At 37.6% G+C, this 72,089-nt stretch overlaps 1 protein-coding gene across 1 annotated transcript; it reads left to right on the top strand.

Moving 5' to 3' along the window:
* The first annotated feature begins 19,670 nt into the window (after window positions 1-19,670).
* On the top strand, window positions 19,671-60,582 carry Pcsk1 (proprotein convertase subtilisin/kexin type 1). Its single transcript, XM_052159768.1, has 14 exons — window positions 19,671-19,850; window positions 22,629-22,733; window positions 25,773-25,883; window positions 28,114-28,260; window positions 29,493-29,569; window positions 33,957-34,045; window positions 37,115-37,287; window positions 38,660-38,872; window positions 41,329-41,429; window positions 54,004-54,237; window positions 54,888-55,045; window positions 55,972-56,105; window positions 58,233-58,394; window positions 60,205-60,582. Exons 1-14 carry the CDS (start codon window positions 19,671-19,673, stop codon window positions 60,580-60,582), a joined length of 2,262 nt encoding a protein of 753 aa, XP_052015728.1.
* Window positions 60,583-72,089: the final 11,507 nt, after the last annotated feature.

The raw sequence follows: 72,089 nt of genomic DNA, 5'->3' as shown, positions 1-72,089 counted from the left end.
GTGCAGCAGTGCAGGGCAAAACCAGAACAGGGAAGTGGGAAGGGGTGGATGGGAGAACAGGGGGAGGGAAGAGGGCTTATGGGACTTTTGGGGAGTGGGGGACCAGAAAAGGGGAAATCATTTGAAATGTAAATACAAAATATATCAAATAAAAAATAGAGCTTTATGTTTCGATAAACAAATATGCTACTTTTTCATAACTTCTCATTTCCCATTAAAAATGATAAACTTGAACAGGTTTTTCCAAATGAACTCAAATTATTACTATTATTTTATCTTCAGACTCAAGAAAAACTTAAAGTTTTTCCTTTCTCTACTTCCTTAATAAGCAGCATTAAAATTCTAAGGGAGTATTGTGGTCTCTCTGTGTGTATTTATCTATAGATATATTAGTGTGTATCCATGTGTATTTATAGTATGTGTGCATGCATGCTCATATGTATATGTATATATATCAGTGTGTGCATGTGTGTATTTGACGTGCACATTGTATATGTGTGTATATGCATACATGCATGCTTCTAGGAATGTGTGTAAGTGGGTCATTAAGCATTCTTCATCTTTCATAAGCTACTTTTTAAATAATATTTCCTGCTGTTTGGGAATTAGCTCTTGTACCCAATAATTCTGCTGCTTTCAGAAGTCTTAATTTGAGTTTAAATCATCTGTTCATCTCTTTGCCATTTCTAAGATTCAGCCAATGATGTACACTTCAACAGTCACCATGTTAACTGAAAGTCTAATATAGATTCAAGAGGCCCTTTCATGCTTTCCCATGCCTGAATTCATTTTATTTTATTCCTCCCATGTCACTGTGGGGGCACAGAAGCAAAACTGATTTCTCTATAGTCTCAAGTTGGAAGCCAGGTTTAGCACCTCTCTTTAGATCTGTTATTCAGTCAATATGCTGAATAGTGATTATTAAATAAGTCAAATATTAAAAAAGATCCAGTGCTTGCGATTTATGGTTGTCACTTACATGGAACCCTTTCTGCCCTCAATCCTCTAAATGACAGGAATCTCAGTCATTGCGCCTTGCAGTGGTCATTGGTCTGATAAGGAGAGGAGCGATGATTGCTTGCTTCCTTTGTTGGGTTGCTTGTCTTCAAAATAACTCTTCTTGCTGACCTAGGCAACCTCTGTTCTGTCTCTAGGATACAGCAAACTAGTTCTCCATCTATCCGCTTTCCATTGTGATGTTTATCACACACACTGTATTCCTGGCTTCCTTTTGGGACTTGGCCTCTTGCAACCAAAAAAGAAAACATAACTTGAATATCAATACACTTGACTTTGTAGATTCTGTGTCTGCAGTTAGGTATAAATTTTATTTTTAGAGATTCAAAGACTTATTTTCTTTTTGTGTTCTTGGAATAAAGCCTGTATCTTCTGTGAATTGTTGCCTGCTGCTAACTGAACAGGAGAGGAGCCTGGGGAAACCTGGATAGTATCTCAAAAAGTCATCTTTCCACACAACAAATGAGTATGGCTTATTCAGCCAATCCTGTCCACATATAAATAAGAAAGTAAGAAATTAGAGAGACTCAGTGACTAAGGTTATTTAAGATTCCAAAGTCATTGCCATCCCATAGTCAAAAACTCTGAACCAGAATTGAACGAGTTTCTGTCTGAAAGAACTGCAGGGATAAAAATGTAGAAGAACCTGAGGAAAAGGAGGTCTAGTAAATTGGTATTTAGCTCAAGAGGACAACTCAAGGCCTAGCACTATTACTGATGCTATGGTGTGCTTACAAACAGGGGACTATCAAGATTGCCCTGTGAAAGGTCCAACAAGCATCTGAAAGAATCAGATGCAGAAATTTACACCTAACCAATGGACAGAAGCTGGTGATCCTTATGGTTGAATTAGGGAAAAACTGGATGAAGCTTAGGAAGATGGTAACCCTATAGGAAGACATGGACTCCCAAGATTATTCAGATGCTGAGCCACTAACCAGGCAGTATACAACAGCTGATATGAGCGCCCCCCCAACACATATGCAGCAGAGGTCTTCTGGGTCTGAACTCAGTCAGCAAAGATGCACCTAACCCTCAAGAGGCTTGAGGCCCCAGGGAGAGGGGATGTCTAGTAGGGTGGGGTTAGGAGTGGGGATATACTCTTGGAGACAGGTGGAGGTTAAGGGGAGGAGTTATGGGATGTGGAACAGTCAGAGAGCAGACCCAGAGGGGGACAAAGTTGGGCTGTTAAAAAAGATTAAAGAGTAATAATAATAATATTCCAAAGTAAACTGTAAAGTGATTTGTAATAAAACAAGGCTCATTAGCAAATAGCTCTTGTGTCATAAAAAGTCAAGTCATGTTAACAACTGGGAGATGGGCTTCTTATATAAATCAAGGAGAAATTTATAATAAAGGAAACTTGATTTTTTGAACACTTAGAAATTATCTTACCATACGAAGTAGAAAACTTGATGCTAGCCAACTTCCTTCCCTCCCCTACCCATACTACATCCCAATCACTTCCACAAGGTCACACATGGTAAAACTACTAGTGCTCATTGCTCAGAACAAACATGGCAAAGGAAACATAATGCTGGGAATTTTGAAAAATTATGAGGCTATGTACATTTATAAGTTGATGCCAAATTAGAAAGCTTAGGATTCTAGACTAAGAAATAGAATGTTTCCCAAGTGGAGAGAAGAGTGAAAGTCAGAGAGGAGATACTCAGGTTAACAGAATCCATTGGAAGAATGATCAGTTTGCAGCACCACTAATGCTGACAACACCTGGAGATCTGGGGAGCAGTCACAAGAACCCAGTTAGCACTGGACAATAAGAACATTCCTTCCTTCTGGTAACAGGTAAGGAAATACATAAGCCTTTGGATTTTAAATCTCTATCACCTCACTATTCATGCTTTGAATTTGTCACCAGAAGCCAGTATAGTCACTCAATTAAAGACCAATGGCTAAGGTAGTTTTGCTTTAGTTCTTTTTTTTTAAAAGAACTTTCTTCTTATGTTGACTTCTATATAAGTTGGGGGTTTTGGTTATGAAAATTAGGTCCAAGGATGACATACCATAGGAACCACGCACAGCTAGCAGTGTCTAGTACTCATCATAGATCGCAAAGGTGTTTGTGTAGTTATCTGTGTAGTTATCCAAGAATTTCCTTGGCATTTCAAAGAATTTCAGGTGGGTTACACAAATAGGTTTCTTTTCTTTATACAGAAATTGAATCATATAATGAAAACATATACTTTGCTCATTAACTATAAATGTAGATGACAGCAGACATGCTTTGGGAACCACTAAGTGTACATAAATGGAAAATACCTACAATTTAGGAACAGAATACAATAAATCACATATATTTGTTACAATAAAAACTTTGCTCTGGAACCTAGAAAAAATCCCAGACGTCAGGATTTCTGAGTTGCAGATTCATTCCACATTAGAATAAGCTGCTTCTGGGAATCAGGGTGGAAATTGAGCCTGCCAACTTTTGCCCTCAGCCTCTCAGCCCTGTTAGATTTCCCACCTGTTTCAGCTGCTAACATCATATTGTTCACAGAGAAGAGAAACTGCAGATGTCACTCTTGGTTGAATACACCTTTTCATCCTTGCTATCATTTAGCATGATATAGCTAATAAACAGAACTCATTGGTGCTTGTAAGTTCAGATTCCATTGTGAATTTAAATGGTTAATTGTAAATATCAACTTGAAAGAATCTAGAATTGTGTGTGATGTGAGTTGTAATGGAGGATTTTCTATATTATATTGGTCTTTGTGCATGTCTACATGGGGGTACTTATCTTCATTACATTAATCAAAGTGGGAAGATCCACTCACTCTTGGTAGCACCATTAAGTAGGTGGAGGATTCTTAACTGTGTAAGAGTTGGGAGTCCTGACATCCTCATTTCACTTTGATGGGCTGTAACCTAGATCTGTAAGTTGCTTTTATCACAGCAACAGATCTAAGTCCAAGACTACAGTGTTCTCAAATTTGGATTAAAGATATCTTAACCTTAGAAAACACTTAAATCACCTTAAATCCCAGTTTTTCCACTATAAAAATGGATTGTAACAATAGTTCCCTTGTTTATTTTTGTGAAACTAAACCAATGTAAGATCTGTAGAGTAAGAACTGAGATATTATTTAGTTTTCTTCTATTAGTATTACCAACTGTCAGACAGAAAGAAAGGGCTAGAATGTCATTAGTTACCATTCTAAATGCCTAACAGCAAACCAGGAGGGGAAAAATGCTATGCATATTTATTGGTATGTCACTGTCTCAATGCACCTGATTACAATAAGAACAGAAATTACATAAGCCGGAAACACAAGGACAGAGGACTTCCTCCTGATATATAAGTCTCTCCAGTTTCTCTTTCTGAATCCATAGAAGATAAGGAGGCTTGAACCTGTGACTCTTGTAGCTTTTTCTATATTACTCTGGTTCAACTAAGAGAAACAGTTCAATGCCAGATTTACTTTTCCTTCACTTTCGTCAGTGATAAAATCATTGACTCATTTGGAATATCATTGAGGCACTATGTGTTGCAACACTTTGAGAGAATTTAAGCAAAATTCAATAGCAAATCCTGATAATTAAGAAGAAATCCTAAACTAATATTTTTCTTTCCCTGAAATATTCAAGAAATTGAAGTGTTCTTGAAATTATTTACTTCACTTATTTCTGGATGTAATTTAAGCCCGTATATTGTGGAAAGCCATAACGAGATGTCAATTGTTAAGTGAATTTGATTCATGTATATCAGTATACATTCCAAGATTCCAAATATAAGAATCATCTAACATGTTCTAAGTTCACACAAGTTACATCATATTAGAATTTATGGCCAAAGCATCAGTATTTGAATGCTACAAATAACTTTATTGTATAGGCAAATAATTAAATATATATGATTCAGGTCTAAAATACTTGGAAGTGTATGGTTTTGGTTGGCTGTTATATTTTTTTTTTAAATCAAACAGTTACAAGGTTGATACTTTTCTTGAATATGTCTACATAGGGCAAAAATTGGAGGCTATGTTGAGTTAATGTAAACTATTGTGTACTTATTTTGTTATCTGGTTCTTCAGAATATAAGCACAATAAGAATGAAGTAGATGTACAGAGTGGTAACTGTGACATTATTCTCATAGTGCCTAGCTATTTGAAGTAAATGTTTTTGCTAAATTATAATGACAAATACCCTGTATCTAATTGTGAACATTCTTCAGAGGGAAAAACACATCTTACCATCAAGATGCTAAACATGGGTTCAATATTGACAAGCTGCAGAAATTTTTGTGAGCTACATTTACTGCTTCTGAGAGGGACAGAGCTCTGCTTATAATAAATGAGCAAATGCTTGTTTTCACTTTATGATCATTTTTTTAATTGGATCTGGGGAAGTTATATGTGTAAAAACTTTTTTCTTTGAGGAATCATCCTGTCTTTCCTCTATGTTCAGTGTCATTTACTCTAATTGAGTTTGCCTAATGGTAGAAACTAACCTCAGGTTGCAGACTATCCATTTGAAATGGAAGAAAATGAAAAAGAGAAAAAATGGAGGGTTATATGAAACAAAAGTGGAGAAAAGGAAGAAGACAATAATGATTCAAACAGTCAAGGAGAAAGATAGGGAGAAGGCTGAAGAGTAGGAGGAGCAGGATCTCTTTCAATATAGTAGGGATAACTACTTGTAAGGGCTGTTTACAGAGTTTCTTAAGACCCTGGTGCATATTTGTTATAGTTCCATTATTGCTGTTTCCTACACCCATGAGAGAGGAAAACAAGTGCTCCAAGCATAGACCACTACTGTGCACATAACAAGCCATTAAAAAAAATGGCCTCCAATGCTTTGCACACAAATGCCAAACAGATAGTCTTACTGAAGCAACAATGGGCATTGATATCCACACACCCAAGAAGTCAAATTAGTCTGGAATTACTCTTAAATGAGAACCCAAAATGATATGGCAGCTAGCCTTGATAGTTTCTTATGGTGCAACAAGTTTTGTTCTAAGAAGTGTGCATTATTTAGTCACATTCAGTTTTCACAAATATTAAGAAGTATTGTGTCTCTTGCCTTACTGAGGAGGACACTCTAATGCCAGGAGATGTCATAAATAATGGCACTGGTGAGCAGACATAAAACTCCTCATTCCACTTCTCAGAATATTATACATCAATCAATTCCACTTGATGAAACCTAGAAGCACAGAAGATCTGAGTTTAAGCTTTAATTCTGTCATATTAACTATGATAACCCAGATGACATGCCTTCCTGTGACTTAGTTTATTTGTCTATAAAATGGAAAGAGTAATACTGCTGTGGTGAGACACCAATAGATGAAAGTCTTTATGAAAATTATAAATACTATTTATCATGATAGCCCAATAATCATGGATCATATGGACATGATACAAACTTTCCCTGTACAGTTATGAAATAAGAATGTTATCACTCAATCACACACAGAATCACAGGCAGCTGGTTCTAACATCAAGAGAACAAGGTGGCGGGATAAGCACAGGACAAATTAAACCCTATCTACTACCTCTATTTTCTTTATGTGCTTTGTCATCTGACTGTTGGGTGTTGAGTACCCTCACATCTGCTTTCCCACTGCATATTTTCCCAGCATCTTGACAATATAGAACAAGAGTTGCACCTGTTTGGAGTGTGTTTCGACCAAGCAGAATTCTGGAGGCTCCCACTATTCTTATTTTCCACAAAGAGATGAAATACTAAGTGTTTAAAAGGGAAGATCTTAAACCAAGTTAAGATGGGGGGAATAGATGGTTTTATACTCTGTACACCAGTGATTCAAGAGACTAGGAAAAAGATATAAGAGTGATGTTCCCAGATTAGGCATAGATAATCATTGCCACATTACACTCGCCTTTTCAACCACACAACCCTTCCTATACCAGAATCTGACCAATTCTTGTATAACAAACTGGGATGTAATGAAAGATCTATTTTCTCAGTAAAAATAATAATTATTTTCTAGAACAAGGTTACAAGCATATTATGTGTAATAACTCCATCTGATAAGTAACTTTATATCCCATATTATTCATAAGGAAAGTAAAACAGAAATGATGGAAGGTGGCTGAATGTTGCCAGAAAGTAAGTAGCAGAGTTGGGAATCAGATCTAGGTGGCCTATGTGTTTGATCTTATCTATGTGCTTAAAGCATTTGAAAGGATGTTCTTCTAGTTTGGGCTGTGTTTATTAAATGATGTCAGCTTTTCTATCAATTCTTGTCTAGTTCTGCATACAAAATTATAGACACTGTATTTTCTTTTTCTATAAATGGAAAAATAGGAAAGAAGCTGTATTGAAAGAAGCCATTGCATTCCACATATGCTTCACCCTCACTTATTTACTGTGCTTTCAATGTCACGTCCTCTGTTTCTGCCATGTGTTGGTATAGACCCAACCTAGATAGCCAGTTGAGGCCAGAGTGTCAAAAGATCATGAATAGCTTTAACCTGCCCCATCTATTCTACTATGATCTCTCCCTACTCCATGAGCAAGTCCATCTCTTACTCATTTCACTTTTGCCATACATGTTCTTGCTTATGCTGTGGTGTCCACTGCTGTTTGTTTCGCTTCCTTGCTATGAGCAAAGAGCTGGGGCTACAGTGGCTTGATATGAATAGTATAGGAAAGAGTCTAGAAGTGGCTCTAAGAAATGCCTGCATACATAGATGCTTGCAGGAGACAGAGGGACACAATAATGGAATGATAAGTCAAATACGAAAGACTATTAATTCTCCATACATTTCGGGTTTTTTATACTGTATTCCTGACCACTTTGTCTCAGTGACCCATATTTTCCAGTATTTAAAAAAATCCAGAAAACCAGAATTTGTGAATCTTTCCTAATTTAAGTATAAACTAATGTAGAATTTGTAATGTTACGTTTCAGTGGATTGACTCAGCTCTAGAACTGTTGTTTTCTTTATTAATTTTCAATGGTTAGTGAGTCTTAAGAGAGTAGAACAAATGAAAGAGGCTGAAAACCAGCTTACCTGTGCAGAAGTGTGAGTCATTCTTGTTTTCTTCTTAGCAGTAACTGTATGATTGGTCTTCAAGGGTATCTTACTAGAAGATATACATCCATTGAGGGAATCAAGACTGGAATGTAATGCTCTTCTGCCGGATCCTTTCTGCTAGGGCAGACTCCTAGCTAGTCTGATCCCTTGAAGACACAATATCCTGACCCATCCAAGAGGACCAGCTGTACTTAGAGCTTTTGGTAAGAAATCCCTCACCCCCACCCCCGTGGAGTCCCAGAGCTGCTGCTGACAGCCCAGTGGACTCAGGACCCATTACCCACAAAAATTCCTACCCTCCAAATACCACTTCCCTTGCACCCCTTCCAGCACTTCTACTGGATCCTTTGTGCTGGGGCATATTTTTAGATCCCTTGAAGATGCAATATCCTGACCAATCCCAGAGGACCCGTTGAACTCAAAGCAGTTGAGGACCTATAGCACTCATGGCAGTTGAGGATCCATTACATTCAGAGCAGTTGAGGATCGGCTGAAGAACAGTTGGACAACAGCTTGAGTGTTCCATTGAAGTCCCAACAGTCTGAAGGCCTCCCAGGAGACCTACTGCAGCCAGGGCAACAGATCAATAGCTTCTCTGCTCCTGTGAAGAGCCGATAGTTGGAAGGTCCCACAGATGGTCTACTACAGCTAAGGTGCCGACCTATCTGGAGACCTGACACAACCTAGAGACAAAACAGGTAGTCTCTAGACAGTCACCCAGACCAACAAACACCAGGGATATCCAGATGGCAAAAGGCAAGTACAAGATTATAAGCAACAGAAGCCAAAATACAGGGGCAGTATCAGAACCCAATTCTCCCACAACAGCAAGCCCTGAATACACTAATACACCTAAACATCAGGAACCTGTCCTAAAATCCTACCTCATGAAGATAATAGAGTCCTTTAAAGAAGATATAAATAGCTCACTGAAAGAAATACAGGAAAAGACAGGTAAACAGATAGAAACAAATCCCTTAAAAAATACAGGAAAACACAAACAAAAAGGTGACAAATTGAATAAAGCAGTCCAAGACTTAAAAGTAGAAGTAGAAACAATAAAGAAAACACAAATGGAGAGAACCCTGAAATGGAAAACCTAGGAAAGAAATCAGGAATTACAGATGTAAGTATCACCAACAGAATACAAGAGATAGAAGAAAGAATCTCAGGTATAGAAAATACCATAGAAGAGATTTACACAACTGTGAAACAAAAATCAAAATGTAAAAAATTCCTAACCCAAAGTGTCCAGGAAATTCAGGACACAATGGAAAAACAAAATCTAAGAAGAGAGAAGGAAGATTCCCTGCTCAAAGGACCCAAAAGTATCTTCAACAAAATCATAGAAGAAAACATCAACAACCTAAAGAAAGAGATGGACATAAAGGTACACTGAGCCTATAGAACACCAAATAAATAGGACCAGAAAAGAAAATACTCTTATCATATAATATTCAAAACACTAAATTCACAGAGCAAAGAATATTAAAACCTGCAAGGGAAAAGGACCAAGTAACATACAGAGGTAGGCCTATTAGAATTACAACAGACTTCTCAACAGTGACTATGTAAACCAGAAGAGCCTGGTCAGAGGTCATGCAAACTCTTAAGACAAAAAAATGCCAGTCTAGGCTACTATACCCAGAAAAACTCTCAATCAGCATAGCTGGAGAAAACAAAATATTCCAGGACAAAAACAAATTCAAACAGTTTCTATCTACTAATCCCACCCTATAGAGGATCCTAGAAGGAAAACTCCAACACAACAAAGATAGCTACACCAAAGAAAAGAAAAGAAATTAAGCATCTCTCAACAAAGCCAGAAAGAGAGAACCACAAGCATACAAAGTCACCTACAAAAACAAAAATATCAGGAACTAACAGTCATCTATCTTTAATATCTCTCAGTACTAATGGACTCAACTCACCTATAAAAAGAAATAAGCTAACAGACTGGATACTCAAACAAAATCCAGCACTGTGCTACATACAAGAAACACAACTCAATAACAAAGACAGACAGTATCTCAAAGTAAAAGGATGGGGAAAAGTTCATTCAAGCAAATGTTGCCAGGAAACAAGCTAGAGTTGCCATTCTAATATCCAATAAAATAGACTTTCAACCAAAAGGTATCAAGCATGATGAGTAAGGCCACTTCATATTCATCAAAGGGAAACTCCACCAAGAGAAAATCTCAATTCTGAACATCTATGCCCCAAATGCAAGGGCACCAACATTCATAAATGAAACTTTTCTAAAGCTCAAAACACACATTGAACCCCACACAATAATAGTGGGAGATTTTAGCACCCCACTCTCACCCATAGACATGTCATTGAAACAGAAACTAAACAGAGACATAGTGAAACAGAAGCTTTTAATATTCTGTCTTTGTTCAATACATTTAGTATTTTGACTATTATGTGACATGAGGATTTTCTTTTCTGGTCTCATTTATTTGGTGTTCAATCAGCTCCTTATACCTTTATAGCCATCTCTTTCTTTAGGTTGGAGATGTTTTCTTCTATGATTTTGTTGAAGACATTTTTGGTTCCTTTGAGCTTCCTTCTTTATTCCTTTTATTCTTAGAGGAATAGAGGTTATGAACCAAATATATTTAACAGATATCTATAGGACATTTCACCCTAAAACAAAAGAATGCACCTTCTTCTTAGAACCTCATGGTAACTTCTCCAAAATTTACTATATCAAATCAAATGGAGAGATACTTGAAGCAATCCCACCAAAATTGGGGTCAAAACAAAAATGCCCACTCTCCTCTTATCTATTAAATATAGTACTAAAAAAGGGAACAAAATATTCACAGGAGCAATTATGGAGATGAAATGTGGAGCAGAGACTGAAGGAAAAGCCACACAGAGACTGTCCTACCTGGGGATTCATCCTACAGTCACCAAACCCCAGCACAACTATTGACGACAAGAAGTGCATACCAAAAGGAGCCTGTTATAGTTGCCAGAGCCTTACAGATACAGAGGCAGATGCTAGCAGCCAACCACTGGACTGAATGCAGGGTCCCCAATGGAAGAGTTGGAGGGCAGACTGGAGGAGCTGAAGGGATTTGCAGCCCCGTAGGAAGAACGATGATATCTGCCAACCAGATGCCTCGGGGCTCCCAGGGACTAAGCTATCAACCAAGGAGTACATATGGTTCCAGCCAAAAGAGTGGCAGAGGAATGCCTTGTTGGGCATCAGTGGGAGGAGAGGTACTCGTCCTATGAAGGTTCAATAGATGCCCCAGCATGAGGAAATCGGGGAGGGGGGGGAGTTAGGTGAGAGTGGGTTGGGTGGAGGGGCATCTTCTTTGGAGGCAGGGGGTGGGAGGATGGGTTGGAGGCTTTCAGGTAGGGGGAATCAGGAAAGGTTATAACATTTGAAATGTAAATGAAGATTATAATCAATAAAATAATGAAAAAATAGTATTCAAAGTGCTACCTAGAACAATAAGACAATGAAAAGAGATCAAGGGGATACAAATTGGCAAAGAAGAATTAAACATATCACTATTTGCAGATGATATGATAATACACATAAGTAATCCCAAAAATCCTACCAGAGAACTACTCCAACTGATAAACAACTTCAACAAAGTGGCTGGATATAAAAGTGACTCAAATAAATCAGTAGCCTTCCTTTAAACAAATGATAAACAGTCTGAGAAATTAGAGAAACAACTTCCTTCACAATAGCCACAAATAATATAAAATATCTTAGGGTAACTCTAACCAAAAAAGTGAAAGACCTGTCTCACAATATTTTCAAGTCTCTCAAGAAAGAAATAGAAGAAGATCTCAGAAAATGCAGAGGTCTCCCATGCTCATGGATTGGCACAATTAATATAGCAAAAATGGTTATCCTACAAAAGGCAATCTTAGAGATTCAATGTACTCCCCATCAAAATCCCAACACAATTCTTCAAAGACAAGGAAATAGAAATTCTCACATTCATTTGAAAAGGCAAAAGAAAAAAGAAAGAAAAACAAAACAGAATAGCCAAAACAATTCTTAACAATAAAATAGTGGCTGGGGGAATCACCATCCCTGACCTCAAGCTTTACTACAGAGCAATAGTGATAAAAAAAAAAAAAACTGCATGGTATTGATAGAGAAACAGACATGTTGATCAATAGAATAGAATTGAAGACCCAGAAATAAAACTACACACTTATGGACACTTGGTCTTTGACAAAGATGCCAAAAATATACAATGGAAAAAAGAAAGCATCTTCAATAAATGGTGCTGGTCTGTTTGTAGAAAAAATGAAACTAGACCCATATTTGTCACCTTGCACAAAGCTCAAGTCCAAGTGGGTCAAGGACTTGAACATAAAACCAGATATACTGAATCTAATGGAAGAGAAAGTGGAAAAAACCTTGAACTCATTGGCACAGAGTTAAATTTCCTAAACAGAACTTCAATGGCTCACTTTCTATGATCAAGAATTGATAAGTGGGACCTCATGAAACTAGAAAGCTTCTGTAAGGCAAAGTACATAGTCCATAAAACAAATTGGCAATGTACAAATTGGGAAAATATCTTCACCAATCCCACATCTGATAGAGAGCTAATATCCAAAATATATAAAGAGGAATACTCAATAAACTAACCTCCAAAATACCAAAATCCCAATAAAAAAAATGGGGTTAGAACTAAACTGAAATTTCACAACAGAGGAATCTCGAATGACTGAGAAGCACCTAAAGAAATGGTCAAAGATCTTAGTGATCAGAGAAATGCAAATCAAAATGACCCTGATATTCCACCTTACACCAATCAGAATGGCTAAGATCTAAACCTCAGGTAACAACACATGTTGGAGAGGATGTGAAAAAGAAAGAACCCTCCTCCATTGCTGGTGGAATTGCAAACTGCTACAACCACTCTGGAAATCAGTCTTGAGTTTCCTCAGAATATTGGAAATAGATCTACCTGAAGACCCAGTTATACCACTCTTGGTAATATACCCAAGAGATGCCCCATCCTACCAAAGGGGAATGTGTTCTACTATGCTCATAGTGGCCGCATTTGTGACAGCCAGAAGCTGGAAACTGCCCAGATGTCCCAGTTCAGAAGAATGGACACACATATCCATTCTTCTATGTAAATAAAACTCTGGTTCATTTACATAATGGAATACTACTCAGCTATTAAGAATGAAGACATCCTGAGTTTTGCAGGAAATGGATGGAACTAGAAAATATCCTGAGTGAGGTAACTCATACCCAAAAGGACATGCATGGTATGTACTCACTAACAAGTGGATATTAAAAAAGAAAAAAAAAGAAAAGAAAGAAAGAAAGAAAGAAAGAAAGAGGGAAAGAAAGAAAGAAAGAAAGAAAGAAAGAAAGAAAGAAAGAAAGAAAGAAAGGAAGGAAGGAAGGAAGGAAGGAAGGAAGGAAAAAAGAAAGAGAAAAAGGAAGGAAGGGAGGAAGGAAGGAAGGAAAAAGGAAATGAAGGAAGAAGGAAGGACGGAAAGGAGGAAGGAAAGAAGGAGGAAGGAAGGAAAGAAAGAAAGAAGGAAAGGAAGGAAAGAAGAAAGAAAGAAAGAAAAAAGAAAGAAACAGACAGAAAGAGTACAGAATACCCAAGATACAATCCACAGAACTCAAAAAGTTCAACAAATTGAATGGCCTAAGTGAGTACTCCTCATTCCCACTTGGGAGGGGGAAGAAAGCAATTACAAGTGGAGACATGGGGAGGGACCTGGCAGGGAAAGTGAATGGGAGGTTGAGGGGGAGAGGGGAACCTGATCTGGTATTGGGTAAAGGAAAAGGACTGAAGCCCTGAGGGCCACCAGAAAGGATAGAAACAGGCCACCTCAGGAGGTAGGAGTTTGGAATGCAGAATGCACCAGAGACATAGGAGGTGAAAGACTCTCAGGACTTAAATGGAGGGACCTTAGATGAAATGCCCAACAGTAGAGAGAGGGAACTTGTAGAGTTTATCTCCAGTAGGAAGACAGGGCATCAAGTGAGGGAAGAGGTTGCCATCCCACAGTCAAAACTCTGACCCATATTTATTCCTGTCTGAAAGAACTGGACGGATGGAAATGGAGAGGAGTCTGAGGAAAAGAAGGTCCAGCAACAGGCCCAAAGTAGGATCCAGCTCAAGGGAAGGACCCAAGGCCTGACACTATTACTGAGGCTATGGAGTGTTCACAAAAAGGGACCTTTCATGACTGCACTCTGGAGGACCCAAGAAGAAGCTGAAAGAGTCTGATGCAGATATTTACACCCAACCAATGAACAGAAGCTGCTGACCCCAGTGATTGAATTAGAGAAAGGCTGAAAGAAGCTGAAGACAAGGGCGACCCTATATGAGGACCAGCAGTCTCAATTAACCTGGATACCCAAGATCTCTCAAACACTGGATCACCAACCAGGCAGCATACACCAGCTGATATGAGGACACCAACACACATACAGTAGAAGACCGCTAGGTCTGTATTCCATCAGAAAAGATGCACACAACCCTGAAGAGATTGGGGGCCCCGGGGAGTTTAGAAGTCTGGTTGGGTGGGTGGTGTGTGGTGTGGACATCCTTGTAGAGATGGGGTTATGTGGAAGAGGAATGTGGATATGGGGGGTGAGGGGGATAAAATCTGGAGTGTAAATAAATTAATAAATAAATAAAAGACAAAACAGAACTCTGAAATTGCCAATATGTTCCTACAACCAAAATTAAAACCTGTGTCTCAATAAACAAACAAACAAATAAATAAATAATAAAAACAAGAGACCGTTGTAACTATTTGCACCATTTGCTACTTTGTGAGACACAGATTATCTAACATGTTAGGAAGATCACAAAAGAGTGTCATTTGGACAGAGGTTTGTTAACTATTATCAGTGTTTTTCAAAGTCTAATTATGTTAGAACTATCAAGAGCTGGATAAAAAAAAGTAGTTTCTGGGATTCTGTAAAGGCCTGGATTAGTCTGGTAAAGGTCTAATTAGCTCCCAAGTGATATTTGCAATGCTGATATGTAGACCACATTTTTGGAAGCAAAAAGCCTGTTAACTGACCTTCAGAGATACTAGCCAAGAGTTCCTGAGAGGAGCAGAGGAAGCAGAAAGATAAGAGTTTTACTTGTACGTACTGTTACTTGAGAACAAAGGTGTTAGAAGCAAGGGATATGATAAAAGTCTATTCAGTAAATGCACATCTTTGAAGAATCAGTTCTAAAAAAAAAAGAAAAGTTCTTACTAAATGTTTGATATAAAATAAGTGGAATGATCTATTTTCATTAGTAAAGTCCAGTTATTTTCAACAGTTGAACTTAATAGTGCTTACTAGTTCCATTTTAATAATTCTATATTAAATTCAAGAGTATATTATTTTAAATCAAATAACTAAAGACTACAATTTTTGGCTGGTTTTAGGGTACTTTAGTCATATCACTCTCTACTTCATAAACATAGTTCATTCTTCGAAGCATCAAAAGTATGAAAAATTTATTTGTTATTAAAGCATGCCATAATAGAGAGATGTATAGTGTCTGAATTATTCTCTTTTCTATACAAACTAATAAGTTCAAAATGTTATTCAAGTATTTTATTGAAAATGGCATATTAACTTCAAATATAAAACTTAAGATAAGTTGTCTTGATAGGATTATACTCATTTATTGATTTTAAGTTATCTATATTCAATTTTTATATTATTAAAAATGCATTTTATATTCTTATTATAACTGCATCCTGTAAAGAAATTATCTTCCATAAGTCCTATACACGAAGTACTCAAATTCCCTCCAGTTTGTTCCAATGTGCCACATAAATATTATTTTCTAGGTTGAGAAATCCACTAATGAAATGTTGCTTCCACTATATATTCTATTTGAAAACACCTTCTGCTTTAATTATAGAATCATCATGTAGTAGTTATTACTCATAGAAAAACATTTAAATCTACACAATATTGGGAAATATCAAACTGAGTTATTTCACTGCCATCCCTTTTTATTTATAAATAATACTGTGTTTTGTTACCGAAGCTGAGCTGAAGCCATCCTCCTCCCTCAACATTCTTAATTATTTCTGGAAACCTTGGAATATTATTATTCCCAGGCTGGAGATGTTCTTTTGGAATTTTGGTTTGTAGTAAACAAATTGCATATTATGTCAGGCTGCATATTTAGTTTTATAGTAGCATAAGTTTTTTTAAATTTGCTTTTTAGACCAAACAGATGTCATGATCCATAGAAACTTATAATTTCTTTCATACTAACCTTGCACTTATTTTATTTCCAAACATCCAATAAGTCATTAACTGAATCGCTGGGCACAGGGAGCAGTCACGGGGGGCATGCCATAAGAGAAACATGGCTCTGTTCCATATCTGAATTATTCCCTTCGTCATAAAAACTAGTAAGATCACAATGTTACTAAGAACAATGTAAGGGCTCGAGAGACAGCTTCAGCACAATTGAAAACCTGAGATTAGATTCCAGCAACCATGTTTTTAAAAAAGGCCCAGTCTAACCCCAGGGCTATGAAGGACCGAAACAAGGGGATCCCGGGGGCTGGCTGACTGACAGCCTAGGGTGACAGACTAACACACCTTTGCCTATAGTGGAGAACATCTCTTGCTTCTTTTCTTTATTGTAGTTCCCTTTCCCTGTAGCCTTCGTTTGCTTACTTCATGTCATACACCCTCCCCTATCCTCCACTCCCACCTTACCTAGGAGGTTAAACAATCTTTTTTTTAGGAAAAAATACACCTCTCAATTTCTTTTTCTTGCCAAAGCCGTCCTGTGAACAAGATGCACATAGCAACCATCATGACCCCATCATACTTCCACTAAGGCTTCCTAGTTTGCTGTTCAAAGGCGAAGGCAGGAAAGACCCAGGTCAAACAGAAAGTCGCTGAGAGCTGTCCAGGGCTGCAGAGCAGACCCATTTTTAATATATATATATATTTTATTTTCTATACTCTTTGTTTACATTCCAAATGATTTCCCCTTTCCCAGTTCCCCCCTCCCTATATGTCACATAAACCTTCTTCTCTCCACCCATTCTCCAATCACCTCTCTCCTTTTTCTCTGTCCTAATACTCCCCTCCAATGCTAGATCAAGCCTTTCCAGGATCAGGACCCTCTCCTTACTTCTTCATGGGAGTCATTTCTTATGCTAATTGTGCCTTGGGTATTCAGAGCTTCTGGACAAATTAATATCCACTTATCAAAGATTGCATTCCATGTGTATTCTTTTGTGATTGGGTTACCTTACTTAGGATGATATTTTATAGATCCAACCATTTGCTTAAAAATTTCATGAATTCATTGTTTTTAATGGCTGAGTATTATACCATTGTGTAAATATACCACATTTTCTGTATCCATTCCTCCATTGAGGGACATCTGGGTTCTTTCCATCTTCTGGCTATTATAAATAAGGCTGCTATGAACATAATGGAGCATATGTCTTTATTGCATGCTAGAGAATCCTTTGGGTATATGCCCAGGAGAGGTATAGCAGGGTCCTCCGGAAGTGTCATGTCCAGTTTTCTGAGGAACCGCCAGACTGATTTCCAAAGTGGTTGTATCATCTTACAACCCCACCAGCAGTGGAGGAGTGTTCCTCTTTCTCCACATCCTCGCCAACACCTGCTGTCTCCTGAGTTTTTAACCTTAGCCGTTCTGACTGGTGTGAGGTGAAGTCTCAGAGTTGTTTTGATTTGCATTTCCCTAATGACTAATGATGTTGAGCATTTTTTAAGGTGCTTCTCGGCCATCTGAATTCCTTCAGGTGAAAATTCTTTGTTTAGATCTGTACCCCATTTTTAATAGGGTTACTTGGTTCTCTAGGGTCTAACTTCTTGAGTTCTTTGTATATATTGGATATTAGCCCTCTATCAATTGAGAGTTGGTGAAGGTTTTTTCCCAAATTGTTCGTTGCTGTTTTGTCCTTTTGACAGTGTCCTTTGTTTGCCTTACAGAAACTTTGTAATTTTATGAGGTCCCATTTGTCAATTCTTTATCTAAGTGCATAAGCTATTGGTGATCTGTTCAGGAACTTTTCCCCTGTGCCCATGTCCTCAAGGGTCTTCCCTAGTTTCTTTTCTATTAGCTTCAGTGTGTCAGGTTTCATGTAGAGGTCCTTGATCCACTTGGAGTTGAGTTTAGTACAAGGAGATAAGAATGGATCAATTCGCATTCTTCTGCATGCTGACTTCCAGTTGAACCAGCACCATTTGTTGAAAAGGCTATCTTATTTCCACTGGATGTTTTTGAGCAGAGCCTTTCTGTTCAGAAGGGAAACACTTCCACAGAGGAGCAAAGACTGTTGCTGTCCAGACCTTGGTGCTGAATATTAAAGGCTGGGTTTTCTTTCCACTGTTCTATCCTCCAAATCCAGATAGAGTCCATCAAGGCAGTGTGAATGCTTTTTCCAGAGATGAGCATTCTCTTATTCTCCCTCTAACGACAATCTGTATCCCCACAAAGATACATGCTGTATTTTATGTGAAAGAACTAGCACAGCTTCAGGGCAGCGCCAAAATTGAAATCTCCAATGAGGGAAAAATAGAAAGTTCTGGGTTAATAAAACTTGCACCTCCCTTCTCTGAGTCGATATAAAAGTCTTTGGGACTCTGAACCTCTTCGTTGAAAACTTAAATCACGTTTCTATTTTAAAAAATTACATTGCTAATCAATCAATCTTCCCTTTCTCTTTTTTAATGTAAACATTATAACGATGGTGGTGCTGGGTTCCAAATGGTATGGGGCCGAATTTTAGAAACTGCTTTGGGGTGGGGGTGGGGCCAGAAGCAAGAGAGGAGGAACTATAAGTGATTTAACACATACTATGAAAATGTTGTTTCAACACTGTCTAGAGGAAGTGCTTCTTTTCTTAGGCAATTTGAAGCAATGCATCCAGTAGCTTCCCTCCTCTGCTCCCAGCCTCTGAAAGATCAAAGTCCTAGGTTTTGTCTGATTTATAGCAAATGCTGATACTCAAGAACCATTATAAGAATCCTATACTCATTCTTCATCACTGGGCACATTCATAGGAGATATAAGGTAACATAAAGAAAATAGATGGAAGGCGGGGGTGGGGTGGGGGATGGGGGTGGGAGGTAAGGAGTGGGGTACATGTTGTGCTTCCTGCCTTGGGATCATGCTAGTTATATTCAAATGAGGCAATTCTCTTTAAAGAATGGAGATGTTTCTTATAGCTACAGTATTTCGGACAGCAGAACTGACTGATCCCACCAGTCCCCCCCCCCCCCCGCCCGCCTTTTCTTAATCCTTCCCTGCCTATTTTAGTCACTTCTCCACCCCGCCGGGAATACCATGCAGTTCTCAGTCCAGGTATATCTGACGTCAAGAGATGGCTTTCGTCGATTTGACGTGTAAACACTCATTTCTATTCTGGCTGAGTAGGCTGGGGCTCCACTCAGCCGGGAGACTGAAGCGCTTCAGAGAGCGCTCGCTAGCCGCCCAGCCTCTCCCAGTGAGCCTCCTATCTTTAACAGAGCAACCCAGAGCCAGGAGCGGTTCGAGCTGCTGGGTGGAAAGGTCGAGTCTAGCTGTGTGTCTCTGTTCTTGCTTCTTTTCTCTCAGCCCTTTCCTACTCGTGTGAGATTAAGGTTTTGAGCCATGGAGCAAAGAGGTTGGACTCTGCAATGCACTGCTTTCGCCTTCTTTTGCGTTTGGTGTGCACTAGACAGTGTAAAAGCGAAGAGGCAGTTTGTCAATGAATGGGCGGCGGAGATTCCCGGAGGACGAGAAGCTGCCTCTGCCATCGCGGAAGAACTGGGCTATGACCTCTTGGGTCAGGTAAGAGTTTCCCCAGAAAGAGAAACTTTCTGGGGTTTGAGGGCGCTGGTAGGGCTGAAGTGTAGTCTCTGGAGTGGGAACCGCAGATTGCACTACCCGGCTCTCAGTGTCGCAAGCAGCTAGGAGAATTCACTCCCCCTCCCCCAAAACACACACCGCGCGCTTTTAGAGGGGAAATGCTTATTTATTGTTTGGGCTGGGCGCGCTGCTAAACAAGAGGAAGCTGCTCCAGCTTAGCCGACCCTGTTCTCTCTGTTGTCGGCTTTAGACTTGAAATCTGCTTCCTCGAGGTTTGGAAAATAAAATAAAATAAAAAAACAAAACAAAACTACGTTTGTTCAGGTAACTTGAGGTGCACACAGGCTCTCGCCTACCTTGGGAAAGGAAGTGCGCTCAGTACCCTGGGACGCAGGCGGCTTGCATCTAGAGCCGGCGCTTGCTTTCCTTCTTTTCAATATGGCAGCACCAGCTCCCAGTTCTGAAAACAGGGGTCAGGCAAGCTGGAAGATGCCTGTGTGTAAGGGCGCGCCCGACTGCTGGGACTAGTGATTCCCTGGTCAGGTGATGGTGGTGGTAGTTTAGACTCTGTAGGGGAAACTGGAACGGGATTAGGTAAGGGAAAGAGTCTGAGCATCACCAGTGGGGGAGTTCAGGGTTTTCCCTAATAACTTGTGAAGTCTCAGCTTCCTAACTTTGCATGGCAGTGTCTTAGCAGGGTCTGATTGCAGAAATGATTGTGAGGAAAGGATCTCTTTTCGTCTTATTCCTTGGCCAAGTGCAAATCATTTCCTGGGGTTTTCAGGTTATGAGATAAACTGATATTTGTCCAAGTGTATGTTGAATTAACAAACGGTGGGGAGGGGCGCGCAGAAGCATGAAGTGGGGGCTTGCTCGGCAGAGCAGTCCCGAAGGGGAATCACAGAGGGTGTGAATTCTAATCTGAGCAATTCTTTCCCTTGAAATGGAGGGAATTGTCCACAGGCAAAGGGCAGGGGTAGCGCTAGGAGTAAAGAGTTGTAAAACATTTTGGCACATTTCCGATTAATGGAGGTTGTGATCGAGTCTCTGAAGTCACAGATGAGTAATCTGTGTAGGCGGTGTCTATACCATACATCAAATCCACTGGGAAATATGCCTTCACTAGTCAGAGGCTTCATTCTGTAACTTCCTGAGTTAAATGGTCTTGAAAGGCCCAGCTTGAAACATGATAAAATTCCCAGAGCCTTTCTGAACAGTTCCAGGCTGTGCCTTAGGGACTGAAGACTAGGAGGACGATAAGACATGCTAAGGACAGTGGATTAGAAATGATTGCACCTCAATGCAATTTGTGTGAGAGATGTTGTAGTTGGTGGTTTAATTCAGCATATTTTTTTGATAGAAGGGGAAAAGGTAGAAGGGAATTTAGGGGGCATAAAAGAAAGCTACTGAAAATATCTACTACACAGTTGAGAAAAGTCTGAGGCTGTCAGAAGAACATGGTGAGTGAGATTGGGGAAGGCACTCTCCACATAAAGAGTAGCTTACAGGGAAACCAACATAGAGCAGTATCACATTGTTTGGTTGTTGATTGCAATTCTTGAGTATTCAGGGACCAAAGAGAGAGAGAGTAGCTCATGAAATTATCTGGTGGGTAACATAAGCACTGTGGAATTTGTGTGTCCTAGGTGGGAGAGGTGGTACCTAACCAGCAGCTTGGTATTTGTGACTGGAAAAGAAAGAAAACATAAGACTCTCCTCCCCAACATGTCAAATCTACACCTAGATCACTATGTATACAAATTATTTTCCAAAATAAACTAGCTTCCCTCCAGTCATCTTTTGTTAAAATTTCATATTCAATAACAAAAGTTTCAAAAATAATTTGTAAAAGTGTAATGGTGCTTTCCTGGTTCTGCTTGCTACCTGTTTTGTCCAGCGTCTCTAAAGCCACACTCAGACAGCATCTTAGCATTACAGCCCTAAGACAAAACTCGGAGGAGGGTGGAGACAAGGAGCAGAAGGAGCTGATGGTAGCAATAGAGCTCTGCAATTCTAACCTTGTCTCATGGCTTTCAACATGTCTTCCCAGTCCCAACTAAGGCTCTCAGATGATTTTCTGCCCAAGGCAGAAATTCTGTCTCAGAATTTCTACTGAAAGTGATTTTCTCAGTAATAAGAACTCACAACTTAAAGAACATCCATTTTTTAAAACAATAAAAAAATAAAATGAAAATTAGTCAATTCATATTTTGTACTGTTTTATGTAAAATAAACAGTATTAAACAATAGTTTTAAATGAACCGGAGGATATTGATATCAAAGGAGTACTCATATCCAGAGGTGAGGCCCCTGTCTTAGAGACAGTACACTTCCTGAAAGCATTAAAGTTATAAAAAACAGAATCACCAATAATGGCTAATAACATTTATCACAATTGATTCAAACAGTTTATACCTACAATATTTTTAACAAAATGTTAAAATTATTTAGCTAATAAACCTGAAGGCATTTTCATGTAGTCCATAAATAATTGTTTCCTGGTGCGATATTTGTTTAAATAGGCATTGAGAAATATTTTTTCATGCAAAAAAAAAATACTTTCTATTCTCAAGTATGAAGCCAAAGTGAGATATATACCAAGGGTCATGCCAAAACTTCTCATAAGGAAAAAGTTAATTTCAGTGGATTTAATGGAAGATACTTTTATTAGTAAAAGACAACTAACTGTGTTAGTTGAATTTTAAATAGTCTATGTACACATTCTGAAGAAAGTGGATTGTTATTTTGATTTTCTAATAGATTGGATCACTTGAAAATCACTATTTATTCAGACACAAAAATCATCCTCGAAGATCCCGAAGAAGTGCTCTTCATATCACTAAGAGGCTATCTGATGATGATCGTGTAAGTGTGCATTTGTTCTCAAATTCTCAGCATAGCCAAATGTTTTCTATAGGACTCCCAACAGAAGCATTTGATACTTTTGTATTGTGACAATGATTATTGATCTATAATTGCTTATTCTTACTTTCTGTGGAATTGTGCTCATAATGTGTTTGTATTGAATTTAGCTAACAAATGTTTAGCTTTATACATGTGCTTAGTTATGTGTGGTATATATTTACATACCTAAAGTTGACTTTTGAGTCCAGAAAATCAGAGACAGGCATTGATGAAATAATTGACTATAATCCATCAACAGCCTTTTATATATTATGTGGCAGATATATAATGTTTCTTCTTGAAATCCTTGAACTCAGAATATATAAAGATCATTTTAATATTTATTCAGTGAGGCTTAAGAAATGTGTAGCCCTGATATTTAATATCACTTCCATGTAATTGAAAAACTTTACTATTTGCACTAATAAAAATATTACTGTTTATAAGAAAGCTTCTACTATGTTTCTATATAAGGTAAGTGTTTCAAAACATGTTATGTTGTGTCAGTATCAGCTCTTTTTCATCCTGGTTTGTATACCAAGTCATACTTATTTGGTAACAGCAAAAAAATGTCAAGAATAAATATAGATAAAATAGGATAAAGAAAATTTGAAAACATTTAATATAACTATTGATTTGGAGGTCTAATTTTGAGGTCAGCAGCTATGCTACTAGGAAGAAATGAATACATTAGGAGTGTTGGAATACTATATGACAGTGCTGTCTTTTCTTTAGAATGTGGCATTCCTGGAGAAATGCATGCTGGTAGGACAACTGTCTGTGTACAAGACTAATATCTATATACAAAACTAATGTTTCTTAGGACACCTAGAGAATAACAGTGAGAAACACAAAGTATTGTCTCAACTTTGAGAGGGAAGAGAAGACTCAGAAAGGAGATGGTGTCATAACAGTTGAAAGAACATGGAATATAGGAAGCACATGAATTACTTCATGGTTTGGCTTGTTCCTTGATTTTTTTTTTAAATAAGAAAATAAATTATGAGGAGAGAAAATTGTCAAGACTTGGGTGGCAGGGTTCAAAGTAGAAGAACCTACCACATTCATGCTACTTTATCAGGACCAAGGACCACAATCCTACAACCCACGTTGTCCTATTGCTAGCGGTTTGTGTCAACCTATGGCTAGATGTAGCAGACAAAACTGGAAACCAGCAACCTTAGTTGAAAGTTCTTTTGTCTAGTGAGATCTTCTTTGCCCCCCCCCACCAAAATAGATGGCTTCTTGTATGTGGGCTCTAAAAAGCAGGCTAGCTTCCAGTACTCTAACTAGGCTTGGTCTTTTTATTCAAAATGCCTCATGCAAATGAACAGATGGTTTAATTCTCTTCACTTATTTCTGTAAAATTTGGGGGAAATACCAAGATACAACAAAAGGATAATTATTACTCATCAATAAAAATTTATTACAAGTAGGTTATATACTCATGAATATTTTACCTCAGGATAATTTTACTTTAGGAGATATGTTGGAATCCTAGAAGCTTACATTGGACAAGATGTTATTTAGCAATTTTGCAGATTGAAAGCATTATTTACAGTGAAATGCATGATACTCATTATGCACATAATCAGAAGGCACTGACAATTTTCTCCATTCCATTTAGTCTGCTCATCTAGAGATTAATATGCAGTTCTGGTTAATGACATTAATCATAGAGTGGTTTGCTACAATTGGATGTTTATCTGATCAAATGGCAGTGCCATTTAAAAAACCTGCTCTTAATTTTCCTTTTGCTGCACTTTTATAGTGGAGGAAAATATTCTTTTAAATATACTCTATGAAATGCACTGAAAAATCCATGTTTATAGGGTGACGAAATTCCCAACTTTAAGGGGTCTACTCCCACAAAGATTTATATGTGTCTCCTAGCAGCCAGCTTCTAAAGACCAAGGTAGACAATGGGAAATATATTTCAAGTACTGTGGTATTTTGAGCCAAAACGATTGAATTTGAAAATACAGGCACTTTAAAATAAATTATAGTGACTAATTGCTGGCTTTCTAGTCCCTCCTGTTATTTATAATTGGCTTTCAATATACTTTATAATTGAAAATGTAAGACATTCCTAGTGGATATCTTTGGCCTTCAGCTGAAAATTGTTTTTCAGTTTTTATTTTTGGACTTGACTCATGGAAATTCTCATATTAAACAAATCCTAACTCACAGTGGACTGTCATCATTTACATAACAGAAAAACTGTGTTTGAAGCAAGAAAGAGTCACATTTTCCAGCAAAATAAGAATATAGTGTTATCTCATAATGATAACAACTACAATATAGTCCTGTATTTTCCCCAGATCTCAAGTATAATGAGATTATGACAGAGATGTGGACCAGGTAATTTTTGTATTGTCAGATCTGCTTGAATAATGTATGAGGCTGAATTAATGACAGGTGTGCCTGGTCAGAAATGCTCATTTATCACCCCAGGTCTTCAATCTGTTTTTCATATTAAACACTCTTAAGCAGGAGGTAAAAACACAGGGGAGCCAAAGTGCAAATTTGCACACATAGCACCATTCTTGCATAACACTTGAATTTTTACCTTTGAGTGTGGAGAGAGAAATGAAGCAGCAAGAGTGCTGTAACAACAGTCCCCAAGGCCCAGCCTCCAGCCCCCAGCTTGTTAGCTCGTTGACTCATCCTTAGAAATGGACAAATTTGCCTCGTAGCCTATTTCCTGATGACAGCCATCTGCAGGTCTATTGCCATTGTAAGCACAGTGGGAATAATCTGAAGGTCTCACTGCTGTGCTTACTGCTTCTCCTCCTGTTAAGAGTACACATTTACTGTAATGGAGGAAACATTTGTCTCCTCGGGCAATCTTCTCCCTAGGCTTGGAGTCTGAGGTACGGTCAGGCAAAAACATCACTATGATATGTGAGTTTTGGGGAGGAGGGTCTCAGAGATGAGGGGAGATAATTATATCAAGGTAGAAGCACGATTTTAATTTTCTTATTGTAAACATATTTATAGGTGATATGGGCTGAACAACAGTATGAAAAAGAGAGAAGTAAACGTTCAGTTAAAAGAGACTCAGCGTTGGATCTCTTCAATGATCCAATGTGGAATCAGCAATGGTACTTGGTAAGTACTGAAAGAAACATTTAGGATCTAGGTTCTTTATATTGCTACATCATCTTATGGTGGATCTGTCTGTCTATCTGCATATCTATATTAGAATTTTGGAAAACAGAATTTATAGAAAAAATCTATTTTTCTTTTACATCTCTCTATATTTATAATATATAAGGGGGATTTATTAGAATGGCTTATGGGCTGTGTTACAACAATTATACCAATACATTATATCAATGAATGTTCCAAGAATCTAATAGTTATTCAGTCCTTCAGTCTGGAAGTCTCAGCTGGTCTTCCATATATACTGAAATCATTAATGCCAGGCAAGGAAAAGATTTGCTAATGAAAGCAAGAAGGCAAAGAAAGAGCTAGCTTCGTTCTTTCAGGTCCTTCATATAAGGTAGTTGTCAAAGGTATGGCCCAGATTAAACATGTATCTTCCTACCACAAAAGATCATGATTAGAAGTAGATCTTCTCACTTCAAATTATTTAATTAAGAAGAAAATCTGTCACAGGTATGCCCAACCATTTGAGTTTTAATTAATACCAAATGTAGTTTAGTTGATAACCAAGAATAGTCATCACAATGTCTAATAAAGAATTTGCAGAAGGTTATACTATCTAAAAAGCACTGCTGATAGAAGTTCCTTGATGGGAATCTTTTGTTTTGCTGAATGCATATCTAAAACAGATCTACTTATTAGTGCTCCTTGTCTGTCTTCTTAAGTGCAGCTGGTGTAAGTATAGAGGAATCATGTCCTAGCCAGAAAGAATTTTCAGATACATCACTCGTATTAAGACTACTACCGTGGTGGAATTTACTCTAGAGAATTCTCTAGATATCTCATAGACAATAGTCAAAACAGTATCCAGTACAAACCAACAGTTCTTGGACATAATTCCAACAAGAATCTTTAAATGAGGCAAAATGAAGAAATGCTAGAATACTTTGTTTACAAATACGTAGCCTTGCCAATTATTGTTCCTTTAAGGTATTTACGACATATTGACTGCATAAATATGCCTTCAACATGTTCTCTGATGTTGTAATGTCCAGCCTCCAGAGAAGAGGCATACACTACTATTAGAAGGATTTTTTTCTAGGAATAGAGTAAAAGATAATTTTCATAGCCACAACTAAGGTTTTTGTTTCTATATTAGACATCTTTTAAATTAAGCAATACTTGCTGATCCCAGCAGAAGACATGTGTCCACTAACATATTTTGAATATTGACTAAAAAATAAATCTAAGCTGCATTCTAAATATTTTATGTCACTAACTCATTTTCTCTTATAACTATCTTATATTACTAAGATAAATAGAACTACTGATTTTAACCATATCAGCAATGAAGAAACAGAGACATTGCCAAGTTGAGTAATTTGTTTAAATCTCATGGCCAGTACTAGTAGGACCATAATTCATGGTTTCAGAGGCCATATTCTTAACAACTATACATTATAATTACTCTTGCAGCTTACATGGGAACCTTCTTCTCTGCCATCGGCCCATCAAAATATTATGTATTTCTAACTCTCTTTATGCTGCCTCACAATCAACTAATGAATCTTCCTTACTACTACATTTATATGCAGAACATTGACAAGATGACAGCCCATTTATGGGTTTATGTTATGGTTATATACTGCTTGCTGACTCCATCACCACAGAACTGGTACTCATTTACTCCTTGTCTCAAATGCGCAGGAATGTGTTCATATCTGCGTTATTCTGTTGCCAAGCTCTTCTGTATTGTGCCACACACTGTATCAGAAAAATTAGCTGAAAAGGACAAAATTACTTAAATTGCATATATGCAGAAAAAGGCTATTAAATTTCTATTTCTAGTAAGACTATAGTCATCTAGCCATTCCACATGCTTATTTTTCTCTTAGGAAATTATTTTTTCAAGAAACTCTAATGATGATCCTCAGTGTAGCAATGAAGACTTAGACACCATCAAATAAAGCTTTAGTGCAAGGGAATCTTGAACTTGTTAATACAACTGGAAAAAAGAATATGTGTAGTTAAGATACAATAATAATTTATGTCTTGTGATTTTTCCGTAGGCAACTAGAAGACTAGCATAAAATGGGTTATTTGGCTTGTACCCTCAAATTTGTGCTTTACTCAATTCCCTTCTTGTTACCTAAGGAAAAAGAAAAATGGCCTTAAGTTCATGATTAAGCAAGAAACATAATTTTTTCTAATGTCTCTTGTTTTCCTTCCTTAGCAAGATACCAGAATGACTGCAACTCTGCCCAAGCTGGACCTTCATGTAATACCTGTTTGGCAAAAGGGTATTACTGGCAAAGGAGTTGTTATTACTGTACTGGACGATGGCTTGGAGTGGAATCACACAGATATTTATACCAATTATGTGAGTGTGAGCTGTCTATTTCTGTATCTTAGGGAGTCATCTCTGTAGACATGCAGGGCTTTTCTTTCCTTGAAGAGAGATGGGCTTCCCTAGAGTCTGTCTCTGGGGCTGCTATCACTCTGTCTAAACTTGTTTTATATTAGTATGCATAAGAGGCGTTCAGCAAACTCAAATATTACACATGACAATGTGTGTTAGGAAGTGGGATAAGGGGTCCTTATACCAGTGAAACTGGTAAAAATACGTCAGACCAGGCACCACACTGTATTTAGAGCTGAAATTAGACCACTTAATGCCTGAAACCATTTTATTGGTTGCTTTCTCAACTTCTTTATGGCTCATTATCTCTTCATCCTAAAGTTATATGAATGCAATTCCCACTATGCAAAATCAAAATGAGCAACACAGCAAAAATGCTAAGCCAAGAATGGAAGAGGTTACTAGAAGTGGGTAGATGAATAATTGTCAGTGTGGTTCCTAATAGAGCAAGCACCCTATAATGAATCTTTTGTCCTTATAGCAGAATGTTGAATGTTCCATCTATCAAATTATCTTTTGTTCTTTTCTCTTGTTCTTTTCACACATCCAAAACTCCCAACCTATAATTCAAAGCTATACAGTGAAAGAAAGGGGAAAGTATGGAAGAGATTAAAAATAACTCAGATTAGAAATAAAGAATTATTAAAATATAGGGGAATAGTAACAGTGGTGACAGAGTATCTACTTTAGAGACACTTAAATGTTGCAGGAAGATTGAAAAAGAAGATGGGCAAGGAAAGCTTTCTGGAATTTCAAGTAAGTTTTCACTAATTCAATTTCATAGCTTCTTACTGTACCTAAGAAATCTAAAGAAGAATTCTAAAGAAATCTAAATCCACCCCACCTTTGCATCTTTTTTATGAAGGGATATATGTCACACATTAATAATTCGCCCTGTGACCTTAAAAGCCATTCATTGTCTCTGAGACTATTTGTTTCTGAAAAATGAGACAGCTTAAGCTATGGAATGCTGACCTTTTCAGCTTTATGAGCATCTGTGAAATTTAAGTTTGATTCAGTCATTGAGTATTGGGTACCTTGCTCATCATTGCTATTGGCTTGTGGATGTAATCAATGCTCAGTCAGGGTAGAAGCTCTAAAGTTCACTTTTTGGAGCTATCTTTCAGGAAGGACCAGACTCTAAAAGTGCTGCCTTTTATGACACTATGCTGTTATTTTTGTTGTTTCTTTAGGATCCAGAAGCTAGCTATGATTTTAATGATAATGATCATGATCCGTTTCCCCGATATGATCCCACAAATGAAAACAAGTGAGTAAATGTGCATTCTGCAGGAATAAAGTCATGTACAATGCTCTCATTTTATTTTGGAGACTTATGCCATACATTTGGTCCAATTTCAAGTCTTGGTAAATGTAAACCACTCTCTATACCATATCGTATTGCTTTTAAAGTAGGAAAAAACACCGGTTTTCATATTCCTTTTAATTTATAGAAACATATTTACTTAAATTTCTTATTTTATAAGGTTGTAATTTTTATATTATAAGCTTAGGTCCTCAAGTGTAACTGAGTATTTGCAGCTTTAGGGGAAATATTAGGAATGAAATAGATACAAATTGTATGTGTCTCTTTCCCTCTTTTCATGAAAAAGGAAGGAAAAAGAAATATCCATAAGTCAATCCAACACCCAACAAGTGTCCACTGTGGTAGCAAATATGCTTTGTAATCTGGTTCCACCAGAAGGTCATGGACAGACAGCAGACAAGAAGATGCAGCTGAGGCTTGCTCTCTGCATCCATCTCAGTCTTTACGGTATTGAAGCAGTCAAGAACCTTCAAGGGGAGAAAAGGAGGAGAGCTCTTGATTCTTTAACAGCTTCTACCTTAGAGTCTCACAGTATAAAGGAAGATAAGAACTAGTCAGTCCTTCCAATGCTAGAGGACAAAGAATGCCAGAAATGGAAGTCTTTCCGTCTTCTCTCCTAACCTTACAGAATCTTTACTCTAGAGACTTAGTCTCAAAGTGGCCATGCCCATTTGAGCACGTCCTTTTGTCTCAGACTAATACTTTTTACAAGCTTCAAGGGGACAGTCACACATTTTCTCTATACAGAAGAGACTTTCATCAAAGGAGATGAAAATTCAGTCATAATTTGGACTTGTTGCTGTAAGGATAGGAACAATTTTAAAAGATCTTGGTGTGTGAAACAGTCCACATGAAACTGAAGTGGTTCTCTTTCCACTGGAGCTGATATGTCTTGAGTAGTAAGATTAAATTAAAGTTATTTTTCTTTGACCTGCCTAAGGAACACATGCCCAGTCTGCCTTCTTTTGACATGTCTGGCACACTTCTTTCACATAAAGGAGCCCCAACTCATATGATATCCCTCTTTACCTAAACCTTACTTCCAATGGGAACTCTTGCTTGCCCTGTCCTTCTCACAGAAACTTAGATTTACTCCCCAACTCCACTCTACTAACTCCAACCAGCTCTACGGATTCACATTAATTGTATTTGGGTACCTGATTCCTTCTCTAGACAGAAATCATATTCAGGTAGCAAACTACAAACAAGGACCACCCCTCAGGGGCTCTTGACTCAGACTAGCTTTGACTTGAGTACAACCCACTTGTCTTCTACTCCGAAGCCTCCTCTTCAGGTAAAGATCCCAGACATGCAGTGCCTACCTTAGAACAAGGGTAGTGCCTTAAATGTTGTTCATCCCCCAGAAGGTTGAATGTGAGGATTCTGTAAATCCACAAAAGGTCTTTTTCTGGCCTGCTGATGAAGAGCTACCCCTGACATCATCCTACCTCTAAAAGGCCAACACAAAGCACAAAGAGAAACTGGGACATATAGACTTGACTTCCACATTCAGGTGTCTGTTTCTTCCTTGAAGAAAAAGGAAGGCAGTCTAATATATATATATATATATATATATATGTAATTATGGATATATATATCCATAATAAATTACTCAGCCCTCATCAGAGAAGTGTCTTGCAGTACATAGGTGCCAATACTGCTCTAGTATATATTGTAGACAGATTGCTGTTGTGGATCACAAAATTTGTAGCTCAATGATATTGACAATTACTTTTCTTCTCTGGTAATGTGCAGAGTGTCTAACAGCACCATGAGTACTAGTCAGCAGATGGGTGAATTTTCTAGTTGAGCACCAGTTTGAGTCTATGTTTGGTGACATTAAGTAAGAGGTATCTTCAGCAATTTTAGGGCCTTGCCACCATAATCAAAACAAATAACTGAGAAACACTCAGAAAATGTTCAATTTCCTTAGTCACCAGGGAAATGGCAGTTGAAAGTACTTTGAGATTTTATTTTACTCCTGTCAGAATAACCTAAGATAAATTAAGCAAATTACAACATATGTTGACAAGAATATAGGGGATAAGGAACACTTATTCATTGCTGGTGAAGGAGCAAATAGGTACAGCAACTATGGAAATTGGTGTGGTTCCCCAGAAGCTGAAAATAGATCTGTCTCAAGGTCAAATTGTACCACTCCTAGGCATATATCCAAGATCTCTACATCTTCCTTCTACAACAACAGTTAGTTACTTGTCTGTCCATGTTTATTGCTGCTTTATTCATAGTAGCAAGAAATTAGAAGTAGCCTAGATATTCATCACTTGGTGAATGGATAATGACAATGTGGCACATTTACCCAATGGCATATAATTCAGCTATTAAGAAAAATAAAAATTTGAAAATTTTAGGTAAATGGATGGAGGTAGTAATAGTCATCCTGAGATAATCTAGACCTCCTAGAGAAAAATACTGCATGTTTTCTAGTATCTATGGATGACAGCCTTTAAGCTTTTAATATATGTACTTCAATCCAAATAACCACATAAGTTGGGGACCTAATTAGAGACCAGCAGGGAGGGACAGATACTCCAGGGAAGGGGAAATAGAGTATCAAGCTATAAAGAGATAAAGGAGGAACTGGAAGAAGGTTAAATAAGAGTTTAGGGGAAACTAGAATAGGACTGAATGAGAAGAGGGTGCAGGAGATGAGTAAAGTAGGCAATGTGTGCAGGGAATTAAACACTAAAATCCTTGTGAAAAACCATATGGAAATCTATTACTGTAGAAGCTTCCTTAAGTTTATATTCTATTCGAGAAATTTAAATGGAGTTACCATATAATAGGAGAGAGAATGCCTCAACTACACATCTTAACGCTACCAAGTATAACTTCCATGATAAGCATAGGTTGAATCTTGTTGAGTTTGAACTGACATTATTGAACTGACACAATAAGTTTGGAGTTTGACCCTTGGCCAAAGGGGATCAACGTAGGCTATTATGAGGTGTCTTTCAAGTGTTCTAATTTGTACACAATCTTTAGAACATTTCAGGACAGCTTTACTTGCATTTGAGATAATCCTGACTCAAAGGTATTTAAAAGTCACCAGCAGATGTTATGAAACCTTGGAAATTGTATAATGTGCTGCTCCACCACCTCCTACTTGCCCATTTAACTTCATTCTCCGTGGAATTCTGAATGGCAGCAAGATGCACCTGACTTACCTGTTCCCTCCTGTTCAAAGTTTAAAAAGAAGGGCAGTATTTTCTTTTTCCCAAATCAGCATCAGTGCTTGGAAGCTGCGTGAGGAGAGGTACACAGTACTTCAGAGAGAAGAGTAAGCAGAACTGGCTTTGTTGGCTCAGTTACTTCAGGAATTTAATATTCTGCTCTAGGAAGAATTACTCTATATCCAGTGCAGTACTTTCTAGAGGCATCTGGCTAGTGTTGCTACTAAAAGTAACCCTTCTTTTTTTCTTCATTTCAGCGTATCTGTTAGTGGCTCCTGTAAGTCAGTAGCAGCTTTTGTACTATGGCCAGGTATTTTTGCAATGAATTCACCTCAGCATTATCATCAGTTATGAGCCTTCCTGAGTCAGGCTAGTCAAAAATAAAGACAATTATTTTCTTCAGAATTTTAGAATTGCTGCTTGAGTGGTAGAATTTAGTGTGATCAAGGGTAAATAAATCCCACCAAATACTCTGAAAGCAGTTCCTCTCTTTGGCTGATTAGAAAACAGCCTTGTTCAGGCCTCAAGGAGGTTATGAAAATGTCTCAATTCTCAGTCACTAGTATCTCCAAAAAATCACATACTCTTCTTAGTAACAGGAAATCATTGACTATCATAGTGTGACACATGGTAAGAAGAACAGAAAACAGCTAACAAGTCTACCCTACTTAGTAGTGCTGATTGAGGATCACTTAATCCAAGGCCATTTTGTGAACAGAAAGTAAAGAATAATTTCATGGCCAGTATGTAAGCATCAGAAGACATATTAGTGACACTTTCCTTAGGTGTTGACATATTCCCAATAATGTAGGAAGTTACATTGGCTCAGAGGCTATAGTGGCTGGGCTCTTAATATGGGTTCTAAGTTCTCTGCCCAAACAACTCAGATGATCTTCAAAACAATCCTTTGAGGATAAGTTACTGATCCAAGATCACACGCCGTCAGTTACTAGCAGCAGCCAGAATTTGAACTCACATATTTTGATCCCACTATCTATAGCCTTCATCTCTACATATTTCATTTAACTTCAGTAAGAAGAACCCAAGGAAGAAAACTGATAGAGTTAATACCATGACTTTATGTGAAAACACAAATCTTCATATCTGTCTTATAAGTTTTATTCCCTTATCTTTAGACATGGAACAAGGTGTGCAGGAGAAATTGCCATGCAAGCAAATAATCACAAGTGTGGGGTTGGAGTTGCATATAATTCCAAAGTTGGAGGTAAGGCAGTCTTTCTCTGTATTTTGGCACTTTAACTGGAGGCTTGTGTTCCCTGTTATAAAATGGGGAGAGGGGACCAACCATTTTCTTCAATCAAAGAGAAAATGAGTTTTTTACAAAATTTGTTGCAGAACTTGGGTGTGACTTGCAAGTAAATCAGTGGGCCTGGATTCTTTAAAGACGGATAGCTGAATATAGCCAAGACATCCTTGCAGGAAGAATAATGGAATGGTGAATGGCACTAGAATGAAATCTAATATTCTCTGTACCCTGCTTTAGAAGAGATAGCTATAAAGCTCTTGCTAAGAAGGAATAGACAGATTTTTCCCTCCTCATTCTATAGATATTCTTTGCTTATAAACAAAGAATAATTTTTTTAAAATGATTTTTAAAAAACTATGTTCTTGTGATATTAAGTAGTCAACTAAATGTCAAAAGTACTTGAAGCTTATGAAGTAGGCTACCTTAAATGCCAAAAAAGGAGAACCATTAGCTGCTTTGTTCAGTACAGGGTAGAGGACATTTTAATTAAAAAGCCATTTATGTAAATTAGAAGTGACAAAGGGGGGCCTAATTAGAATAGGCAGAGGTTACAAACTCTAGGCTCAAAGTAGCAAAGGGAAAGTAAAGAGAGGAATCCATAAGCCATGGAGAATTCCTGGGAAGGAGCTCTGGCTTCTCCTGTGTAAAGTAACTGCTTCCAAACAGGACTGAGGCAAGTGGGGGTGGGAAGATGAAGAGCACGTTACTCAGCTTCCACGACCACCCTTCTACCTGGCAGCATGTAAAAGAAGCCACAGAGAAGGCAAGAAATCCCACTGGCAGAATTCATGTTCCAATGAAGACCAGTGGAGTGAGCAGATCTGTTAGGATGTAGAAAGAAAACCAAGAACTGTCTCCTTCATTACACTCCCTACCTTGGGTTTTCACAGCTATGTAGTAAATGTTGAACTTAATTTGGTAAAACAAAGAGAACATTTATATAGCATGTCATTACAATAAAATTACATTAAACTCTACATGGTTACACTTCAAATTCAGCTATGCATTTCTTTTTTAGAAACCAAATAAATATACATCGTGACATGGATATAGGTGCATTTTTCACCAATGATTTCACACACAGATTTTCAAGCATCATTCCTGATTTTTTTCTTTGTTTGCTTGATATTATCATCTTCAAAATGCTGTCCTAATTTAAAGAAATGAATGCAGGTACAGGTATAATCAACTAAAAATCTCACTTTTTAAGTACCTGTAAACAAGCTATAGATTGTGAAGAATGATCTGATCTTCATGTTTTGGAGAAGAATTGAGATCATGTTCTTAAGGTAACCAATAACAGGCAGTGGCAACATCAAACTAAAACATAAAACTTCTTACCTTAAACCTATTATTGTGCTTTTTCATCACTCCAGCCTTTGGTGGTACAGTCCCATTGATGAACAATTTAATGTATTAGGTATCCACTGTCCACCAATCAAATATCATACAGTACATTATAGAACATGTCCCTGCAGATGGGCAAGGTAGATTTGGGTGCCATATTTGTTGAGTTTGAATACTGCTTCCTGCTTTTAAGCTGTGTGGTCTTAAATAAGCTTCTGTGTCTCTCAGGCATCAGTCTGTCCACTTATAAAATATAAGAATTAGAGCACCCATCTGAAATAGTAGTTATGAAGAGATGAGTTTCTGTGTGTAATATGTATGGAATGACTACATATCATTTAAATGTGCTGTTATCATTACCTCCATTTTATAGTTGATGAAAATGAGGCTTGGAGGGGTGAACTAGTTTCTTTCTGTCAATACAGTTAAAAAATGAGAGCTGAAATGTTTTTCATCCAAACAAACTTCAAAGAATTTTGTTATTGTTGTTTTTGTTGTTTTCAAACATAGTCTATAGCCCAGGCTGTTCTTGAACTCACTGTGTAGCCAAGAGTGACCTTGGATTCTGCATCCCCCTGCTATCCTCCTGGGATTCTAGATAGTACTTCATTTAGCAAAACAGTTCTCAAAAAAACTACATGACTATCTTTGATCATGTAAATTATGTATTCATCCCCCTCTGTTTCCTAGTAAATAATAGTGTGAAAACATAAGGCTACACAGCCCACTGAATTATTAACCCAAAAACCAGGTATCTGTCTGTCTTGTTCAAATTCCTTTTACCTTCTTGGCTCAAGATTCATGAGTCTGGTGATGGGTGACAGGGTGTTGAAAGGCATAGGGCGCTCTCTCCTGATGAAAAATGATCTCCTTCAGCAGGGAAATCTGTCATAATGATTTTATCCTTGAGATTATTTAGAAGAAAAGAAAGCATGTTCCTTGAAAATATTTCTCAGAAAGCATATAAAAGAATAGTCTCTGGGTTACATTTAAACCAAGCTTAGAAACAAGAGTTCCTTCTCTTTGCTGTTTCCTAGTGTAGATGGGTCATTCCTGGTTAGGGATATCATTTCTCATCAGGGTTCTTCTATGACAGGTTGGGCCACTGTCATCATGGCACAGTCAGGAGCAGGTGTGTTGACAGGGGAACCTTTGGGTTTTATTTTTCCTTCTAAAAGCTCTATGTATCTGTCACTTTGTTCAGATGCTAGAAGGAAAGGAGACACTTTTAATGTTATAGAACATTAAAGTGTTCTGTATATTATTATTAAAATGGTACAATATATTATAATTATAATATTAGAGAAGTTCTGGCATTTCCTCTGGCAGTATGATGCCACTTACTTTGGATCTCAGTATTACTGACAACAGCTTTTAAACATCAACAACAGCAACAAATCACAGTTGCTTTATAGTACAGAATATTAGCTCTAAAGTTAAGGGAAGAAAATTCACAGAGACAGGATTTCATCCCTTGGGTGCTATTAGGAACGACCTCACAAGTGTTGAACATCCAGTGACTACTTTGGGTATTTTTGTTGTGGTGGTGGTTTTGTTTTGTTTTTTTTGTTTTCAGAAAGTCTCTTAAGACTGTGATTGCTAAGAGGGTTTTATTTTTCTCTGTGGACACACTGACATTCCTGTTATATTCTTGTTGTATTTCTTCTTTGTTTTGCTTAGGCATAAGAATGCTGGATGGCATTGTAACTGATGCCATTGAGGCTAGTTCAATTGGATTCAACCCTGGCCATGTGGATATTTACAGTGCAAGCTGGGGCCCTAATGATGATGGGAAAACTGTGGAGGGACCTGGCAGACTAGCCCAGAAGGCATTTGAATATGGTGTCAAGCAGGTGAGATGCTTAACACAGACTCATATGAAACAGTGAGGAGGGGAGAAAACTTAGGTTATAGAGAAAGCTATGATAAACTTTGTGGAAAAACTTTTACAACTTGAAATGCACTTAAATCATTCTTCAGAGATATGGTTCTTCAAAATTAAGAAAATTTTCATATGTGGGTCCAACATGGTACAAAGACTCATTACTTTTAAAATACTTATATTTAATATATTTCTTGAGGCTAGGGAGTCGAAATGTCCTGCTTTCTTATCATGAAAATTTGAGTTTAATCTTCAGCATTTTAAAATAAAACCAGGAATGATAGTGCTTACATTCCCAGAACTGAAGCAGTGGAAAAAGGCAAAGATCCCTGGTGTTCTCTGGGTAGCCAGCCTTTGATGAGAAACTTTGTCTCAAATAAATGAGATGGATATTTTTAAAGACTAAGTGGATAATGCCTCAGGAATGACAGTTAATGCTGACCTCAAGACTCTACACACATACATATACACCAGCACACATACACATGTCTTTGAACATACATATACACACATGTACACATACATGAACACATAGAAACATGCAGATGCACTTACACACACACACACACACACACACACACACACACACACTGCTTTTGCATGTATTTCTCATTTTTCTTCCAAGTTTTTTACTAGGTAATCAACTACCTAGCCTTCTTCCAATTGCTAGGTGAGTTCATTCTTGAATGTAGCAATACTCTGCCCTCTACATTACACGAATACCTGGAATCCTTTCACCCCTCATATATTGCTCTTTTCCTTGAGCTAACTACATTGTTGCACAGATTCTAAGACCTTGAACTATGCAAGATGAGACAAAAGTAGAAGCTTTGGAGAGCACCAATTGAAATATCACAGAAAGAGTGGCCTTGACGAGTTCCATTCAAACCAAGAGTCTTTTTTTTTTTTTAAATGCAGCTGCAAGGCAGATCTGAATAATGCGAATAATGCCTGATTTTGTCATTCTATCAGTCAGCTAGAGGATTCAAGCAGAAAAAGAGGAAGTTCAAAGATTCAAGTGCAGTGACATGATAAAGAGAAGGGTGAAAAATTATAATTCATGTGCTAAAGGTTGGATTATGAATCTAGGAATAAAGAAGAAAGGAAAAGCCTAGAACAACCTCACTGCATAGAAGTCTATGAAAACAGGAGGCAGGCAGGGATACTCTGCTTCTGGTCTGTGGTATACAATCTGACAACCCTTGAAACCTTGAAATTAAAGACAGACTCCAAAGAATTGTCTCTGAAAATACTGTGCATATATTTTCTGACAGTTTTGGAGCACTTGCTGGCAACTACAATTGATGATAATAGATTGTTATACATTCTCTCTTTTCTTTCAGGGGAGACAAGGGAAAGGCTCCATCTTTGTCTGGGCTTCAGGAAATGGGGGTCGGCAGGGAGATAATTGTGACTGTGATGGCTACACAGACAGCATTTACACCATCTCTATCAGCAGTGCCTCGCAGCAAGGCCTATCACCCTGGTATGCAGAGAAGTGTTCCTCCACACTGGCTACCTCCTACAGCAGTGGTGATTACACAGACCAGCGAATAGTAGGTTGCTTTGTTTCTGTGTCTCTGCTGAGGTAGAGAAGAGCAAGGCATACTTTCAAAATGATCCTTTTCCCTGATCTTTGTGGGAATTGATTTGTTTCAGCTTGATATCTCAATTGGGGAGACTCCCGCTTACTCTCTTGAAAGACTGGCATATATTGGAAAGTTTCTCTCAGGAGTAACGGCACTTCTGCCAAGATCGTCTTCCCTGTCATTTTTTAATCTCAGCTCTGAGCCACAAAACCTGTCATTACATGCAGCAAACACTCTAAGTGCCTTTTCTATTTGTTTGGTGACTCTCTAGAAACAGCCTGAAAGATTTCAGGGTCATAGGACTTCATTTCCCTGTGCTTACTGATCTTCTAAGAGCAAGGATGTATTCTGACTCAACCATTAGCAAATGACAACAGTATATACTCTATACCAGCAAACTCCCCTAAGAACAGATAGCCTACATGAAAAAATAACAGTCTCAGTTGCCTGGGATGAATGCTTCAGCCTCCAGGGAAAGCAACTCAGGGAGTTAGATACTCGATCTCCTCCAGCCCACGCCTGCCTGTGCCTTCGTGTCCATGAGTCATGAACAATTATTGGATTTCCCTTCAAGGGCATAACGAAGAACTGTTTGGAGGCTTTGACAGAGATGGGTACTTTCAAACTTCTAAAGCCTCAAATTTAGCTAGATTGACTCTATGTAGATTCTAATCTCAATAAAATAGCAGGCTGTAACCCAGTTAATAATTGCCAGGCTTTGGGGGGTTGCAAGTAACCCCAATAAATTATGGTAGAATGTTATACATTTTGTTCTTTGTGGGAGAGAAAGGGCTTCATCATTGTCTGGCTTTCTCGAAGTGGGGGTTCTGGAATATATGCATAATCCTCACTAACAACCCTAAAAACCTAAGCTGCATCAATATGGGGCTTGTACAGTATCAGTGTTTATAGCTCCTTCTGTACCTACTTTAGGCAGCAGAACTGTGTATTCTCCACTGGAAGGTGCCAGTCTCCCTTTCATGCCGTATGTTCAATTACTTGAATAATAAGCAGACTGTGACATTCTAGTCAAGGGTTCTTTGTGGCAGGCACACTTAATAGCTTTAGAAAGGGCCATAGCAGGCACCTCTACTTGGGTGTCAGAGCCCCTAGCTGTTTCTATTCCTGTGGCATCCAGAGCTGACTTCAGAAAATGGCCTGTTAAGCATTTTAATATTGTTACTGAATAGACTCCCCCTCATCTGGAAACCCTTGCACTAAAGCAGAGAAGAGATTTTTCACCTTTGTAGGGGTTCATCCTTAGGTAAAGCAGTCCTGACAGAGACAGCTGGTGGATTCTATTTGAGACAGTTGCTATAACATGCTTTTCTTGCATAAACCTTTTCCTTAGCACAGTCATCTCTAGGGGATGATTTGTGTCAACAGGCATAAAGGGCAGCTTGACTTGCACAGTTCTCTGAGAAGCAGGGCAACTATAACTTGAGAAATCCAAGGACACTAAGTGGGAAACCAAAGGAGGTGATAATAGAACTTTTTTTTTACACCTCCCTCCTACACATTGAAATCTCCAGCTAAAACTGAAGCACTGAAGCCTGGGTGGATGTCTTGATAGGAATCTTTGGCCCTGCTGTTTATTTAGTCAGCAGACTGACTGGAAATCTTTGTGGTATTTCTGCATATCTGCACATTACCATAGCCTCTTTATTATCCTAAAGCTAGCCTACATAGGTCCTTGAATGCGCTAATACTGTTAAAAAATACTTTTACAATATAGGTTTTCACTTATGTCTAGTATTAATCAGGAAATATAAATCCCATTGTGCTAATGTAAAGACCATATAACATGACTGTGGGTCATATCTAATACACCGCAGTTTTATAATCTGAACCTAGAACTAAGTGTGGGTTTTTTTTAAACCTGACCAATAATATCTAAGGGCAAAAGATACTTGTAGCTTTCCAATCAAGTCAACAGTTAATGCAAAATCTATTTTTAGTAAGTTTTGTTCAAACGTCTCTGATCAAGATGTCATTCGATTCCTCTATTACAGAGGCAGATAGACGTCAATCTGAAGGCCAAAGGGAATGCTGTTTGAGTTAGAATTTCTAAATATGCTCAACCATGCACAATGGACCTGATGATTAATGGGCTGGCATGATTCACAGTGACTTAGAAACAGTTCCTTTTTTATAGACACATTTTGTTTGGAAATCTCAGAAGAGAAAATATTCATAGTGGGAGTACTTCATCCCCAGAAAAGGCAGCTTGATGCCAGAATTATAGGCAAGTTGCACATAGAGGAGAGCAAACTAAAATATCAGCAGATGGCAAATCTTTTTGGTGCTTGAGAAAAGGAAGTGGAAAATCAAATCTTGTGCTTCCTGGTCATAGCAGATGCAGACTTCAGTCTGTCACCCCCACCATGCTTCTCATGTCTCTACCTTTCTCTCCTTCCTTCCAGACAAGTGCTGACCTGCACAATGACTGCACAGAGACCCACACAGGCACCTCAGCTTCTGCACCCCTGGCTGCTGGCATCTTTGCTCTAGCCTTGGAAGCAAAGTAAGATCAAAAAATCTGATCAGCTTGACTGAGACAGCTTCTCATGTTGTTGTCTGAATATGTGATTATAGGCGAAATTTTGAACAGATTCAAAAATAACAGCAAAGGCAACAAAATCCAGATAAATTCTGCCACTCTGAAATTATTATTATTGATGCTTCAATGTAGATTTAAAAAACATACATCTCATGCACATTATTTTCTAGTATTTTATAATGTATTAGAAATACTATCTCACATCTCAGTACATATCCTTGGATTTCAAAATTCATGTTCTTCCCTAGTCCTCTTCCTGGGCACCAAACCAGCCTAATCAGCCAGAGTTGTGTCTAAACCATTTCCAAAGAGTGATGCTGAGAGCAATTGTGCTTTCTTCAGAAAATAAAAACTTCATTCTGCAGTTCACATAACTAGATAAGACATGATAATTGAAAATAGGATAATGAAAAACATTAATGTTTTCACATGATTTCAGATTATAAATACAAATTTTGGAAAAGTCATCTGATCATGTCATTTATAAATATTGACATCTCTTATGTGTTCCTCAAGATGAACACCCAGAATTGAGAGTTCTGAGCCAAAGAGAAGGTGTGTTTTAATGATTTTGATGCATATTGACAAGTTGTTTACTTGAAGGCCACATCATGTTATATTCTCCCTGGGAGGATATGTGTGAAAGCTCAAGTTTCTAAAATAAGTACTGACATTCTTTACCTTTATAGTGTTTGCTGTGTGAAGGAAAAGGCATCGCATAAATACTGGGTCTCATTACTGATAAGGCTCAGAATTTATGTCCTTTGGCAAGATGCCCTCTGATACAGCCTCTTTATGACACTTGTTTTGTTTTACAATCTTGGCTTCAAAGATCCATTAATGCTTTATCAGTTTGACATTTACCTTTAGTTTTACTCACAGGTAACTTTAGTGTAATAAAATTAATAAGCATATAGCAGTGTTTGCAACTCTGTTTTTCTAGAGCTTCTTACTTTAAAATTATCCCAAACCAAATTTAGATTAAAATTTGTGGGATTTTTCTATGTTTTGTTTTGTTTTGTTTTTGTTTGTTTGTTTTTTATATAGCTCCTTTACTATGCTTAAGTTCTAAATACCTCTGGCCTTTATTTTAGTATATGATGTTAAAAATGGATTTAACAATATTTTTACTTCATAATAGTTGTTCAACTTTCTAACACTTAACACAGAAGGGGAAAAAAAAAGACCATGTACATCATCTGTGCTTCCACAGTTCACTTTTCTTTATTCCTGCCTTTTGATGTTTGGTGACAAAAAGCTAACCTAGATAGAAGACAGCAAAAGGACCTCCCACATATATGTAGACTAGACTCACTGGAACAGAACAGAACAGAACAGAACAGAACAGCACAGAACAGCACATGTTGTCCTTTATGCCATATGGAAAAGCCCTAAGCTGCTGAACATTTGTCTGGTGCAGCTCTAAAATTCCCAGGAGTGATGGTAGGTACCCTGAAGTAATGGGGGTGGAATTTCTGAGTATCAGTAATGAGGCCAGGCATAACCCCTATCTAGGGTCTCACCTAGTGTCTATTTATTAGGAAGAACTAGAGAGATGTTTGAATAAGTTGGGCCTTTTCCTCTTCTCAATATCTGTTAGATGCATAGGAACCCAGGACAAGGTTTGATTTCATAACCAAATATATCAAAGGTATCCACTAAAATGAGTACTTACAATGCTAATGTCTAAGAACTGAAATTTTTATTTGTATGTACTCATGTGTACCTGCTTGTATGTATACCACATGCCTACAATGGCCCTGAGGGACAGAAGAGGGCATTAAATCACCTGGAACTGGAGATATAGACAATTATAAGCTGCCTAATCAGGGTGCTGGCAATCAAATGCACATATTCTTCCTGAAAAGCAAGTGTCTAAACCCATGGAGACAACTATCCAACCCTAGAACTGACATTATAAAGTCTGAACCTTTGTACCTTCATTGGAGGGACATTATATAAGAGTGATGTAGCCCAATTAATCTTGTTTGTCGTTATGGACTTTACCTAAAGAAGGGGTACTATTACTATGGAATACATGCCTAATTTCTTTTTTTTTAAATTTTTTTATTCGATATAATTTATTTACATTTCAAATGATTTCCACTTTTCTAGCCCCCCCCCCACTCCCCAAAAGTCCCGTAAGCCCCCTTCTTGCCATCCGGCTGGTCAGCGAAGGTCAGTGGTCGTGGGCGCAGGGCCTAACTGGACCCTGTGTCGCCTTGGTTCCACTGCTGATGGCCCTTCACCTGGACCAGCCACTGCTGCACTGCTGCCGCCGCCGCCGCCCACATGCCTAATTTCTAATTAGTCTGTGAATTTCTTTGCTTCTAAATGCAGACTTGCTTAAGGGAGTGCTTATGAAATTTTACTAGGGACTGGCTTGTGGGTTCTAGAAGACCCTCATATTCATGATTTAAAACATTAATAGTTTGTAGTTTTATGCTACCCGTCTTAGCTCCAGGAAGTGACAGTGCTGCCAGCCTCCTTCTAGCTTCCCTTGAATCCACAGATAAAACACACACACACACACACACACACACACACACACACAGAGAGAGAGAGAGAGAGAGAGAGAGAGAGAGAGAGAGAGAGAGAGAGAGAGAGAGAGAGAGAGTTGTTCATTTTTAACTTGCCTTCTTGGCACATTGGTGGTTGGTACTATCTTCTGCTTGGAAAATGAGTCATTATCATTACTTTTAGGTCTGATCCTCCCTCCTACCCTAACTTTAGTCAATTAGTTGAACCTAGTACCTGCTAAACATCTCTGACTACCCACCTGTAGGATCAGCCACAGCTCACTGCTCCTACAGAGACCTCACATGGTTGCCTGGTTCTCCTCTCTCCAAAGCATTGTGACTCTCTTCTATTCTTCCTTGTGGTCCCCCTTTCCTCCAGGGACTGAGACATCCCACCTGTACTTTTTGCCCAGCAATTGGCCCATGGCTTTTTTACTGATAGATCAAAAACCAATTGGGTAAGAGGACCTCAACATCAGAACTACCCTTAAAGTTTGTTAACCTTCAGGCATAGAGTAAAGAATTTAATCTCTCCCATTCTAATTCTAGTTTTCAATAAAATAGACCTGATCTGTCTAAAGATTTATATCCATCCTGGTAAAGTACACAGCAATTATTGAGATGTTTGTTCTTAATTGGATGATTTTCTGTACCCTATTCAAAATGGTCTGTACAAAGAATATATACCAGTACATGTGAATGCTAGAATTTCTAAATAGGACTCCAAGCTACTCCACACTGCAGACTAAATGAATCATTCCTCTCCATCTAAGGAACAACTATGGAGACTGAAAGACTTTTGACTAAATTTGTCAAGAATGATATTCAGTGCTTATCATGTTCTTACTGTGGGCCAGAGAGTGTGGTAAATGTTCACATACAATATTAATTCTAATCCTTATGACTGGTTTATAATATTGAACTAGTAGTTACATTGCATTTTATATATGAAGAAACTGAGGAGTAGAGTGGTAACAAAGTATGAATAGTATCTTATTATATGTGTGTGTGTATAAATTCCGGTCAGTCTGCCCTGAAATTGTGCTACCCTATGCAGCCTCCCACAGCTCTGATAGGGAGAAGGGTTTGAATAGAAGCCAATCAATCATCCTACCAAGCAAAAGACGCCAGAGACTAAGGTTTTTCTTTTCTTTCTTTTTTTTTTATTTATCACTGTTTTTTTTCTTTTTTTTTATTCGATATATTTTTTATTTACATTTCAAATCATTTCTCCTTTCCTAGCCCCCCCTCCCCGAAAGTCCCGTAAGCCCCCTTCTCTCCCCCTGTCCTCCCATCCACCCCTTCCCACTTCCCCGTTCTGGTTTTGCTGAATACTGCTTCAATGAGTCTTTCCAGAACAAGGGGCCACTCTTCCTTTCTTCTTGTACCTCATTTGATGTGAAGATTAAGTTTTGGGTATTTCAGGTTTCTAAGTTAGTATCTACTTATGAGTGAGTGCATACCATGATTCACCTTTTGAGTCTGGGTTACCTCACTTAGTATGATGTTCTCTAGCTCCATCCATTTGCCTAAGAATTTCATGAATTCATTGTTTCTAATGGCTGAATAGTACTCCATTGTGTAGATATACCACATTTTTTGCATCCACTCTTCTGTTGAGGGATACCTGGGTTCTTTCCAGCATCTGGCAATTATAAATAGAGCTGCTATGAACATAGTAGAGCATGTATCCTTATTACATGGTGGGGAATCCTCTGGGTATATGCCCAGGAGTGGTATGGCAGGATCTTCTGGAAGTGAGGTGCCCAGTTTTCGGAGGAACCGCCAGACTGATTTCCAGAGTGGTTGTACCAATTTGCAACCCCACCAGCAGTGGAGGAGTATTCCTCTTTCTCCAAACCCTCTCCAACACCTGCTGTCTCCTGAATTTTTAATCTTAGCCATTCTGACTGGTGTAAGATGAAATCTCAGGGTTGTTTTGATTTGCATTTCCCTAATGACTAATGAAGTTGAGCATTTTTTAAGATGCTTCTCTGCCATCTGAAGTTCTTCAGGTGAGAATTCTTTGTTTAACTCTGTACCCCATTTTTTAATAAGGTTGTTCGGTTTTCTGGAGTCTAACTTCTTGAGTTCTGTATATATATAGGATATTAGCCCTCTATCTGATGTAGGATTGGTGAAGATCTTTTCCTTATTTGTTGGTTGCTGATTTGTCCTCTTGATGGTGTCCTTTGCCTTACAGAAACTTTGTAATTTTATGAGGTCCCATTTGTCAATTCTTGATCTTAGAGCATATGCTATTGGTGTTCTGTTCAGAAACTTTCTCCCTGTACCGATGTCCTCAAGGGTCTTTCCTAGTTTCTTTTCTATTAGCTTCAGAGTGTCTGGCTTTATGTGGAGGTCCTTGATCCATTTGGATTTGAGCTTAGTACAAGGAGACAAGGATGGATCAATTCACATTCTCCTGCATGCTGCCCTCCAGTTGAACCAGCACCATTTGTTGAAAAGGCTATCTTTTTTCCATTGGATGTTTTCAGCCTCTTTGTCGAGGATCAAGTGGCCATAGGTGTGTGGGTTCATTTCTGGATCTTCAATCCTGTTCCATTGATCCTCCTGCCTGTCACTGTACCAATACCATGCAGTTTTTAACACTATTGCTCTGTAGTATTGCTTGAGGTCAGGGATACTGATTCCCCCAGACTTTCTTTTGTTGCTGAGAATAGTTTTAGCTATCCTGGGTTTTTTGTTATCCCAGATGAATTTGATAATTGCTCTTTCTAACTCTGTGAAGAATTGAGTTGGGATTTTGATGGGTATTGCAATGAATCTGTAGATTACTTTTGGCAAAATGGCCATTTTAACTATATTGATTCTACCAATCCATGAGCATGGGAGGTTTTTCCATTTTTTGAGGTCTTCTTCCATTTCCTTCTTTAGAGTCTTGAAGTTCTGAGACTGAGGTTTTTCTATTTCCCCACAAAAGGATGCACTTACATATTCATTACTGTGATTCTAAAAGAGAATGGAAGGAAACTGGAATGAACAAAAGAGAAGGAGAATAAGTAGTTTCTGGCTGAAACATCTACAAAGTAACACTTTCCTTCCTTAACCCCATACTCTTGAATACAGGACACAGATTCTGAAATATCTACCCTAGAAGCCATGTTTTAAGCAGGCATCCAAGGCATTTCAATGCTAGGAGCACTTTAATCAATTGCCCTTAAAAAACATTTCCTACAACTTCATCCAGCTGTGATCATGAGACTTTCAAATAGGGTCCTAAATAGGCAAATTCTACAGAAAGGAATTCTCTACATAAATGCAGGTGAAGTGACACCATAATTAATGTGCATTAAGCAGATCTAAGGAGGTTTGCAGATGATCACCTCTCTCTTCAAAGGCAAAATCTGAAGAACTAGACAACAAAGGGAGGAGAGGCCCTTGATCCTGAGAAGGCTAGATGCCCCAGTATAGGTGAATGCCAGGACAGGGAAGTGGGAGTGAGTGGATTGGTGATCAGGGGGAATGGGGATGGGTTAGTGGATTTTCGGGGGGGGGGACCAGGAAAGGGGACAACATTTGAAATGTAAATAAATAATATATCTGAAGAAAGAAAGAAAGAAAGAAAGAAAGAAAGAAAGAAGGAAAGAAATAAGGAAAGAAAGAAAGAAAGAAAGAAAGAAAGAGAGAGAAAGAAAGAGAAAGAAAGAAAGAAAGAAAGAAAGAAAGAAAGAAAGAAAGAAAGAAAGAAAGAAAGAAAGGAAGGAAGGAAGGAAGGAAGGAAGGAAGGAAGGAAGGAAGGAAGGAAGGAAGGAAGGAAGGAAGGAAGGAAGGAAGGGGCTGGCATGTTCCAGTGCTTGTGCCATCAACTCTCTGCCCTGACTGCCTGGCCAGCCATGCAGTGGTGGACAATGGCTGACCTGTTATAAAAAAAAAAAGAAAGAAAGAAAGAAAGAAAGAAAGAAAGAAAGAAAGAAAGAAAGAAAGAAAGAAAGAGAGAGAGAGAGAGAGAGAGAGAGAGAGAGAGAGAGAGAAAGAAAGAAAGAAAGAAAGAAAGAAAGAAAGAAAGAAAGAAAGAAAGAAAGAAAGAAAGAAAAGAAAAAATTCTCAAGTGAACTGTTGTATCTAATCACACCTTTGCAGATATTCAACAAACAGAAGAACCTTAAGCTTTCTAATAAATAATAATAAAATCCAAATAAACCATCAGAATTTGCGCAAAGGCTTCAGGGGAACAATTCCCCACACAGTTCTTGCAAAAAATTGTTTGGAAAGATCAAGTTCAAAACTGTTCAACACCTAAATTCAAATACATAGAGACTAAAACACTTAGGCTCCAAGAATTTTCACTTTATAATTTTGTACCCAGACATTTTTATCTGCATCTGTTCTAGTTGAAGGATGCTTAATTACAATGTTAATTTCTGCAGCTCTTATATTCAGCAACATATCTCTGGCTAGTAATACAATGAAGTCTTGATATTTTAAATTAGTACAGATGTTGTTGTGCACTAATTAATAAATGAAGGCTGTCCAGAAGTAATTCGATTGTTAAAACTAATTCTATTCATTTATAAAATGAACTATTTCACTTATAAAATGTAAACACACAACTGAGGAATAATTGTTAAGAAACAAGCCTTAATTTTCTTAATTTAATAATAATGAAATTAAATATTTCCAAAACATCATGTGTAAATTTGAAAACACAGGAAGCATGACAATTATATGTAAAATAAATGCTATGTCATAGGAATGTAAACAATGTATACTTTGAATGTGATCACCAAACCATTATTCCTTACTCTCTGTTTTCATTTCCGTTTACACATATCTGCAAACACTCATCAACCAAACAGAAGATTTGTCCATTGACCATTGACCACCTTGATTGGAGGCTTTTACTTTAAGATACCTTATTTTAAAGACCAGAATGAAGCAGGCATTTTAATAATATGCTTTAAGGACAGAAGTTTATACCTTGAGAATATAACCCTTTCTGCTCAACTGGCTAATGATTCCTGAATATGTGATGGTCACAAAAACAAACAGAAGGCAATAAGTACAAAGAGGCATTTCTAATGTTAAACCAAGAAAGAATATGAGTAATAAAGCATTCTGGAAATTGTCAGATTCAGATTCAACCTTCTCACATGACAGATGAGACAACTCAGGCCCCAGAGAAAAAAGTAGTCAGACTGAGGTCAAACCATGTATTGGAGCATTATATAATATGTTTTTCTTTCTTTCTTTGTTTCTTTGTTTCTTTCTTTGTTTCTTTCTTTGTTTCTTTCTTTCTTTCTTTTTTTTCTTTCTTTCTTTCTTTCCTTCCTTCCTTTCTTCCTTCCTTCCTTCCTTCCTTCCTTCCTTCCTTCCTTCCTTCCTTCCTTTCTTTCTTTCTTTTCTTTCTTTCTCTCTCTCTTTCTTTCTTTCTTCCTTTCTGTTGGTTATTTTATTTATTTACATTTCAAATATTAGCTCCCTTCCCTTCACATATTATTCCAACCCTCTGCAAACCTCTCATTCCTTTCCCCTTCCCCACTATCTCTATGAGGGTGGTCCTCCACAAACCCACCCACTCCGACCTCACTGCCCTAGCATCCTATGCTGGACCACTGAGCTTCCACAGGAACAAGGGCCTCCCCTCCCATTGAAGCCAGATAAGGCCATTCTCTGCCATGTATGTATCTGGAGCCATGGATTCCTCCATGTATACTCTTTGGTGTAATGTGTTTTCTATTGCTCCCTCTTTGATGCCGTGATTCAAAGTGTCTTGTAATTGGCTTAACTGCTCATATGCTTATAATCTTCCTGTTATTTTTGGTGCAATAGAAAACTAGATATACAGACTTTTTAAAAAAAAGTAAATATTTTGCCCTATTTATTTTGGCAGACTTGTATATGTGTCAGAAATCATTATTTATAAGTGTAGTGAGTAATTATAATACATGTAGTCTGGGATCTACTAGGAGTCAGTAGACTAGACTCCTTTTCAAGCCTCCATCAGTCATGTTGGTGTTTAACAGTATATCTAGCAAAAATTCAGGCCAGCAAAGTGAGAGTAAGTGGAACTGTCAGGTGTTGTTGGATTAATCCATTATAGCAACAAGTAAAAATGAGAATGTTAAGTCTTGAAAGGTTTTAATGTTGTTTTGTTTGTTTGTTTAAATTTCCATAGTCAGGTGGGCCAGCATAGAAATGGGCTTGTGTCATTTCTGATGAAGCCCAAACAATAGGTCCCAGTAGTTTTATAAACTTTGAAGTTACATGTGTACTGGGAGCCTGATAAAGAATAATATTAGGAACATGTTTTCAGGTTTTCTACCTGATTATTCCATAGGAAATCTTGACAGAAGTACCTGAAGAAGACATCTGAACAAGGTTTCCAATAGAGAAACTTGGGAGTAAAGGCACTTGCCTTCAGTGGTTAGGAATATACATATGGAAAGTGTGGGAGGGGCTAGGGGACTGAAGACTTGACTGCAGCTCCCCTCAAAGAAAATAGCACAATGGCTCTGTACCAGACCTGGCTCAAACACAGTTATGATTCCCTAGAAGTATCATCAATGGAAGCTTTTGTGGTCATGCCTGAAATATCATAAACAGGTCTTTAGCAAGTGCCCAGGACATTTATTAATCAATAAATTATTTGCTCTGGGGAGAAGGCACCAAATTGAACCAGATTTCCATGATTCTACAGCCTCATGGTAAGGTAAAAACTTTGAGAAATTTGTATTGTTTATTAACTAATGCTTGATTTGACTGGAGGAAAATAATGAAAGTCACAAAAAGTTTAAGGTGTTCTGTGTTTGTTATTAATTTAATGATTTGTTTATACTAAATAGTACATAACAAATTTACTTAATCTGTTATTAATCTAATGACTAATAACAATAAGCTTCAAAATTAATGAGAATATTTAGCATAGGCATCTTCAATCATTCATCAGCGTTATTTACATATACCCTTCCTAAATATAATCTGTTCAGTCTGTATAATGTCATTTTTACATATGTTTTTAAGGCTGACAATGTACTATTGCATAACTAATTGGTGTACTCTTTCCTGGGGAAAACAATTTCTCCCACTCTCAATATTTCTTAGTTGCCTGCAGTTCTGCATATAAAACTGAAGCCTTATGTCTTTTGTCCACGTTGACATATCTATCATCCTTGTCCAGCTCATGTTTAGGTAGTCATGTTGGTGACACTTTATCAAAGTAGCTTAAGCAATATTTATATCATATTCATTTAGAATGCATTTGTGTTTGGGCACATGTATTTGCCATGGAGGATACACATGTAGATATTAGAGGATACCTTGCAAGAGTCAGTTCTCTTCTTTTGCCTAGCAGATGCTGTAGACAGCAGTCAGATCATTAGGTTTGAAGTAAGGTGCCACTTACTTGCTGACACTTGTACAGTTATGTGCTCTTGTACAGTTTTGTTCCTGGCATACTTTTGTATGTTTGCTAAACATCAGGGAATAAGATAAGGTTTCACCACTTGTGGCTAAATTCTAGCTTGAGAAGCAGACAGTAGCATGTGTGCACACACATACAAGTTGTCTGTTATTTAATAAAGTGGAGAAAAGAGAATCATTAAAGCAGGATATGAGCTCAGAAGCATGTTGGAGAAAACTGGTTTGATCCATTTTCTAGATAAAAAATCCAGGACAATCCCCACTGCCCAAATGGTACAGTTCAAGGTCATTTTGTGACATTCAGCATTTTCAGACTTAGGTCTCAGTTCTTGGCATTCATTGTCCCTTCCTGCCCTAGCATATAGATTGTAAACTAGCCCCAGCTGTTCTGCACCATGCTTTTCCTGCTCCAGTTGCTATGTACTTTTAGAAGTTCTACTAACCCTTCAAAATTCACTTCATATACTTCTTCCCAATAAAGACATTACCCAGACATTCATAAGTTATAAATGCAACATTCAGCATAAAACACATTTTAAAAGGCACTGTTTCTTTTTTTAACCTAGAATTGACTTTATTTAGTTCTTGGATTAAAGGTGTGTGCTAGGGGTGAGCCACACCACAAGTACTTGTTTACAGAAAAGGGAATGCTTTAGGATCAAAGGATGAGCCATACCATATTAGGAACAGGATTTTACAGTTAATCTCAGGGTTCACAATGTGATCAAACATCTTGCAACACAGGTTATCACTGGAACCTAAGGTATTACCTAGAGTTTCACTGGGTCCTAAAAGTTTTCCTAACTTCTCACAGATTCTATAGGAAGATAGATCAGGTTTTGGGGGGGGGGGGGTCTAATGTCCTTCCCCTGTTCTATCTGGGCCCTACAATAGTCTACAGGTTTAAGGGGCCTAACCATTATCCCATATTCTCACTGTTCTATAAGGCATTTAATAGGCTTTTACTAGTCTTTTTTAATTGTATATTTTATGTATTTACATTTCAAATGTTATCCCCCTCTCCCTACTCTCTTCCCCTTCTTCTATGAGGATGCTCCTTCTCCCACACACCCATTCCCACCAAACTGACAATCCTCTACACTGGGAATCCAGCCTTCACAGGACCAAAGCTTCTCCTCCAACTGATGCCAGACAATGCAATCCTCTGCTATATATGCAGCTGGAGTCATGGGCCCCTCCATGTGTACTCTTGGTGGTTTAGTCCCTGGGAGCTCTGGAGGGTCTGGTTGGTTGATGTTGTTGTTCTTCCTATGGGGTTGAAAACTCCTTCGGTTCCTTCAGTCCTTTCTCTAACTCCTCCACTGGAGACCCCATGCAAGGTCCAATGGTTGGCTGCAAGCATCAGGCTCTGTATTTGTCAGGCTCTGGCAGAGCCTCCCTCAGGAGACAGCTATAACAGGCTCCTGTCAGCAAGCACTTTTTGGCATCCACAATAGTGTCTGGGTTTGGTGTCTGTGTATGGGATGGATCCCCAGGTTTCTGGATGTCCTTTCCTTCAGTTTCTGCTCCACACTTTGTCCCTGTATTTGCTTTAGACAGGAACCCTTCTGGGTTAAGAATTTGGAGATAAGTGGGTGGCCCCATCCCCCAACTGGGAGCCTTGATTGACTTCTAGATATGTTGTCTACAGGTTCTCCCTCCCCTTAGTTGGGCATTTCAGCTAATGTCATCCCTGTTGGGTCCTGGGAGCCTCTTGATTTCCTAGCATCTGGAACTTGCTGTTGGTTACTCCCAGGTCTCCATCCCCCATTGTTACACACCTTTGTCCAATTTCCTTAAGAACCAGAAACACCTCCTTGAATATTCTAATAATATTTAGCATAGTGTCTTTCAAGAGCAACAGCATGGAGCCAAGAATTTATTGAGAGTTTTGGTCTATTGTCATTCCTCAATATCTGCCAATTATCAGGTCCAGGACCAAGTTCTGTGGATGCTCAGATCTCTTACATGAAATGGTATAGTAATTTACAAATTAATTAAAATACCTAATACAATGTAAATTCCATTATACTGTACTGCTTAAAGATTGATAACAAGAAAAAGTATATACACACCAGTACAAATGCAAATTTTTCTTTTCAAAGAATTTTTATCTATGTTTCGTTAAATCCAAGTATGTGGAACCTATGGATATGTATCTCTGACTGCATTTTTTTTAAAAAAGGTAAGATATGTTGAATAGTTTGCAAATCCTTGTCTTTCACAACTGATCCTTCCTATGATAAAAACAACGCTTCAATGAAACTTCATAATGCTGAAATGTGCTAAACCATTCTATGAACAGAACTAGAGATACAAAGGAAGTGTTATTATGTTTTTGAAAAACTGGCTTTAGATAAATATTAATAATTAGGGTCAAGGACAAAATCTCACACTTCAATAGTGATGAGGCTGGATTTTACTGAGAGTAAAAGTTTAACTTACATGTTACAGGTGAGAAATTTTAATATTATGTTGTGAGTTCTAAACAAATGGACATAACATTGAACGATAGGGTATATATTTTTAAAGTGCACATAATAATCCCTAAAAGGAGATGCTTATTTTTAACACTTGATTTTATAAGAATACTTCATTTTCTTCCTTAAAAATACTTTGGGTCATTTTCCCTCTAGCCCAAATCTTACCTGGCGAGACATGCAGCATCTGGTTGTCTGGACCTCTGAGTATGACCCATTGGCCAATAACCCAGGGTGGAAAAAGAATGGGGCAGGCTTAATGGTGAACAGCCGATTTGGCTTTGGCTTGCTAAATGCCAAAGCTCTGGTGGATTTGGCTGATCCTAGGACCTGGAGAAATGTTCCTGAGAAGAAAGAATGTGTTGTAAAAGACAATAACTTTGAGCCTAGGTAAGTATCTCCAAGAATTTTACACCACTTTATGCCCAAAGCACTACTAGATTAAGGTGTTGTCACCCAAGCTTTTCTCATATGCTTGTTCTTTTATAATAGATGGACACAGAGTTTAACAGTGTTCTCTGTGGCTGTCTCTCTATGGGTAGTCAGGATGAATTTTGTTCTAAGTAGTACTCTTTATGGATTACCTCTGGCTCATCATAGTCATGGAAGTAGAATTTGCTATGACTATTATATAGTTTTTATCAAGACAACCATAATCATGATTTAAAAAAACAAAACCCACTCCCTCAAAACCCCAGAGCCTGGAAAGCCCAGGAACATGCTTCAGCAAGGCCTTCTACACAAAATTAATTTTTTCATGCAGATCTTATTGATATTTTTGTCCTGGACTACTTTTGTTGAATTGAAGACAAAGCTGTCTGAATTTGATTCTATAGAAAATAGCATCATACTTATATATTTATGTTTCTTATCCATTTCTTACACATTAAATTCATAATAGACAATTATGAATTGAACTCTACTGATAATAAGCCTTTCTGATGATCTGTCCAATCTATCCATGTGCAACTGTCACAAACAAACAAATGGATGGCAGGAGAGATACTTTTTCTTTAATTCTGCTTCTCTAATGTATGTAGAGCCCTGAAAGCTAATGGAGAAGTGATTGTTGAAATCCCAACGAAAGCTTGTGAAGGACAAGAAAATGCTATCACGTCCCTGGAACATGTGCAATTTGAAGCAACAATTGAATATTCTCGTAGAGGAGACCTTCATGTCACACTCACTTCTGCTGTTGGTAAACTTCAGCAACCACTCATTTCTTCTTGTTGTTTGTTCCCACTGGTCTCTAGATAGACATAGGGGTCTTTGATTAAATGATTCTAATTAATAAGCTTTACTAAAATCACCTATTTTCAACCTTTGTTCATTTCCCAAGATAAAAGACTGAGCATTCACTTCTCTTAGGTGACAATAAAATTCTTTTGAATAATTCTCAAAACTTAAGATATGTCTGAAACACAAAATAAATCAATAGAAAAGTTAGGAATTGTGATTCATAAAGTTGAGAATAATGATTAAATCTTCATAGCCATAAAAATAAGGAAATATGATAGTATAGATTTTGTCTTTTTGCCAAGAGAGTTTTAGTTAAGATGAGTTAAAGACTACTAAGACATAAACTATATCCCAGCCAGAAGTTGGAAGTATGTTAATGAGCCAGTGAGATACACAACAGATAAAAGCACCTGCTCCTAAGCCTAATGGCCAGAGTTCCTTCCCCAGGACCAAGTGATAGAACGAGATAACTGACTCCCACAAGTTATCCTCTTAACTCTCCATATGTGCTGTCGACACACATGTACATGCACATGATTGTGTGAGCACATACAAATTAATAAATAAAATAGAGTAAAACAAATTCCTATGAAATCATTTAGTCATTCAGTAGAGTAATTTAAGGTTCTATAGATAATAGACAAGGAAAGATGAACTGTCTAACTCTATGCTCTCTTTCTAGCATATGAAATCTTGAAGTTTTAAAGTAGGCTCTATCGATTATGGTTATACTTTCTAGATGCCCTAGAGTTTTTATAAAATATAACTGAGATTTCCACCCCTTCCCATTGACAGACATAATCTTCACTTTTCATTCCTAGTTATTAGTTGCCAGGCCAGACTGTCATGTTAAGATACTAACTTATATTTGCTGTATGAAAATAGGAACCAGCACTGTACTGTTGGCTGAAAGGGAAAGGGATACATCCCCCAATGGCTTTAAGAATTGGGACTTCATGTCTGTTCACACATGGGGAGAGAATCCTGTAGGCACCTGGGCATTGAAAATTACAGATATGGTAAGTATAAATAAAACAACAACAAAAAAACAAAGTTCATTTTTCAAACACCTACAAGTACTTTAAAATGTGGATGGCATCACAAGTTAGATCTTTATAAACTTGACATGATCATGTTTTAGCAGAAGAAATATAAAAGTGTAGCATTGTCCAGACACTTGGTTATGTAGGCCAAAGTTTTTAGAGATTGCTAAGCACAGTCATGCTGTAATGGAGGAGAAAAGATACAGTAGTTAAGTTCCCAAGTCTAAATGCAGCCAGCCACATGGCCTATTGTCCCATCCCTGGCATTACACATATTCAGAGTCAGGCAGGTATGAGGCCAGCTTTGCTTTGATACTTTACTAGAGTTAGAAGGAGTGCCTTTCCTACTACACTGCTCTTTACAGTGAGTGGTATAATAGCTCCCTGCTTCAGGAAGACAAGCAATATGTCAGCGAGACATCTTCTTTAAGATCTTTTTTCTACCTTTAGTCACACACACAAAAACAAACAATAGTAACAAATAAAAACAAAAACCACACTACTTTTTAAAATTTTTTGATTGCTAGTACTCAATAATATTCAAAAATATTAGAATTATAAAGCATCCCAAACTTTGGAGAATTGAGTCACTCACTGGTAAAGCCCATATAAACCCTCTAAAACTGGAAAGGTTTGAAATTTGAAATCCTTCTGATTCCCAGAATTCTAGACACTGCATCTGTGCTAACATTTTCTGGCATGCTCTAAAGGACAATGCCACAAGGATGTGTGTTTGACATGAAGCCAAGTAGCTCAACGCTTTTTGCACCATTCCCCTGCTTCTATGAGGTTGGGATGTAAATGGGTTTTATATCTAAGTTCTGAGAGAAAAGTGTAAGAACCAGTAGTGCAAATCTCACTGCCTAGATAATTTTGTTGTTGTTGTTTTATTATAGACATGGTTTCTTTGTGTATCTTTGCCTGCCCTGGAATTCACTTTGTAGACCAGGCTGGCATCAAACTCAAGGGATCTCTATGCCTCTACATCCAGAGTGCTAGGATTAAAGGCATATGCTGTCATTGCTCAGCTGCCTAGATAATGTAAAAGAATAAATCATTTTAAACTTCTAAAGTTATCTATTAGTGCAAATTACATGTTTTCTACATTTTCTCAGAGGATAACTTTCCCTACAGATCATTGAAATAGGGCAGGTAAGATGACTTAATAGGCAAGGACACTTGCCTTCAAGCTGAGCCCGACATGAGTTTGATCGCTGGACACTACATGGTCAAGGGAGAGAACCAACCCACCCAAGTTGTATCTGATCTCCACACATGTGTGTTTCACAATGTACATGCTCACATATACAATTGAAACTAATTATTAATTATAGCTTAGAAAATGAAGACTGAAGCAAGTCCTGTCATAAGAATAAAGTATTATTACTTATAAGTGCTATTCTTGAACTTTCATCACTTCCTAAAAAATAGATATTACATGTGTGTGTGTGCTCTCTATATATGTTTGTATGTATGTATATATATGTATGTATATATATATACCACATTTGTGCTGGTACCCAAGGAGTCCAGAAGAGGATATTAGTTGAAACTTCATCTGGAAGTGAAATTACAGAGGGTTTGACTGTTGGGAATTAAACCTGTGTCCTCCGGAATAGCAGCCATCACTCTAAACCACTGAGCCACCTCTCTAGTCCCTCTTTAATTCTTTAGCTCAATTTCAACTGCAAGAATCTAAATAATTCTACTTGCTAACACAAAGCTACTTTGTATCAAATCTATAAATTTGACTCCAGCCCTTTATAACTTTGACTTATAGATGTTTAAGGGACAATAAGTTTTTTTAAGAACACAATTAATGTGACAAAACAGATTTATATAGAGAACTCTGCTTTTTAACCCTAGATATTTGATTGTGAGACAATAAATCAGTTTTTTAAACTGTTTGGCTTATAAAGTATTGGTTTTTATTAAATGAGTGGATCTATCCTGTCATTTATTTTAAAATAAATCTTTAAAAATGGAATATACAATGCCTTAAAATTAAATTTTAACTGTGAGATTCTTTTGGCAATTTGAATGAGTTTGTTTTATGTTTGAAACACAAACTAAAATAAATACATGTATGGTTGTTTTAACTAGTCTGGAAGAATGCAAAATGAAGGAAGGATTGTGAACTGGAAGTTGATCTTGCATGGGACATCTTCTCAGCCAGAGCACATGAAACAGCCTCGTGTGTACACGTCCTACAATACTGTCCAGAATGACCGGAGAGGAGTAGAAAAGTTGGTGAATAATGTGGAGGTCTGTTTATCATGATCTATTTTAGATACTAGTAGGCAATAAGTGAGGACAGATGCATCTAATTTTTAGGAAGGGAAGAATTCACATATGTATTGAAAAAAGGGCTTATAAGACAAAAACTGTTGATTTCCAACTGAATAAGCCATTGCTTTTTCTTTTGTACTTAAATCTTGAGTTTATTAATTAAAGTTAATAAATTCCCTAACTATGTATGACAACATATTGCTACACTTCCTTTCTAAGTACTAAAAAGACTTTCACTTGTTAAAGTATAGAAATATATTTTAAAAGCTCTCTTTTATACCTATTATAATATATTGTATGCTATTATAATGCGGTGCACATTAAGATTGTTCAATCTTATCTCATGTCAATTGTAATCTTTGTAACTTAGACAGAATTGACATATAAAGAAAACCAAGGTTAGATAGTCACATCATGTAAACTTATTACTAATTACTAATTTCTGCTTAGTAATTGGCACATATTTAACATGCCTTGTCATTATTAAGTGGAGCTATGAAATCACAATTTCTCTTGGAAAATTTCAAAGGATAGTCAACATAGACCAGTTGTGATCCTCGGTCCAGGAACTACTGGCTTTGTTCTCCTCAGAAGCCATAAGGAAATGGCATCTGTCCCCGCCCCCCCCCCCCCCCCACACACACACACGCAAGCATCTAACACAGTGCAGCATCTCTGGAATGATCTGTCCTAAATGGGAGATCTCTAAACTATGTGTTTTAGGAGGTTTCAAGACATGAAACCACTTGCATGAGGAATTTATAAACTAGATTTGAGAAAGCTTCAGATAGGGTTTAAGTCTTGTTTGTATTATACTAGGCAGAATCCAGGTGCAGTTTCTCCACAGTGCCTGAAGAAAATTCACATTGTAAGTGTTTCTCTAAGCTTCCTTTCTAAGTACTAAAAGGACTTTCACTTGTTAAAGTATAGAAATATGATCATCTCTTCTTCTGTTGGGTTCTAAATCCTTGTAGTCCAGCAAGTCAAGTATGGATCAAAAGTATTTGAAACAACTGCATCTGTACTGAACATGTACAGACTTACTTCACTGTATCTAGAATGTATTTTCTGTAATTAATATGTAAATATATTATTTCCCTTAAATATGCAGTATTTACATTGTGTTAAATATTAACAGATATCTTAGAGATGATGCTGCATACTGGAGGATGTGTATAGATTATTTAGTATACCTTGCGTTATATACCAAGGGCTTGAGCATCCATAGATCTTGGTATCATGGCAAGTCCTAGAGAACAATAGTATTTCCATAATGGCTGACAAATAGCTACTTTTCAGATCCCCAACTTCCTGCCACATGACCTCTATCCTCTAGGAGTTTCTCAGAATTCAATATATTGTAACAAGAGCAAGGGTTCTCCAGTCAACTGCTTTTGTATACAGCAATCAACTGGTGTCTTGCAAGTAAGTGGTTAAATGTCATTTTTCCAAATGAATTTTGTTATGGTAGGCTTAAAATGAAGGAAAACAACACACTGAATACATAGTTGCATAATCCCAATCTTCAAAACCACCAGAAATTCGAGTGTTCTGATTTCTACTTTATAGCTGGAATTCTGGGAGAAAAAAAAAGATGCCAAAGCTGAATCAGGAAGTGGAAAAATAAATGTTGAAATGCAAGCCCATATAACTCCAAGCCTTGTTTTTTCTCCACTCTCCAAATTTCTTCTCAAGGGACTTGCAGCAGGATTGTGTTAGGGCTGCAGCTGGATTTTCTAGCTGGAAATAATGAGCTTTTTTGCCTTTGTGGCATTCTGTGTTTCAGGAGCAGCCCACACAAAAGAGCCCAAGTGGCAATCTCCTGGTACCCAAAAGCTCCAGCAGCAGCAGTGTGGAAGGCAGAAGGGATGAACAAGTAGAAGGAACTCCTTCAAAGGCCATGCTATGGCTCCTACAAAGTGCTTTTAGCAAGAATGCACTTTCACAGCAATCACCAAAGAAGTCTCCAAGTACAAAGCTCAACATCCCTCATGAGAGTTTCTATGAAGCTTTGGAAAAGCTCAACAAGCACTCACAGCTTGAAGACTCTGAAGACAGCCTGTACAGTGACTATGTTGATGTATTCTATAACACAAAACCTTATAAGCATAGAGATGACAGGCTGCTACAAGCTCTCCTGGACATTCTGAATGAGGAGAATTAAAATAAGTGTGTGGCCTAAGTTAGAAATCTTCATGCACTCTCCTTTTCCTTAGATGTTCCTGGGTCTGCAGTTGTTGTGTCCCTGTTTTCTATGCTTATAATGTCCTTCACTGTAATTTTACTTTTTCTCCTCAAACCTTACTTTTGTAGTAAGTTCCAAAATGAAAGCCAACTTCATCATTGGTCTCAGTGTTTAAGAATATGTCTTTCCTGTCTATACAAGTGAAGCTACTTCTTCTAAAGTCACTTCTAAAGTCACTTCTAAAGTCACAGCCCTTTGCCACAGTAGAATGGCTCCTAAAGCCTCCCCATTTCATATCTCACAAGAATAGGAAAAGAGTTGAAGATCCATTTTAATTTAGAAAAGTAATCAACAAAGGTAGTTTGGTGACTACAGTTTATCCTGTTCTCTATTTTTGCAATGGGGTTCTTTGAATTTTGATAACAAGGAAGAATTTATAAAGTATCAAATGAGAAAGTTAACAACTCTAAGTCTTTCTACAACATGTGTTTCTCAGGCTCAGGCTGATAATCTGACCATTTTTGAGGGGCTGGAACAAAACACATTATTTAAATTCAGAAACAGATCATAAAATTTATATTAGCAAGAATAGTCATACAATGTTCCTCTTGATTGGTGTACCATGTAGAGGTCTCTGTGGGTCAAAAGATGGCTGGGACACATGCTGTATAAGACATGGCCATCTGTTTCCCCCTTGTGCCTTGTATGTTTCCATTCTGAGCCACAAACTCAAAAGTCAAAAAACTAATTCATGCCATTTTGTCAGAACAAAATTATGTTTGAATTTTGGCAAATTCCTACTCATAGTTTTGTTTAATAACAAGAAGCTACTCAAAAATAGAGAGAATCAATGTAATAACAGGGGAAATGTTTATAAGGCAGAGAAGCAACAAGATGCCTTTTGCAAACTGTGTTCCTAGGACAGGTCCTTCGGGCTCTCTGGATGAGTGGTCATTTCTGGATACCACAGGGTCTTCTCTAGTCTCAGTGTACAGTATTTAAATTCTTACCAAAATGCTTCCATGTTTCAAATCAGAAAGTAGGTTGGCAACACTTAGATCGTATTTGTACTTTCTGTGAGTTATGCAGAATATTTCAGAAGTGTGAAGGACTGATGAAAGTGTGTGATCTCACATAAAACCTGATTCTCAGATCCATCTTCCATCACAGCAACAGCTAGCTAGAGGTAACACTTTCCAAGTTAAGATTTAAAGTCCAGCCTTCCCTGACCCACTTTATTTTTTTATAATAGCCACTTTATTTGTTACTACTCAACATCCAATAGCCATTTATCCCTTTTTAATTATCATCTGTTAATTGCAGGAAGTAAGGTTTCATTTTGATATTCTCGTTTCATGTACCTGTATACTTTAGCATCTCTTCTGTCTCTCCTTGCTTGTCCTCTTGCTCTTCACAAGTATTCCCATTTGCAATTCCTTGTCTTTTTATCTAATTCAGAGTCTACATATAAGAGAAAACGTGATGTTTGTCTTTCTATGCATGTAACTTTGCCTACTTGCATACTGAGTGAATCTGTATACAGTATAAATGCATTAGGAAAAGTATTTCCTGCAATTATTCCCAAGCAGTCTCTGCCATTAATGATTGAGTTTGTTATAAGCTAGTTAAATTGTTGCATTTATAAGTAAAAAGAGTACTTTGGATCCCAAAAGCACCTATGAACACTTGATCTTATCTTACCTGATGTTTATTTGTACTATTCATTAAATAGAGCCCCCTTCTCTTAATATTCCTTCGTTTTCATAATATGCCAACATACACTCTAGTTAACTCTATGCCTGAGTTCTCCAACTGTTTCTTTTTGCAAATTTTCTACAAAGTCTACATGCACTCCTAATTTTGAAAAAGATCAGAAAGACATCTTAATTGCCTTTGCTTTGAGTGTGGTTTAGAGCATAAATTTTCACCTGTTTCATCATTTGTATTTGCACATAACAAAGCTGTCTCCAGAGCCTTGCCCGTGATACCTGTCTCTGAAGGATTTGCATTGTGTTTACTACTATAAGGTTTAAATGAAATATTTACTATTATAGCACATTACAACTGAGAAGGACTTAAGAGATATAATATTAAATTTCAGGTACATACAAAATGCCTAAAGAGTGGTATCACTAAGTGACAATTAATATGTGATTTAAAAAAAATGAAAGAGTTGGAGGTCAGCCCCACACTTTCCTGGTCCTTATACTAAATTATGGAGATTTTCAGCCCTTTCTAATAGTGTATTTCCCCTCTAAGAAAACCAGCCAACTAATGGGCTATAGCCAAAGGATCACTTGGATAAGCTTTAATATTTAGACAATACCATGATTGAATGTTTCCAGCCTAGAGTATATAAGTCTAGACATAAAAAATATTTTTGTCAGTCTTTCTTAATGCCTATGTGGGTTTTTGTGAAAATGCTTAAAAAAGATAATTATATAATATTTCCCTTGGAATTTTAAGCTATATTTTCTTTACAGGTATTTATAATGTACCAATGCTTTTATCAAACAGAATTTTAAGAGGCATAATAAATTATATTAAAGAACCAAAAGCTTTCATAAGAATAAGAATGTTTCAAATAAAATATTTTTGACAGTCATGCCCCCATGAATGGAAAAGTTTTATGTTTATATATATGTATATGTATATACATATATATTTGTGATACTAAAAATCATGTTTATCTAATATTCTAATACAATGTATGACTGAGTCTATCAGTCTAACATGCTCTTAGAATTCTTAATGGAACTCTTATATTTCACACTTGATGTATTAACCAGAATATATAAATGAATCAGAAGAATAAATGGTTCCTCGCTAAGTAAAAAAGGAAAAACTCATGTTTCCAACCAAAGCAGGTTCTCTCTTTCTCCCAAAATGTTTTCCAATGGACTTTCAAAAAGACAGAATGCTTATGTTCATATGTTGAGTAACTCATTTTGAGAAAATCAGGCTTTCCTCGAGGTTAGTTAAGTACCTACTTGAACAGGCATGCTTTATCTTCCCACCCAACCCAGTCTTCCATGGTCATAACAACACAAGGAAACTATCTCTCTGAGGTTTAACTGAGATGTGGAGGAAGAAAAAGGCAGGAAAAATGGAAAGGACTCACTGTCTCACATAAACTATTTATGACTATAGCTAACGTACAGCAGGAAGTTGTGACCCCTTCTAAGACATCCCTTTATTGAACCTCCAGTTTCATCATCAGGACACTTTGCTACCACACAAGCTACCATGCCTAGAGTTTCTAACAGCTTAGAAACTGATCCATATGTTCCTAGAGTGGGTTTTCCCTGACAACCAATTTTTTCCCCTAAGAGGTCATTCATCTGAACTGAAATAATATTTCATGTATTCCAGAGGGATTTCCTAACTGGACTTTTTCTTCCCAGTTTAGACATACTCAGTTTTCTCATTAGTGTGGGTCAGAGGACTGAGTGTTTTCTATTTGTGATAACAACATGATGTTCTAACATATATAAATATAGAAAAAATATAACTAAAGTGAAGTTAATTAGCTTTCAGCTCCATCAGTTAGAGCTGAAACTGCAGTTAATTTAACTGCAGGTAATAAGATGGAACTGGCTGTAGCTCTCATGTCAGACACTATATTACTATGCTGGTTCATTTGTTTACCCTACATGGCTGCAGTTCTGTACTCGTTCATCTCCTGTTTCCATCTCCTTAGTTCCAATCCCCTTCTTCTATATAACTAGTGTTCCATTCTTTGTAAACATTTGCTTACAGATGAAGTCATTGAGGGAATTTCTGTTTCAGTTGCTTCACTTACTGTAATGTTCTCCAGTTGGATCTATTTTGCTTCAACTATGAAGTTACCATGTCTCTCTCTCTCTCTCTCTCTCTCTCTCTCTCTAGAATATCTTTGTATATAGTTCATTATGGCCTGAAAATCTTAATCCTGCTGCCTCAGATTCCTAAGTGCTGTTCTTATGACTGTCTTTAATATTTCATTATTGCCTTTGCATATTTAATTTTTAATATATGCATAATTACATTTGTAAACCATGATATATATATTTACATAATACATAACTTATATGCTATGTTTTTATCTATTTATGTTAATGATCCTTATTTCTTTCTGGATGTTCATTTCATAAATATTGGATTAACCTTGTGAAGACTGTAGAGGTTAAGAGAAATGTGTCTTTGCCCTTGCTGTAATGTACATGATTATTCTTAGATTAATATGAAAGCACATCCCTGGAGTGACAACTGGTTGTGAAGCATCCCATATCATTTTAGTGGTTTCAGATATTTATAGTTTGAAGGAAATCACTCAGGAAAGCGATCGACCTTCCTCTGGTACAAACATTGACACTCAGAGGCTGCAGCCATGTCAAGCTGAATCCATACCCGAAGATATGAGCAAAGCCTAGCCTTCCATGCTGATGCCACGGCTCAACAAAGACTCCAACAAATTTTCATTTAAAAAAAGAAATATCCAAGCTAAGATTTTCTTGAAATAGAACCTCAGGCAATGACATGTATATCTGGCTTACTTATAATATAATATCATATAGCAAAAGTGACCCACGCATACTTCAGTGTAACACAGAAATGTGATTAATAGGCATGTAGGTATGTAAAATTTACAGAAGGCTAGAACAGATAGCTCAGCTGATGCTGGCATTGGCCAAACTCAGAACAAACACATTGAACCAACAACCCTGCTTAGCATTTCCATTAGCTTATGTCAGAACTTTGGTATGATCTTAGGGTAGAATGATAAATGTGATTGACAGCGACTAAGTTCTCAACATTTACCAGAAAGGCAACCATTACTAGGATGAAAATTCTGTTGTGAAAAATATCAAGTAATTTGTATTCACTTTGAGTTTTTGCTTTAAATTTGTACACATTTCCCATATCTTGTTATATAAAGTCATTTTGTAAGCATTACTCTTTCAAGATGAAATTGTTCACAATTCATAGACAAGGAAGTGACTATAGACACTTTATGTGCATCAGTTTTTCATGCCATTTTCCAGACATAGACTCCATTCATGGCTTCTCTACCATGTATATAACTTCCAGACAAATTTTTCTGGAATACCACAAAATATTTTGTTTGCATTCACATGCCCAACAGGGTACCTCTATTGATCAATTACCAGAGAACAAACCATGTCTTGAAAGTAGTTTTTGGTTTGTATTTTATTAATTGAATTATTTATTTTAGATTTACTTCCCAGCCCTATCATTGTCCCCTGCTCTTTCTAAATTATTGGCATTCATAAATTTTTGTTTTGTTTCATGATCCACTGAGTTTAACCAGAGTCTGTCTATGGTCATTTGTTTGAAATTATCCATTGTCCTCTCTGGAGTTTTTTAGTAGCCAGTAATTCATTGGAGATGATGTCTTAGTTAGGGTTTTATTGTTACAAACAGACACCATAACCAAAGCAATTCTTATGAGGACAACATTTAATTGAGGCTGGCTTCTAGGTTCAGAAGTTTAGTCCAATATCATAAAGGTGGTAGCACCGTAGCTTCCAGGCAGGCAGGATACAGGCAGAGATGGAAGATGTCTATCTTCATTTGAAGTCTGCTAGCAGAATAATGGCTTCCAAACAGCCAGAATGAGGTTCTTAAAGCCCATACCCACAATGCCATGCCTACTCCAAAAACGCCACACCTACTCGAACAGGGCTACAACTTCCAATAGTGCCACTCCCTGGGCCAAACATATACAAACCATCATAGATGAACAGGACGTCATAATCAAATAACTGATTGCTAGCAAGGCCAGTCTTGTGCAGACCAAATTGCATTATTTATTCCCTGAACCTTAGACTGAGTGGTAAAGATGTCTTACTTGTGACTAAAAACTGTTGCTTATTTTTTTATTCGATATGTTTTTTATTTGCATTTCAAATGATTTTCCCTTTTCAGGCTCCCCACTCCCCAAAAGTTACATAAGCCCCCCCCCCCCACCGTTCTCCCATCCACCCCTTCCCGCTTCCCTGTTCTGGTTTTGCCCTATACTACTACACTGAGTCTTTGCAGAACCAGGGACCACTCTTCCATACTTCTTGTACCTCATTTGATGTGTGGATTATGTTTTGGGTATTCCAATTTTCTAGGCTAATATCCACTTATTAGTGAGTGCATACCATGATTGATCTTTTGAGACTGGGTTACATCACTTAGTATGATGTTCTCCAACTCCATCCATTTGTCTAAGAATTTCATGAATTCATTGTTTCTAATGGCTGAATAGTACTCCATTGTGTAAATATACCACATTTTTTGCATCCATTCTTCCATTGAGGGATACCTGGGTACTTTCCAGCTTCTGGCTATTTAAATAGGGCTGCTATGAACATAATGGAGAATGTATCCTTATTACCTGCTGGGGAATCCTCTGGGTATATGCCCAGGAGTGGTATAGTAGGATCCTCCGGAAGTGACGTACCCAGTTTTCTGAGGAACCGCCAGACTGATTTCCAGAGTGGTTGTACAAGTTTGCAACCCCACCAGCAGTGGAGGAGTGTTCCTCTTTCTCCACATCCTTTCCAACACCTGCTGTCTCCTGAATTTTTAATCTTAGCCATTCAGACTGGTGTAAAGTGAAGTCTCAGGGTTCTTTTGATTTGCATTTCCCTAATGACTAATGAAGGTGAGCATTTTTTAAGATGCTTCTCTGCCATCCGAAGTTCTTCAGGTGAAAATTCTTTGTTTAGCTTTGTACGCCATTTTTTAATAGGGTTATTTGGTTTTCTAGGGTCAAACTTCTTGAGTTCTTTGTATATATTGGATATTAGCCCTCTATCGGATGTAAGGTTGGTGAAGATCTTTTCCCAATTTGTTGGTTGCTGATTTATCCTTTTGATGGTGTCCTTTGCCTTACAGAAATTCTGTAATATAATGAGGTCCCATTTGTCAATTTTTGGTCTTAGAGCATATAGTATTGATATCCTGTTCAGGAACTTTCCCCCTGTACCGATGTCCTCAAGGGTCTTCCCCAGTTTCTTTTTTATTAGCTTCAGAGTGTCTGGCTTTATGTAGAGGTCCTTGATCCATTTGGAGTTGAGCTTAGTACAAGGAGGTACGGATGTATCAATTGATATTCTTCTGCATGCTAACCTCCAGTTGAACCAGCACCATTTGTTGAAAGGGCTATCTTTTTTCCATTGGATGTTTTCAGCCTCTTTGTCGAGCATCAAGTGGCCTCATTTGTTGTGGGTTCATTTCTGGATCTTCAGTTCTGTTCCATTGATCCGCCTGCCTGTCACTGTACCAATACCATGCAGTTTTTAACACTATTACTGTGTAGAATTGCTTGAGGTCAGGGATACTAATTCCCCCAGAATTTCTTTTGTTGTTGAGAATAGTTTTAGCTATCCTGGGTTTTTTGCTATTCCAGATGAATTTGAGAATTGCTCTTTCTAACTCAGTGAAGAATTGAGTTGGGATTTGATGGGTATTGCATTGAATCTGTACATTGCTTTTGGCAAAATGGCCATTTAACTATATTAATTCTGCCGATCCATGAGCATGGGAGGTTTTTCCAATTTTTGAGGTCTACTTCCATTTCCTTCTTCAGAGTCTTGAAGTTCTTGTCATAGAGACTTTTCACATGTTTGGTAAGAGTCACCCCAAGGTACTTTATTCTGTTTGTGGCTATTGTGAAGGGTGTCATTTCCCTAATTTCTTTCTCAGCCTGCTTATCCTTTGAGTATAGGAAGGCTACTGATTTGCTTGAATTGATTTTATAACCTGCCACTATGCTGAAGCTGTATATCAGCTGTAGGAGCTCTCTAGTGGACTTTTTTGGGTCACTTAGGTAGACTATCATATCATCTGCAAATAATGATAGTTTGACTTCTTCCTTTCCAATTTGTATCCCTTTGACCTCCTTATGTTGTCTAATTGCCCGAGCTGGTACCTCAAGTACAATATTGAAAAGATAAGGAGAAAGGGGGCAGCCCTGTCTAGTCCCTGATTTTAGTGGGATTGCTTCAAGTTTCTCTCCATTTAGTTTGATGCTGGCTACCAGTTTGCTGTATATTGCTTTTAATATGTTTAGATATGGGCCTTGAATTTTTGTTCTTTCCAAGACTTTAAGCAGGAAAGGATGCTGAATTTTGTCAAATGCTTTCTCAGCATCCAATGAAATGACCATGTGGTTTTTTTCTTTGAGTTTGCTTATGTAGTGGATTGCATTGATGGATTTCCGTATATTGAACCAACCCTGCATCCCTGGGATAAAGCCTACTTGATCATAACGGAGGATCATTTTGATGTGTTCTTCGATTCGGGTGGCAAGAATTTTATTGAGTATTTTTGCATCGATGTTCATAAGGGAAATTGGTCTCATGTTCTCTTTCTTTGTTGGATCTTTGTGTGGTTTTGGTATCAGCGTAATTTTGGCTTCATAGAACGAATTGGGTAGTGCTCCTTGTGTTTCTATTTTGTGGAATAGTTTGAAGAGTATTGGTGTTAGGTCTTCTTTGAAGGTCTGATAGAATTCTGCACTGAAGCCATCTGGTCCTGGTCTATTTTTTTTTTTTTTTGGTTGGAAGGCTTTCTATGACTCCTTCTATTTCTTTAGGGGTTATGGGACTGTTTAGATGATCTATTTGGTCCTGATTTAATTTTGGTATTTGGTATCTGTCTAGGAAATTGTCCATTTCCTCCAGATTCTCCAGTTGTATGGTGTATAGGCGTTTGTAGTAGGATATGATGATTTTTTTTGGATTTCCTCAGTTTCTGTTGTTATATCCCCCTTTTCATTTCTAATTTTGTTAATTTGGATACTTTCTCTCTGCCCTTTGGTCAGTCTGGCTAAGGGTTTATCTATCTTGTTGATTTTCTCAAAGAACCAGCTCCTGGATTCCTTGATTCTTTGTATGGTTCTCTTTGTTTCCACTTGATTGATTTCAGTCCTGGGTTTGATGATTACCTGTCTTCTACTCCTCCTGGGTGAATTGGCTTCTTTTTGTTGCAGGGCTTTCAGATGTATCATTAAGCTGCTAGTATATGCTTTCTCCATTTTCTTTTTGGAGGCACTCAGGGCTATGAGTTTTCCTCTTAGCACTGCTTTCATTGTGTCCCAAAGATTTGGGTATGTTGTGCCTTCATTTTCATTAAATTCTAAAAAGTCTCTGATTTCTTTCTTTCTTTCTTCTTTGGCCAAGGTGTCATTGAGTAGAGTATTGTTCAGCCTCCATGTATATGTGAGCTTTCTGTTGTTTTTGTTGCTATTGAAAATCACTCTTACTCCATAGTGATCTGATAGGGGGCATGGGATTAGTTCTATCTTCTTATATTTGTTGAGGTCTGTCTTGTGACAAATTATATGGTTGATTTTGGAGAAGGTACCATAAGGTGCTGAGAAAAAGGTATATTCTTTTGCTTTAGGGTAAAATGTTCTACAAATATCAGTCAAATCCAATTGGTCCAAAGCTTCAATTAGTTTTACTGTTTCCCTGTTTAGTTTCTGTTTTCCTGATCGGTCCATTGAGGAGAGTGGAGTGTTGAAGTCCCCCACAATTATTGTGTTAGGTGCAATGTGTGCTTTGAGCTTTAGTAAAATTTCTTTTATGAATGAGGGTGCTGTTGCATTTGGTGCATAGATGTTCAGAATTGAAAGTTCTTCTTGGTGGATTTTTCCTTTGACCAGCAAGAAGTGTCTTTCTGTGTCTCTTTTGATGACTTTAGGTTGAAAGTCAATTTTCTCTGATAGCAGAATGGCTACTCCACTTTGTTTCCTGAGACCATTGGCTTGTAATATTGCCTTCCAGCCTTTTACTCTAAGGTAGTTTTTGTCTTTGACATTTTGGTGTGTCTCCTGTATGCAAAATGTAGGGTCCTGTTTCCTTATCCAGTCTGTTAGTCTATGTCTTTTTACTGGGGAATTGAGTCATTGATGTTAAGAGATATTAAGGAATAGTAATTATTACTTCCAGTCATTTTTGATGTTATTTTTATATTTGAGTGGTTATCTTCTTTTCGGTGTGATGAAGGAAGGTGACTTGCTTTTTCCAGGGTGTAGTTTTCCTCCTTGTATTGGAGTTTTCCTCTGATTATTCTTTCCAGAACTGGGTTTGTGGAAAGATATTGTGTAAATTTGGTTTTGTCATGAAATATCTTGGTTTCTCCATCTATGGTGAATGAGAGTTTTGCTGGGTATAGCAGTCTTGGCTGACATTTGTGTTCTCTTAGAGACTGCATGAGATCTGCTCAGGACCAGCTTTCATGGTCTCTGGTGAGAAGTCTGGTGTGATTCTGATAGGTCTTCCTTTATATGTTACTTGGCCTTTTTCTCTTACTGCCTTTAATATTCTTTCTTTGTTTAGTGCATTTGGGGTTTTGATTATTATGTGATGGGAGGTATTTCTGCTCAGGTCCAGTCTGTTTGGAGTTCTGTAGGCTTCTTTCATCTCTCTCTTTAAGTTGGGAAAGTTTTCCATAATTTTGTTGAAGATATTTGCTGGCCCTTTCAGCTGCAAATCTTCACTCTCATCTATACCTATAATCCTTAGGTTTGGTCTTCTCATTGTGTCCTGGATTTCCTGGATGTTCTGGGATACAAGCTTTTTGCATTTTGCATTTTCTTTGACTGTTGAGTCGATGATTTCTATGGTATCTTCGGCATCTGAGATTCTTTCTTCCATATCTTGTATTCTGTTGTTGATATTTGCATCTATGGCCCCTGATTTCTTCTCAAGGTTTTCTATCTCAAAAGTTGTCTCCCTTTGTGATTTCTTAGTTGTTTTTACTTCTGTTTTTAGATCCAGGACGGTTTTGCTCAGTTCCATCATTTGTTTGTTTGTGTTTTCCTGTGATTCTTTAAGAGATTTTTGTGTTTCCTCTTTCATGACTTCTGCCTGTTGACTCAAGTTCTCCTGCATTTCTTTAAGTTTTTTTTTTTTTTTTTTTTTTTTTTTTTTTTTTTTTTTTTTTTTTTTGCATTTCTTCTTTATTGGCTTCTATCTCTTGAGCCTTATTCTCCTGAATTTCTTTAAGTGATTTTTGTGTTTCCATTATATGAGTTTCTAGCTTATTCAAGTTCCCCTGTATTTCTTTAAGAGATTCATTTATGTCTTTTTGTGTTCTAGCAGCATCATGACCAGTGATTTTAAATCCAAATCTTGTTTCTCTGGTGTATTGGCATAACCAGGACTTGCTGATGTTGGAGAGTTTGATTCAGATGCTGCCATATTGCCTAGATTTCTTTTAGTAGCTTTTCTGCGCTTGCCCTTTGCCATCTTGTTCTCTGGAGTTAGTTGGTCTTGTCTCTGGCTGGTGTTTGAGCCTCCTGAGAGGCTCTAGGGCTATTTCTGCAATACTGGATGGCTGGGTTTCCCCTGTTGCAGATTGCTGATGTGCTGTCCTCCTCTTGGGTGCCCTTGCAGCCCTAGTGTGCTTTGCCCCAGACTGTGTCTGTGAACCAGATGGTGCCCGTTTGCTCCTTCAGGGAGTGCTGAGGGTGTATGCTGACAGAA

The sequence above is a fragment of the Apodemus sylvaticus genome, chromosome 16, assembly GCF_947179515.1.
Source record: "Apodemus sylvaticus chromosome 16, mApoSyl1.1, whole genome shotgun sequence".
In the NCBI taxonomy this organism is placed as follows: Eukaryota; Metazoa; Chordata; class Mammalia; order Rodentia; family Muridae; genus Apodemus; species Apodemus sylvaticus.
The sequence above is the reverse complement of the archived record's forward strand: the minus strand, read 5'-3'. Positions and strand labels throughout refer to the sequence as shown.

Coding starts and splice junctions, on each gene's coding strand:
- Pcsk1 (XM_052159768.1), top strand. CDS start 19,671: ATGGAGCAAAGAGGTTGGACTCTGCAATGCACTGCTTTCGCCTTCTTT. Junction 25,884..28,113: donor GGAATCAGCAATGGTACTTG/GTAAGTACTGAA, acceptor TTCCTTCCTTAG/CAAGATACCAGAATGACTGC. Junction 37,288..38,659: donor TTGAATATGGTGTCAAGCAG/GTGAGATGCTTA, acceptor CTTTTCTTTCAG/GGGAGACAAGGGAAAGGCTC.